General features: G+C 38.4%; 5 protein-coding genes across 5 annotated transcripts; 1 reads left to right on the plus strand and 4 right to left on the minus strand.

Annotated features, from left to right (window-relative positions):
* Positions 1 to 2036: 2036 nt before the first annotated feature.
* On the minus strand, positions 2037 to 19311 carry LOC108698926 (meiosis initiator protein-like). The gene is made up of 13 exons (XM_041572816.1): positions 18881 to 19311; positions 16523 to 16598; positions 13400 to 13493; positions 10956 to 11039; positions 10037 to 10150; positions 9909 to 9951; positions 8726 to 8823; positions 8536 to 8643; positions 4990 to 5039; positions 4723 to 4908; positions 3085 to 3266; positions 2884 to 2973; positions 2037 to 2694 (listed from the first exon to the last, which is right to left on the minus strand). The coding sequence occupies exons 1-13, from the start codon at positions 18910 to 18912 to the stop codon at positions 2550 to 2552; spliced, it is 1302 nt and encodes a 433-aa protein (XP_041428750.1). The 5' UTR covers positions 18913 to 19311; the 3' UTR covers positions 2037 to 2549.
* A 6689-nt stretch (positions 19312 to 26000) lies between these two features.
* LOC108698509 (adenosine receptor A1-like) lies at positions 26001 to 27038 on the plus strand. The gene has a single exon (XM_041573914.1). The coding sequence runs from the start codon at positions 26001 to 26003 to the stop codon at positions 27036 to 27038; it is 1038 nt and encodes a 345-aa protein (XP_041429848.1).
* Positions 27039 to 33004: 5966 nt separating this feature from the next.
* Positions 33005 to 36633, minus strand: snrpd2.L (small nuclear ribonucleoprotein D2 polypeptide L homeolog; the record flags this gene model as incomplete). The annotated part of the gene is given in 3 exon segments (NM_001174027.1): positions 33005 to 33414; positions 35102 to 35281; positions 36441 to 36633. Coding segments are annotated over 3 exon segments (357 nt in total). The 3' UTR covers positions 33005 to 33239.
* Positions 36634 to 41855: 5222 nt separating this feature from the next.
* Positions 41856 to 43648, minus strand: pglyrp1.L (peptidoglycan recognition protein 1 L homeolog; the record flags this gene model as incomplete). The annotated part of the gene is made up of 3 exons (XM_018230792.2): positions 41856 to 42111; positions 43039 to 43157; positions 43500 to 43648. Coding segments are annotated over 3 exons (447 nt in total), but the record flags the coding sequence as incomplete, so codon positions are not given.
* Positions 43649 to 52108: 8460 nt separating this feature from the next.
* Positions 52109 to 57317, minus strand: qpctl.L (glutaminyl-peptide cyclotransferase-like L homeolog). The gene is made up of 7 exons (XM_018230047.2): positions 56969 to 57317; positions 55326 to 55466; positions 54778 to 55065; positions 53293 to 53445; positions 53107 to 53206; positions 52899 to 53015; positions 52109 to 52759 (listed from the first exon to the last, which is right to left on the minus strand). Exons 1-7 carry the CDS (start codon positions 57170 to 57172, stop codon positions 52614 to 52616), a joined length of 1149 nt encoding a protein of 382 aa, XP_018085536.1. The 5' UTR covers positions 57173 to 57317; the 3' UTR covers positions 52109 to 52613.
* Positions 57318 to 67077: the final 9760 nt, after the last annotated feature.

Genomic DNA, 67077 nt, shown 5'->3' on the forward strand with positions numbered 1-67077 from the left:
AAGCATAGTGGATTTTACAAATCGTCCCTTTGTTCAAAAACACCCCTAATCACATCTGTTATATGTCACAACACTTTGCTCAATGTAAAACTACACCCAAGTACTCTTGTCACCTATTAACTGAGCTGCAAGCACAGGACATCTAATATGTCTCTCAAGCACTTTACATGGGCATAAGAAGCAGAGTAGAACCACTTGCTGCTGCAAGAAATCTCCTATCTAGAGTGTTGCTGTTTTGGGGTCAGAGGCTTAAAAAAAATGGTGTTAAAAATGTACCCCTTGCAGCTATAACGCAGAGATTGTGTCCTGGATTTAGATGAGGGTTGAACCAAGTGGAATGCAGAAATAAGTGGTATTTGCCAAGAGACCCTCCTACCATGAAGCGTAAGCAATGAAAATGGTTTCTAATAAGGGGAATTAATGTATGGTATGGGATGAATGAATTGGTAAATTCATGAAATATATGTTCCTATATGAGCTGGGTGTGGACAGCAGGTGATTGGCCGAGGTGGCAATTAATATTAATTGTGAGTACAAATGAAGAGTGCTAGCTAAGAGGCACTGTATTTTTTATACTATACCAATAGCCTCAGCAACCCTCTAATAGGAGGTTGCATATATACAAGTTAAAATGTATATCTGCAGCAGTCTTACAAATGTGTATTACAATGCTTTCTATACTTCATGCAAGGAAGCACAGTATATTCTTTATTATGTTTAATTCCTTGTTAATACATTTTAGAATAGGTTCAATGATTCTTGGTGTCATTCACAAGCATTAGTGCAGTGAGCAAAGTGCAATATCAAGCATTATTGCCATGTTTTATTCGCAATGCAGCATTTTTTCCCACTATTCCAATGAGGGGACTCACGCAAGACACATATGGGGGCAGTGTATCATAATGACCACAATTTTAGTCCCCCTTTAAAGAGAAACTTTGTTTACTTAGTTTACTAAGTCTGTCTGGCTTCATTTCCTCCATTTGGCATGACAGTAGCATCTGTGTCCGATTCTTTTAGGGCAGTTTTGCTGTGCCTATTGATGCAGGGCACTGTGTGATCCCCTGACCTACTGCTTGGTTCAGAGGTGGCGGTAGCTTAAAGTGATACTGACACTAAAAAACTGCTTTTTAACTGCTTTATGGCAAAGCTATTAGCTTTAAAGCCAATATTATGATAGATAATAAAAGCCCTTCCATTACTGTGCTGTGCCTCCTACTGTAATTTGCTCATTATGTTACTTTTAGAGTTTAAGTGGTGTAACAACCATGGGGGCAGAGGGTGCAATTGTATTCTGGCCCACCCCTCTATGGGATACTGTGGCACCATCTGTCTAGGTATGCATCTTTATGGTGTACCTATTGAATTGCAGTAGGTCCAAACTGAAAACTGTATCCGTTGCTGTAAATAATTTTACAGCAACAAGAACTGCTTCTAGTCTTTCTACAACTGTTGGGATCTGGACCAGTGCCAGCCTGCATTTTCCAGTATTGACAAGCTTGTGCATGGCCAAATTGCACAATATCTTGTGGCCCAAATAGTTCGGATAACGGGGCAGCATAAAGACTTGTTTTACTTATCTAGGAAGTGATTTGTTAATGTACAAGTCTGTAAGAGTTAATTGCTGTATTGAGCCACGCAGTCTCATATATTTCTGCATGTGGACAGCCAAATATCCTGTGGATGCTCTTTTGTCAAAAAATTCTGTATTTTGGGGGCTACAATAGCCCAAATTATGGACCCAACTTTCTAAGTAGCAATTTAGGCAGTTTATTTGCGTCACACTGCTATAGAGAATAATGTACAGCAAACTGACTATTTTTAACCAAATTGATCTGTATTTTGATGATGCTGTACAATACAAGTACAATGAAAAAAAAGTGCTTTCCTTGGGTGGCACTGCAGTATTATTTAAAATAAAGCCAACAATACTCAGTATACATCAACCGATATATACTTAGGAGACAGTAGCAAATACATAATAATTATGTTACGCGGCATTCCAAATCAATACTTATTTTAATACTTAGACTTAATACTTTAAATATTATTTATTAGCCTTACTTTGAAGGGATTCATCACTCTAAAGCATATGCTGTATTGAGTTTAAATAGATAAACAATTATATTGAACTTTCGCAGTGATATCTACTAAGTGTACTTAACAAAATGTAAACTTTAATATAGTACTAGTTAAAAAGCTACAATGCAACTTTAAAAACACTTTAAAAGGACAACAATGTCCAAAACTTCAAAAAGGGTGCAGAAGTTTGTGATAGTATGTCCTGGTGAAGTATTAAATATAAGATTAGGGTGCACTTGTCTTTCTCTAATCCATCCTTTCACTGCAGCAATCCACTTCTGTAGCTAAGAGAAACAAAGATACACTGTTGCATCGGCTAGTTCATAATGCAAAGGTGAAACCTCTATTATCATTTAATGAACAGATGGTTGAGTAGACATTAGTAATAGTTGCAGGGTTTTTAAATTTGTCAGTTAATGTGTTTTGGGGGAAAAACTAAGATAACTTAATTATTTTATAAATCAGTGTTATTTCTGTGTAAAAGCATGCACATTTCTCTTTGCCAGCAGCACAGAAAGAGGTTTTGGCGGTGAGAGATTATCCTGTGACAGTCCACTTGAGCATTGTTTAACCATTCGGCCATGCAAGATACTGTACTGAATCGCTTTAACACTGTGAAGAGAGAGAGAAAAAAACATATAAAATAATACATAATAATGGTTAATACTAGTGTGAATTTCCACCCCACTATTTATTTCAAGTCCATGTCCTTATATCATCTCCATATATGGCCAGTATACTATACTTGTCCTTTTCCAACTGAGTTGCTCCCATACTCTCATTACTTGCTTTCTCCCTCACCAGTAAGGACGTCTCTCCTGTGCTGACATTTCTCTCCATAGTTCTGCCAGCTCCTTTGTAGCTGTTGTAGATGCGGTGCCAGGGTTAGCACTGAGGAGAGAGAATAAGGTCACACACCCTGGCCAATTTTTCATCTATTCTCTTATCACTCACTCCCATATCACTTTTCTCCTTTGGTCTGTCTCCCCTTCTACTTGTTACCTTAGATAAGGACGTCTGTTTAATCTGCAAAACATGATAAATCCATTCACACATTTCTTTCTAAAATGTTGCGGTTGAGGGGTGCATTTACGTCCCGATTTGTGTCTCCTTCCACTTCCTCTGCGCTTTGCACGTGGAGAAAAAGATGGATTTGAATCTTCACTGGACAAAGAGGTGTATACCTGAGTTGAAGAAAAGAAAAACACTTGCAGGAGTATCCATCAGATATATATTAGTATTATTTACTTTCTAAATGAAGGTACTAAACATAATATTAAATAAAAGCAGATTGTATCCTTTTGCAATCATATTGAAAAATCTGAAACTGGCTGTGAACTGTAACCATGATGATATGTATGATAATCTCATTGTATTGACACTGAACTCTCAAACCCTTTGAGAAAAGAAGTCTTGTGGATATTGAACATTTTATACAGGTACACTTGATTGGTGTAAACTTGCTTAGAACTGTCCTCTGAGCAGTACTGCAATTTACTTTAATTTTCTTTTTTATTGATATATTAGCAATTTAGTATGCTAATGCGTTTAATGGCTTTTTTGAGTGTCAGTGACCCTGTCTATGGATTTTCTAAGCAGTTCCTGTATTCAGTTAACCTTCTAGTTGCTGAATTAAAGGAGAAGAAAAGGTATAAATACACGCACTATAGCTTCATCTTATGAATGCTGACAGAACCACTCGTTTTTTTTTTTTTCAAAAGTGCAATTATTACTTCAAATAGCCATATGGATGGCACAGATTTTAGCTTGGATCAAGAAGTAGATTTTAACAGAGTGTCTGAAAACCTGGAGATTATTATACAGCTGTACAAATTATATTTAATATTTAATAAAAGGTGCAAAGTTTGCTACAGGTTTAGTCACCTATAGCAACACATCAACAGGAAGCACTTGTTTAATCACTATAATTACCAACAATTGAGGTTTTTCCCCAGACACAAAGTAATGATGCACCTGACACAACTGTGGTTGATGAACTAAAGGGAAAACTATGTGGTTTGATGAGATGCAATTGCACTAAATATTTTAAATGCTGGCACTCAGTGTCAAAATGACATCTGAATCTTTAGGCACTTATCTAAAAGGTGGTGCAAGCTCCTGGGTTCCCCTGCATCAAAAGGAATGGACTGATAGGGAAGGAGTGCAAGAAGCTGCTTTAGACATTTGTACCTTTAATCAATGTCATTGGTTCGCACAATGATTGCTGCAAAAGTGGCACAACTGCAGCTGCGCTTGTTCAAAATAAATGAGCCTAAGGGAGGAACTCCACGATGTAACGAAACCTGCGTTTTCATAAAATGGATAAATGTAGTTCTTACATTTGATTCTCCTTCACTTCCTGTTTCTTCAAAACATCCGACACGCCGCATGCGGTCCGTCGTATGGCGACGTGTCAGCACCCATCGCATCGTGGAGTTCCTCCCTTAGGCTCATTTATTTTGAACAAGCCCAGCTGCAGTTGTGCCTCCCATGTGTCTAGGTTTTAAACAATCATTCTCCTCAACTCCAATAAATTATCAAATTTTCAGCTTCCAGCTGGTGGTGAGAAAACCAATGCACCTTTTCCTCCTTAAACTCTAAAGTCTTTTCAACGTTAAAGAAAAATCACCCAATCTTTACCAGCATTCGTCTGGCTCTTCTTCCTCTTCTGCCTCCCTGGTGTCTGTGCTTTCCAGCACTACAAAACTCTGAAATGTTGTCACGCTGAGACTGATAAAGGTGTCTCCAGTCTCTAGTATCTGTGCTAATTTCACTTTGAGATTGGTAGCTGTGATCAATACTAAAGGTTGAAAGATGCATTGACTTCTAAAAAAGAAAAAGTGAACAAGAAGTTTGGGCCAAACTGCTGGATAGCATGAGTCAGAAAATGACACTATTAGCTCTTACCTGAGTATCAGGGGAACAGCTGGAGCCAAGAAGGACATCCTCAAATAACACTAATATGAAAACAAAACAGATAATAATTTCAATAATAATATCACTCTTTATACTCATAAGTCATATACTGTGGCTTGTATTTTGCTGCTGCTGCATCTGCTCTTAGCCTACCACAGATCTCAACTAATATCTGATCCCACACATAACTGTGTCACGTTTCACAACTTTGGGCCTTTTTGCTCTACAGATGAAAGTATGGCATTTCTAGAACATAGAGGAGCAACGGTTAGTAAAATAAGAATTGTGTCTCTCGTCTGGTAAACTGTAACTCAACAGTTGTGGTTATCTGTGCTGAAGGCTGTCTGCAGTGTTGAATGGGATTGTAACCAGAGTCAAAACTTAAAATTAATGGCAGTTTTTTTGTTTCTACAAGTGCAGGATGGTATGTACAATTATATTTTATTTATGTAATTTTACATTTACCATTTTTGTTTATATTTGTTGTTTTTAAGTTTAATGTTAATGTTCTGTTTGTACTAGTTAGGTTTGAGATAGTATTTCTTTTTCCAGGTGCACACAGCTACATGTATTTTAGGATGGGAATCACCTTTCTTCTGTAACATAACATACCCTCTTCTGCATTCCCTGGAACACCATGCTTCATTTTTCTCATGTTCATTCTTTTAACCATTTGGCATGAAAGAAAATGTTCTCAGCAAGTAGTTTAGCATTGACAAATATCTAACATTTTGTTTCCAGGTAATGATGCATTTACTTCTTTTTGGCCTTTTGCCTTTATAAATACTAGCACCAAGTTCCTGGGTGCATAACCCATACCATGACTTGTTCTTGACCAGGGTACCCCAACAATTTTTTTATCAAAGAGTCACATTTGTCACAATTGTAAAAGAGAGAGTCACAATTGTAAAAAGTGTCGGTGAGCAACACAAACATGAAAAAAGTCCCTGGGGGTACCAAATAAGGGCTGTGATTGGCTGTTGGGTAGCCCCTTTTTGGAATGGAAGCCTACAGGAGGCTGTGTCTGGCAGTACACCTTGTTTTTATGCAAAAAAAACTTGCCTCCATGCCTGGAATTCAAAAAGAAGCACCTGCTTTGAAGCCACTGGGAGCAACATCCAAGGGATTGATGAGCAAAATGTTGCTCACAAGCCACTGGTTGGGGATCACTGTTCTAGACAATGCTCCTTTTGTTTTGGCTATTATCTTCTGGTTGGCCCTGCATTTCACAGTGCAATTTTGAGTGCAATTGTTTTTCCCCACAACAAAGGTCTCTATAAAAATATATTGCATAAAACAGCTCATATATAAAACCCTGCTTCATGTAAATAAACCATTTTCATATACTTTTTCAGTAGTATGTGCCATCGGGTAATCATAAATAGAAAATTGCCAGGGCCGCCCTTTGTGATCATATGATTCACGGTGCACACAAACAAACCATACTTGTTAGGTCACAAGAGCCAATTAACAGGCAGAGTTCTGTCTTTTGCTTCCACACTTCTTCCTGTTACAGTAAGAGTTGTAGAATTTCTGGTCAGGTGATCTCTGAGGCAGCACACAGACCATCACAAAATGGTGGTTCAAGGCAAGAGATGTAAAATGGCAAGATTTAATATATATATTCCAGTTTGATAAGATTCTTTAATATGTCACTTAATATGATATAAACTGTCTATTGCTTAAGTATTCGTTTTGGGGATATAGTTTTCCTTTAAGAGCGAATGCAAGTGAAAGTGGTTTTAGGCTCAACTCATTGCAGGAAAAAATGCAAGTTACCAACAGTATATGAGCCCTTAAATGTTCAGCACCTTTCCATTCCTGTTCCTGTTAGACACGCACAGAGTAAGGTTTGACATCATCAGAGTTATGGAGCATCAGATCCATTGCCAAGAGTGAGGGTAGAGGGAGACAAGCATGTTATGCCTGGGTTCCTCATATTTATCCCAGGTTATGGTAGCTTTACAATATATGTGTGTCTGAGTACGGTAATACTAAAATGTCATCTTAAACAAATTGCCTAGAAAGGACCCACATTGTTAGAGGAGGTTTTGCTTCTAAAATTTAAATGTTAGCACGCTTGGGGACACTAAGCACATCTTTGACTGAGTGAATTTGTAGGCAGATTGTAGGCAGCTTGTTTCATCAAACCCTGTTCTGCATATGGATTGCCCTGCACCCAGTGTTCTGAGTATATAAATGATATAACTCAAGTTGTCAAACTTATTCCAGCTAATGGGCAATAATTTGATGTACCAGATGTTCACAGTCCAGGCTTAATTAAAATTAAGACACCACAGAAGAATATTTTCCCCTGGTGGTTATAAAAATTGTTTGGGGGTGGATCTAACAGTACTGCTTGTAAGGTAAAAATGCAATGTCTGTATGATTATAAGACTAATAAAAACATACCTATAAGAAACAAAGAAATTGTGTCACTAGCTTCCATATGGAACTATTAAACCAAACCTTGGGGCAAATTCACTTAAGGGCGCATTTTCACCAACGACCATTTCGCCAGGTGCAAATTCATTAAAATGTAAAGTTGCGGCTCAGCAGCCGAACACTGGCGAATTTTCGCAAATGTGGTATGCCCCTCAAATTAGTTTAAAAAAATTGTTTAAAAAAAATGTTCACACATAAATATTTAAAAGTTTGGACTTTTGAAGGCAATCCCGCTTTAAAAAAAGAAAAGTCGCCAGCGTTTTTTACAATTTTAATACATTTCCAGCACACAGGATATGATGTCACTGACATAAGATTGAGGAAGATGTAGCTTAGTTTTATCACTTCGCCTGGTCTGAGGTGGCGAAGTAAACTCTGGCGAAAGAGGTAATATTCTGTAAAAGCCGAGTAACGACCGCTCGCTACAGTGAAAAGTAGCCTGGCGATAGGGTGCAAACTAATGCTAGCGACGGTTTCGTTCGCTAGCGAATTGTCCTCTACTCCTGTCCCTGCGATAAGATTTCTGGCGAATTTTCACTAGTGTCGGCCACTTCGCCCTTTAGTGACTCTGCCCCCTTGTCTTCTCTTTGGGAAGCCTAACTAAAATATTATATATACACTCAGGACCGCCATCAGAAATCACAGGGCCGCATACGACAAAATGTCCTGGGCTGTGCCCACCGCAAGCCCCACCTGCAGGTCCGCCCTCCCCACCCCACAGGTCCGCCCCCACCATACAGTAAAAATACAAAAAAAATATTGGTGGCTAGGATTTCCACATGTTAATAAAAAATAAAAAGATATTGGTGGTCAGGGCCCCCCTTAAAAAAACATTTGTGGCCAGGCCCCCCCCCCATTAAAAAATATTGGTGGCTAGGACCCCATATGAGAAAAAAAAATTGGTGGCCAGGGCCCCCACCCCCACATTATAAGAAAATTGGGGCCAGGGCCCCTTAAACGTCCATACCTTCCTGAAGTCAGCAGCTCTCAGAAAGATGGGGGGCCCGGCTTATCAAGTAAGTGTGGCGTGGCAGGGCCCCCTTACCCTCTGGGCCCCCTGCCCCCCCTGATGGCTGCCCTGTATACACTAACCTGGAGAAGAAATGTTGTGCTGAAAATGTTCGGTGGGTGGTGAAAGTAGAGATGGACTAAGACCAAGTTGGACAACAGTAGTTGTTGGTGTTTGCTGAAGGTTGATAGCTGTAAAAAGAAGATATTGTCCAACAAGCAGTGGTAAGGATACTATTACTATCAAAACACTTCACTGATTCAAAAAACTCACTTTGTGGGCAACCTGGTGATAGCGAGATGGACAGAAGCCATGGACCATTATCACCATTATCAGATGATGAGGGTGAATGATATGGGACCAATTTTTGTCTGAAAAGAGACAGATTGCAAACATAGTGTGGAGTACAGCTCTGGGATAACATCAGAAAGCAGGCAGAAGATTCATTAAGAGGGAGATAAACAGAGAAGGCTGGATTGGCAACTAAAGGCAATTTAAAGAAGAGAAAATCAAGATTATGTTTTTAAGGCTAAATTAAGTATATACTTACCGTACTTGCAGTTGATGTTATAAGTAAATAAAAAAAAGAAAAAGGTTATTTTAACATTTAACCTTTTTTTTTTATTTCCCCAGCCTGTCAAGCAATAATGCCTGAATTAGAAAATAAATTACTGACCATGCCTAGCTTTCTGCTATTCAGATAGCAAGAATTCTATGACTGGCAACTTGACATTTTGCTTTCCTAAATATAAATTTATATAGTGAATAAAGTACCCCCTCTTGTAAAATATAAGGATATTATAAGTTACCGAGGAGTTTCATGACCATATAAAAACACGAGGCCGAAGGCCGAGTGTTTTTATACAGGTCATGGAACTCCGAGGTAACTTCTAATATCCTCATATTTTGCAACTGGGGGTACTTTATTTATTATAATACACAAATTTCAATGAGTCATGTGACAGAAATGACATCAGAACTCACCGTTTATAACTGATGACATCAGAACTCACCGTTTATAAGGCTATAATTTACAGGATATTCATGGTTTTTGTGTATTATATAAATATATATAATCAATATATAAGTCAATATTATTGACACTTTTCAATAAATCAATGACATATCCTAAGAGCCAGTTATTTTGGGGTGATGTTTTTTTTTTTAAAATCATCCAATTGTTGACACACCAACTGCCCTTAATTCCTGGTCCAGCCTTCTAAAGTGCACTTTAAAAGGAAGTCAAGTTGCTGAACTCTTGCAGGGGGAAAGTGGGCAGAAACAAAACTTCCAGATTTTCTGAGAGAGACCAGTATAGAAAGCTGAGCGGTTGTACTGCCGACTATCTTGTATTTTTCAATTTTGCTGTTAAGTGCAATATATTATATAAGGTACATACTTAAGTGTACGTGTGGGGTAGGATTATCTAGCACAAATACTCTTGAAAGACCCTTACCTTTGTTTATCCTTTAAGTCCACACCAAACCGTGCATCAAGACCTACAAGAACATTTTCTAACATGAGTCCACACTATTAGGCATCACACAACACTAAACAGATTACACACTCTGTTATATAATTGACCTTCAAAGAATCTTCTTCTGGACTCTCTGTCCCTCTCTGGGCTCCATATTTTTGTGCTTTTGTATGCACTTACAGACAAAGAGTGGTGTGACTTCAGAGCAGGTCTGTAATGCACTGCAATATAGAAAAAACAACTTAAACTCTTACTATGCTATTATTCTACAAAATAGTATAGTGCATATTTATAAGGTTGTGTAAAAGCTTGCAGACCATGCCTGAACTGAGATTAAACTGAAAAAGATTCTCCACCACAGCGGCTTTATTATTGGACATGGCCGCCATATATGCATTGCTGCATGTCACAGAACACTCCCTCCAGAAAAATGTAGACACTAACTGGTTCTAGTTCTTGGGTTTTATATCTGGGACCTGATAGAGTTATTGGTTATAATGAGGCTGTAACTGACATTAATTATCTACTTTTCCTTTAACGCAAAGTGCTTCCCTTGAAAGTCATTAACCAATTTTGTAAATTTCAGTTACAATATCTACAATTATAAATTACGACATTGAATCAAGGAATAAGGTCCAAACAGTATTCTATTTTTGGTTGGACCCTCTCCTTCCCATTGTAGACCAAACTATTGAAACATATCATATAAAAGCCAGACAGGATAGGTTACAATCAATAGTGCTTTACTCAGTTACTTCCATTTCATATATTACTTTCAGGTAATTTCCAACATAGGCCTTTAATGTTGATGGGTTTCTGCCACCAGCCCCAAAGGGGGGTGGTGAATAATTATGCTAGGCACTGTAATTCCCTTTGTATGTTGCACCTATAGATGCTGCTCTTTGTGCCAATGGAATGCTGATTTAAATGTCACTGTGGGTATAAAAGTACAGTTCCAATGTTTTTGCCACTTCAGCAAATGAGCCCTATAGTCATCAATTTCCTGCACTATTACAAGTATCTTACCTGTCAGGAACCCACACTTTCTAGGTTTTTGAGGCTGTCTGTTGGATTTTTGTTGCATGGGTGTGATATTGCAGGAAGAACAGACTGGAAGATATGAAAATAACAGAGAAAAAGACAGAATTTCCAATTCATATTAACACAAAGCACTTTTCTTTAACAGCAGTCTCTTCCTTTCCTTATCCTCTGAATCCATGTTTTTAGATGAAAACCCTCATTGGCAGGTTTATTTTTTAACCTGTCAACTACCATAATGCACTATTTTACAGGGCAACCAAAATATGCAAATACATATTGTAAATTAAAAGAACAGTAAAAAATAAAAGTGTTTTAAAGTAATCAATATATAAGGGTTTTTTTATTAAAATTCAAGTTTATCTCACTTTTTTATTAAAGCCCAGACCCCCAGTGTACCTGTGCAACTCCCGGTACCTGGTGTAGATCGATGCAGTAGAAAATCAATCCAACACGGTTACTGTGCAATCAAACGTAACTAATTTATTTGAAAAGGATCACAGGAATAAATTGTGTTGTAGACTTTCCAGTCTTGATGGACCAGTTTGAGGCAGGTATTATTACATGAGCAATATAGAAGTTAATACACCACTCTCGGAGGATCTTCCTTTGGATCTCACCCTCTCTCACCGGATGGTAAATGCCTCTTAGTGGGCAAATCCTAACAGTCAGGAAGTTCCCTTGGGGTCTTGTATCTTGGCTTCGATCTGGTCCTCACCTCACCCTTTCTGGGGTCTTGGATCTTGGCACTCTATCTAATCCTCAACTCACCCTTGAGACACAGTCCCTATGCTAGTGGCCCAAATACCACGGGGTTCTAACCCCACTATTCCTCCTCGTTGGAGCGATGGCTCCTCACTACTCAACCTAGCTCACCTTTCACTCCTAGAGCGACTATAACAGGTGACTTCTCACACTAAGTATACCTATTCTATCTAGAACCAGGTCCCTGGTCCTATAGTACCTCGCTGGGAGGCGCCCAGCGGAGAAAAGGCCCAGATCCCTTAATGTCTTCCCTATTTATAAACTCCCTCTGCCCTCTAGTGGTGGTTTACTTTACTACCCAACTAAATTCTGGGGTCTCTACATATAGACAAGTTGTTTATTCAGTTCCAGAAGAAGTCACTGTATACCTCAAAAAGATTAATAGGGAACAGGAGAAATATATAGGGGCCCATTCACTTAGTTCGAGAGAAGGAATAAAATAAAAAAAACTTTGAATTTCGAATGTTTTTTTTGGCTACTTTGACCATCGAATTGGCTACTTTGACCATTCGATAGTCGAAGTACTGTCTCTTTAAAAAAAACTTCGGCCCCCTAGTTCGCCACCTAAAACCTACCAAAGTCAATGTTAGCCTATGGGGAAGGTCCCCATAGGCTTTGCAATCTTTTTTTGGTCGAAGAAAAATCGTTCGATCGATGGATTTAATCGTTCGATCGAACGATTTTTCGTTCGATCGAATTGCGGTAAATCCTTCTACTTCGATTGTACTGGCTGATACATTAGATAGCTTTAAGGGGTCGGATGGCTTTTTAGCAAGTGAGGGAATACAGTGTTATGGAAGATAGCTCATAGTACAAGTTGATCCAGGGACTAGTCCAATTGCCATCTTGGAGTCAGGAAGAAATATTTTCCCCCTCTATGGCAAATTGGAGAGGCTTCAAATTGAGTTATTTTGCCTTCCTCTGGATAAACTAGCAGTTAGGCATCTTATATATATATATATATATATATATATATATATATATATATATATATATATATATATAGACTTAAAAGGTTGGACTTGATGGATGTGTGTCTTTTTTCAAACTTACATACTTTGTTACTTGTGGATGATAAATCAAGCAACCAATGCCATTCAGTTCTTACCTACGAGGTATTGTCCTGTATTAAAAAAGCTAAGTTAACTTTACCTCAAGAGGATAAAATGTAATTTTGGTCTGCAGTACAGTTAATAGCCATTGCTAAACTGCAATCAGTCTTGAGAAAAAGAGTTCAAAGCTAAGGAGCAAAAAGGAACAAAAGAGTTCAAAGCTAAGGAGCAAGGAGCAAAAAGGAGCAAGGAGCAAAAAGGAACAAAATCATAAAAATATACTTGTCCAGGAGTCAGTACAAAAATTGCACCCGCAGTGCAGTTTCAGCTACAAAAAAAAAACCTCCTCTTACAGTTTTTACCTGTAAAGTCACTGTTTTAGTCTCATTTTTTTTCGTTATACAATTTCCCCTAGGAGCTCCTTTCCCACATTATGTGTGGAACTATTTAAGTGTGAGTTTGATTTATTTGCAGTATGGCCGTTAGGATAGATATCAAAAAAAACATTTCCTCATTTTTTCACTTCTCAGAGTTTGAATTATTTGCAGAATGGCCCTAAGTATAGATATCAAAAAAATTTTCTTTATTTTTTCACTTCTCAGAGATTACCTTTACCTTGTGGACTAGTTTTAGAAATAAATCTCTTTTGTTCATCCTGAATTCTCCCCCGAAGAAACTCTATGTATGAGAGAACGTGAAGGAGTATGCGCTGTGAGATAAAAACATACGTATACTGTAAAGCAATATTTGTAAAGACACCTTCATATTTTATAATTTGGGCAATACTTAAAATGGGTGTGTTTTGGGCTAATACATTTTGTCAATTGTGGCCTTAGGCAGTCCCCGGGTTACCGTACATACGAGATAGGGTCTGTAGGTTTGTTCTTAAGTTGAAATGTATGTAAGTTGAAACATATACAATTACTTATTAAATGCAACAAGACAGATGTTTGTCTTAAGATAGTATTTATTTTTACCTTTCTGTGCATATGTATCTTTACCTTTCTGTGCATATGTATTTTTACCTTTCTGTGCATATGTATTTTTACAGTGCTCTGCAGTAGACAACACATGCCAGAGGAGATTGGGCAAGTGGTTTATTAAAGCTAAAAGCTAATAAAGGCCAAGCAAACTACAGTACATTACTGTACTCTGTATGTAATGAGTTGTATGTAAGTCAGGTTTATGTAACCCACGGACCCCCTGTATAACTAAAGAAAAGGGAGCACAAGTAATTTCCTGATTTATAGCACTGCAGTAGTGTTCCTGAATAGCATAGGATAGGTTATTTCTAAACTGCAAGGAGCTCATGAGTGTTCACCTGATATTCTATAAGCATGCTGAAAGCTTCCGCTGGACATATAGAAACAAGTTATCAGACAAGTTATCAGGAATTTAAAACACAACAAATCTTTGTACAGGTCTGTTATCCGGAAACCCGTTATCCAGAAAGCTCTGAATTATGGAAAGGCTGTCTCCCATAGACTCCATTTTATCCAAATAATCCACAATTTTAAAAATTATTTCCTTTTTCTTTGTAATAATAAAACAGCACCTTGTACTTGATCCAAATTAAGATATAATGAATCCTTATTGGAAGCAAAATCAGCCTATTGGGTTTATTTCATGTTTTTGCATGATTTTCTAGTAGACAAAGTATGAAGATTATGGAAATATCTGTTATCCAGAAAACCTCAGGTCCCAACCTTTCTGGATAACAGGTCCCATCACTGTATATGTCTACTGTTGATTAGTTCTTCACCACAATTAACACCTTAATGAAACTGGTACTCGCCTATCCATAATACCCACATTTTATAAAATGCCTTGATTCAGCCTCTGTTTAAAAAGTTCAACCTATACAGAGGCACTTACTATTTATTGGCGTTATTAAGTGCGCAACAGTAGGAGGTGAAGTAGATTTCCATTAAATAACAACCAGTTTTTAAATGGTAGAATTAATTATTTGTAATGTACACAGTGTAATTTAGTAATGAAAACGACACCATAAAAATCATGACAGAATCCCTTTAAGAACTTGCTATAATTTTGCCATTGGTACTAATTTGTACCAGCCTCTCCCAAAATCTGTCTACTTGCTCCACCACATGTTGAACCAGGCAACTGACAGTTTGGCAAGTAGCGTCCTTGCAAAGGGATTACACTATCCGCTTTTCTAATAAACTGAATCGCCTATAGCTACAACCTTCTGTTCCTTGCTTCATACATGCCAGTTCGTTGCCTGTCCCCAAATTGCAAATCTCTTGTTGTAGATTATCTGTGGACCAGGCATTGCTCTTCCGTTCCCCTACTTTTAAGGGGTTGTACAACTTTCAAAAACTTTTTTTACGTTTCAGATTGTTCAGCAGAAATAAAGACTTTGTTCATTTGCTTTCCATTTTTCAACATGATTCAAGAATTGAAGTTTAAAGTTTAATGTTCCTTTCACTGGTGTCTCAGTCTGGAAACTACAAAATCCAGGTGCAGATTCTGAACTGTTACAATCAGCTACATAAATTGATAAAATTCTCAGTCACATCTATGGAATTTTAGCAACTATTGTATCATTATAACAGCCGCTCAGGGATTTGAATCAGCAGGGCCAAATATAAGCAATGTATCAACTAATGTATCATTTAGAACAGTTTACAGAGTCAGTGAACTCCTTCCCAGAGCTGCTTTATAAAAAAATCAAAAGGTGAAAAATGAAAGTTCAAACTTCCATATTAGAAAAATGGTCACAAATAAATAATAGGAAGTAACTGATAAAAAAGTATTTATTTCTGATTAACTATCTGAAAGCAAATGAACTAAAAAAAAGTGTTGAAAGGTGATCGACTGCCTTTACTGTGACAAAAAGACTCCATCATTTACCCCAACTCTCACTTCCTTTGCCTACTGTTGCTGCCCCCCTATGATTCACTAGCGTTAATTAGTCAGCCCAACTATTTCATTGCAATCTTTCGCTAGCGTTCCTTTCTGCCTAATCAAACTTCACTAGTACTCTTACGCTTAGGTCAGTTTGGATAAGGTGGGTACATACAGGTCATACAGACGTCTTTATTAGAGATGTTGGTGCAAATGCTTGAAGTTGCAACTTTTTATTACAAATGTCCAAGGAAGCAAAAGAAAGACAAAATAGATCCTCTAATGCCCTAGACATGAGCCTACCCTAAAACAATTGTGGCATGCCCCTCAAATGGTTGGGAAAGAAATGTTAACACAAAAATATTTAATAGTTAGAACTTTTGAAGGCAATCCCTCTTAAAAAAAGATTGAGGAGGATGTAGTTTTATCTTATCATTTCGCCTGGCCTAAGGTGGTGAAGGAAACTCTGGCGAGAGGCATTATTCTGTAAATTTTGCCTGGTGATAGGGCACGAAACTGCGCTAGCGACGTTCTCTTTAATTAGTGAATTGTCGTCTACGCATGTTAGTAAACTGGTGATGACTCTGCAGATGAGATTTTTGCTAGTGATGGCCACTTCACCCTTTAGTAAATCTGCCCCTTAGAATGTGGTCTCTAACTTATTGAGGCATTAAACCAGAGAACAGAAAGCCTGGTGAAAATAATACTAATACACAGCATGAAGTACGCCTCTGTAAACAGAAGTAAACTAATCTACAATTTAAATAATATAAAATGTTATTATAGTATCACTTTTGTAATGAATTTGGTTGTTCTGTTATCACTGATTAAAATGCAAACATACATATATTTACATTAGATTATACATACCTGGCCACCCTTACTTGGCATTTGTCTACCAGGAAGAGCTGTGGCCAACACCTCCAAATCTAGGGGTCCCTTCTCCCTGCAACAATTAACCAAATATATGAATATGATATACATGCTCCAGAATTTCCCAAAGCAAGCCAATATTTGTCTTATAAATAATTATCAATCAGATTAACTCCACATTTCTATTTTAAGGGGCATATTTATTATGCTGTGAAAAAAACAGCAGGATAATACACCACACATCAACACGCTTTGCAGTGTAAAAAACATTGTAAAATTTTTGTGTTTTGTGTTAAAGTAATTTCCGCCAGAAGAAATGTAAAATAATGGCACCAGATATGGCCTTCGGATGGAGTAAAATTTCAAACATCTTGATAAATTCGACCATTTATTTTACACAACTTTTTACAGTTCTTTCTGAGAATTTCAATTTACACAGCATAATAAATATGTCCCTGTAGTGTAGAATTTACAGATTTTTTTGGGTTTATGGTGACTGGTCCTAAGAATTTTCAATAAGATAAACAGGGCCTTTTAGTTACATGTTCATTTTTATAAAATTGTCACCATAACACAGTAAACCAGGGTAAACCCCATATAGTTGTCCTTTTTGTAGTAATGACCAAAACTGGCCCATTTTGCTTTGTTGAAAAATTTACAAAACTCTGAAATTTCACCAAAACTTATTGGAGTCTATAGGAACATGAAATTACATTGCAGTTAAGGTTTTTTTTTTTGGGGTTGGTTTTGCGCAGGTGCCCTGCTTAATTGACAATTGCCAGATAACAGCACAATACCTTTGATACTTGAGTCATGACTCAGGGATTTTAGCTGCATTTATCTTGACACAAGGAAGTTAGATGTGGTGATCATGACGTAGAGATTTCTGATATGTCAATATTGATGCAAGGACATCAGGTGTGGGTCGATCTTGACACAAAAATGACAGGCCGTGGGGGGGGGGGGGTTTGGTGAGATATAAATGCAACAGCAGGAGAGCAATTATAAATAAACATTAACTATAAGTGAATGCAAATGTGATTAGGTTGCTATTCTAAGCACATTTGCAATGTACAGTCATATTTTTTAATTCCATACATGTACTGTTAATATGAATGAATTTTGTTACAACAATGCTACCTGCTGGCCATTCTGACCACCAAGCAAGGAAGTTGTTAGGAGAAAGAAATAGGCTGCTCTGATCTTCTTCTGGTTTGGGAAAATATGAGAAACCTTTCTCAAATCTTTCTTGCTACAAGAGCAGCCCTCATTCTTTTTTTTCTCCTGACAATTTTCATTGACTACTTGGTGGTCAGAATGGTTGGAAAACGACACAATGTAGTCATACTAACAGTACATGTATCGTTTAATATCTTGGAATTAAATTAATGAAAGTACATCGCAAAAGTGCTTAGAATAGCACCCTCATCAATTTTACATTCACTTATTTTAAAGGTTAAGTTATCCTTTAAGGTCATATTTAAAAACTGCCCTTATCATGTAGACCAGTGGTCCCCAACCTTTTTTGGCCTGGGACTGGTGCAGAGCAAAAATTTTTTTGCAAGGACCAGGGGGGTGGGCCGTCAGGGAGGGGTCGGCGTCCAATTCGGTGCGCCAGCATCCAATTCCATGTTCCACGAGTGCCATGTTAATTGGGCACTAGGCTCGGCGGCCAGTTGAAGGCTGTCCGCAGCCGGGTTCTGGGGACCCCTGGTGTAGACAACAATAAATAATGTAGGATGCCTGGCTTTAAACTAAGGGTCGAAAGAATCATTGTTTTTAATAAATGTCACTTTATATGAACACTTTTAACATGCTCTGTGGTCCACCTCTGTTAAATATATGCAGTGATGTGTCCTGACTTTCCTTCCACAAGAATGCAGGAGAATGTCAAAAACTTGACAATATTTCCCCTTTAAACGAGCAATGTTCCTCTTCACTGATCCCCCTTTCTTCTGTAAAATGTAAGCCACTTTCTTGATTACATCTGTGACTCTACAGCTAATTAGCAAGTGATTAAGACCTGTGCTGGCACCATTTCTGTGCAGTCTGTAGGCCAACTTTGTGCTGCAACTTTTACCACAGCTAGAAAAAGACATTGCAATAAAATGACTGTGGTATCATTAGTCCTGATCCATAAAAATCAATATTTACATAAGGTTTTACACTTTAAAAACGCTATACTAGGTATTCAGGCTACCACTTCATCTGTCACGCTATCTGCCCCTCCATTCTGGCCATGGTGTATTCAAGGTTGTCAAACTTCGTCTTCCCACTCTCATTTGTGGTCTGTTGTACTGAATTGATGGTCTATCACACAACAGCGCCTACCAAATGTACATTACAGGCGCCCACCTAGCACGTCGCAGCTTTCCCCTCGGCCTCATGGCTCACAGTGTGAAGAAACGCGCAACTGGTAAGGAGCGGGAAGGTCTGCGCGCCAAAAGTAGAGCAGCGTAATCTCTGCAGTGGGAGACTGAAGCTCCGCCTCCCATAGCATTACTGCAGTGCTTCAGATTCGGCGCTGTTGCTCAGTTATAGTAATTGTTCGGCTGTACAAACATAACGCGTGTAGCATAAAGGCAAAAATTTATGGCTATAGTTACACTTTCCAAAGTTTATAGACATGCTGTAGTATTAAAGGAATTTTGGTGGCGAGGTATAACGTGCAGTCCAACATTTCTTTCCTCAGTATTTATGTATCAAATGCTTTCCACTTTTTTGTATCCTTCCTCCTGGTAGTTGGCTATCAAGAATGGCATGTGAGAGGAATGCCTGCCACCTCCCTCCCCTTCCCAACCTGCCAGAGACACCTCATTTCCCCTTCCCTGCTCCATTCTTTCCTCTTTTCTTTACACCCCATACTTTTTTCCTTCCCATTTTTTTAATGTGCCATTGGGAGTTGCCAGTCCGGGCCTGAACCCTGTGGTAGAGTCCTGCAGCGGGTCAGGTACCCGCGGGTTACCTGCAAAAACCCTCAGGGTTGCTGGTATAGACGCGGGTCGGCGGTTCTGCGGGTCGCAGTTTGGGCCTCTGGTCTTCTCAATAGCGATTTTTACTCATTTTTTCTGATCACGCCTACTTCCAATGATGTCACTTCCGGTTTACAATGACAGCACTTCCGGACGATTGATGGTTAGCGGGTCGCGGGTCCGGATTGTGGATAAGAAAGAATGTTGCAGGTCCGGGTTGCAGATTGCAGGTTGCGGGTACGGGTTCCAAAAAATGGACCCGCGCAGGACTCTACCCTGTGGCAAGTGAGGTGAGATGGCTGCACATCTTAAGATGGTAGTGGGATGGGAAAATTTTTTGCAGAGTTTCGCTGTGGAAATGACGCCCATAGACTCATATAAGAGAAAAAAATGTGCATCAAAAAAATTCACAGCACATCAAAAAAAATTGATGCACATAGACTTTAGAATTAGTCCAAACAGTTGTATTCCTTGGAGTAATAAGTTTGAGCAGCATCAATGCTGGAGCAAAGCAATAATACTTGATGATGGAATTATAGGTCCTTTATCTTTAGATAGCAGGATTCACATAACCCCTTAAATGAGAAAACATATAGGGGGTAATGTAATAAATGGCTACTTATCTAGTAACCTGTAGCATCTGCTGGTCAGCTGTTTGGAAACAAACATTTGGTTACTATGGGTTACTAGACCCCCTGCTCCCCCACTTGCATCTAGAGAGTGCCCGGGGAGGGGGATTTCTTTAAAAAAGTAAACCTTTAATATAAGTGAATGTAAAATGTATGAGGGTGCTATTCTAAGCACTTTTATCATTTACATTAATAATTTATTTTTCTTTAATTTCAAGATATTAAAGGATACATGTACTTTTAATATGAATGAATTTTGTTACAACAGCACCACCTGCTGCTCAGTTTCCCACCAGTCTGACCACCAAGTAGGAAAGGAAGTTGTCAGGAGAAAGAAAGTGACTACTCTGATGTTCTTCTGCTTAGGAAACATTTGAGAAAGGTTTGTAATTGTTATCCCTCATTACAGTTTATAACTGATGACATCCCTTAGCACCATTTATAACGATATATATTATGGAGGTTGTTGATGGATCTTGTGTATTATTTCAGAATATCTTTCAGTGGATATTGAGGTCATTTGTGTATGAGAATAACATTTATGTAAATTGTTTTTATTGCATGGACTATTACATCTATATATGGCTGTTCATCTCAAATCCCTAAACGAGCTAGTATGTAAGAGAAATGTCAGGACAGAATAAATTTCCTATCAACACTTAAGGTGTTATCATCGTTTAATTCTGTTATAAGAAAGCATCTGCATTACTGGAGAAAGAGGGGTGGCTAGAGAAGTGTTCATACATTTCACATACAATCAAACAAATAGCAGGTAGGCTGGAGCAAATATTTTGATAGGAGATGCTGGGAAAGCACCCAGCTGAAATGCATATGTGTTATGATGGCATGGAAACGAGGCAACTGGTTTGGTTTAATCTGCAGATATCCAATTATTCATCTATGTTTACTTGACGTCTACAGATATTGACTGAAAAACCACTCTTTTTTTCTTTTGGAAAACTGTATTCATATTCTGCATATGGCTTAAATCTCATTCGACCACTTACATTGTTCAGAGAAAATAACCCCATTGAACTTTAGCAATATCACTATGTTAGACCGTTTAAGGAAATGCAGCACCATGTATATCATTAGCACGCAACGCTTCAAACTAATCAAATCACTCAAATAAATCTTTTACTTTATTACTGTAGATACCTGCAATTTAACCCGTGAAATATGGTACTTTAACTAGATTACTTTGTTGTCACTTGGACATTTTGCTTTGAACTTTTGCAAACACCTCACAATTTTCGTTGCCGCCATAACACACTCCTCATATTTCTCTCACCTCACGCTTGATCTAGCATTTGTTTCGGTAAACATCCAGAGTTTACGCTTGCCTGCATTAAAACATTATTACCACAAAGAGAATTATTGAGGCGCAAGTGTGATAAGCACTGGAGGACAATGTCAACTGTCACCCTTGGAGATTATTATAGAACATTTTAAAAATAACCTATAAAGTACTGGTGGTGAACCAATAAAAATAACTCCCGTGATCACTCTGTACACATCAGTCTGTTCACTATGTACCATTTTGTGACATCATGATCTAAGTAAATATACAGACACACAAATAAATTAAAGGATATGAATATTTAGTCAAAAAACTAATAAAAACAGCTGATGCTCTGCACTGTAATGAAACATGTGAACATATATATATATATCTATATATATCTAGTGTGCGAATAACATACCTTATGTTTGCTATCTGCATATTTATATGGACATATCCATGCTGATGCCTCAGTGAATAACAACAAGAACCTTAAAAAGTGCATGCAGTTTGCCCATGCTGAAGAGACCTGTGGTTTTACCTGCCCCTCCCTTGCTGTGAGAATTACACCCCTGCACAAAAAAAAATCAGAATACTGATTGAGAAGCTGAGTGTGAATTCTCTATGATAGACTAGAAGAACATTCTCCAGGAAGTTTATATCAACATTGTGTTGTTCAGAAAACAGCTATTTGTGTTTAATGTTATAAAAACCAAAACTCTCCAGGATCCAGAAGTATAGATCAAGCATTCTACAAGACACATTGAGGGTAAGTGACAGACGTGTGATGCTGTGAAAAGCACCAGCTATGCTGTTATGTACATTTTACTTCTCTTGTAAATTATCCTATGCGAAAAGGGGCAGTCGACCTTGACTTCACTTTTAGTACAATGTAGGCAGTTGATCTTAAGACAATTCACAACTGAATTTCTCTTTTTGATTTTTTTTTTCTATTGTCTGGGTTTTTATTTTTGCTTTTGTGTTCAGCTCTCCAGTTTAGGTGTACTTATTTCCCTAGTATCCAATAAGTGTTTTAAATAATAGGCTTTAAAATCAATAGGACATTGTTTAAACAGAAAGCGATGAAACAAATAACAAGTAAAAATAAAAATGTAGGCACACAGAGGATCATATTTATTTTTTACTGGGTTCAGTGACCCCTATCAGATAGCATTACCCATAGCTCGACTTACTAGTATACAATATGACAGACATATTCAATTTCAATTAATATGAGACCCCTGGATTCAATACACCACTCCCACCTGGTGTGGGCCAAGTCTTCTCTCTCCTTAGTTTGTTATAAATACTTCATACTAGGAAAAGTGGCCAGCCATGTTGGGAATGTTGAGATTTCTAGAGTGAATATCTCAGATTTGGAAGTGACTTTATATATACTCTACCTGCATGCAGCTGCTTATGATTTGGACTCTCTTATGATGTTGCCTTAACCAAGGGATATAGGAGACACCATTAGTTTTAAGGTTTTTTTTCTTATATTTTTATGTTTACCAATCTAGTCTAAGACTCCCTAAAATTTCAATATGCAGCATTTTGAGCTTGGGGATCTCAAAAATGCTCAACCCCAGGCTCAGTTATTTAGCCTTTTTCCTTACTCTCTGTTCTAGGACATCCCCACTCACCCACTCTTCTCCTTCGTCCTCCTTACAGTTACAAGGTGAGATTCATCATTGTTTGCTACCAACTGTATCTATACTTATTTCTTTTTGCTTCTTTTCTGACATTATTTTCCCTTGGTAAACTGGAAATTCTCAGTAAAGGCATACTGGACTGTAAAAAAACAGATATCCAGTAGAAATTATAGAACTACCAATACCAAAGGTACCACAAGGTAGGATCGTGTTCATGGTCTTAATGGGCCATATCTATGTTTCATCACAGTCAGGGAAGTAATTTTAACTTATGGCTGCATTTTAAATGCAGAATTTAAGCATTATTGTTCCATAAAATACAATTTAAAATATAATTCATATGTGTTTGAGAGAGATTCGAAGGTAGTTAACCTAACGAAGCACTGGGCTAATATTAATAGGTGTGAATATTTCCCTTTTAAGATACAACAGAGCATGTGCCATTAACCAATGAAATACATGAAAATTTGAAAAGAATAGTTTATTCTGCAACATCAATTCATAGATGGACTTCCCCATTAGTATAGAAACTGCAACTTACATTACTACAGTATGGAAGCCGTTATAAAGAAACACATTATCCAGAATGAATTGTGGGAAGTCCATATCACATAGACTCCATTTTAATCAAATAATTCAACATTTTAACATATACAGTATTCCCTTTTTCTCTGTAATAATAAAACAGTACCTTATACTCTATAATCTGTTTATATAATTAAAATGATGGTCCACATTTGGTGTTTTGACACTGCATTTTCAATGGAATGCAACCACAATTTTCTGATGTTTGTGTGTGTGTATATATATATAACATTAGTAACAAACCGCACTCCAAGGACTTTGTACGTGAAAAAAACAAAACATTTTTATTTCAACGTTTCGGCTACTCTACTTGGGCCGTCTTCAGGAAGTGCCTAAAATGATGGTCCACATTTGGTGTTTTTGACACTTGGACTGTTTGCATTTTCAATGGATACATATATATATATATATATATATGTGTATATATATATATATATATATATATATATATATATATATATATATATATACAGTATATATTTGGCTAGTATATGGAGGGATAATTCTAATGCTCACAATCCAAGGAAAACACATAACATACACAAAAACCACCTCTGCAAAACTAGAAACAAATTAAGGTGACCTTTATGGGTCAGGGCACACAGGCAGATTCATGGAGATTAGTCGCCCAGCAACAAATCTCCTCTTTTTCGGGGCGACTAATCTCCCCGAACCCCAATAAAATGTAAATCGCCGGCTGGATGGCATTTCAGGCGAGGAAACTTCAGGTGAGGAAACTTCAGGTGACTTTGGAAAACAAATCACACCGAGTGGCATCACGCCGGTGGTTTACATTTTAGCCGGCGGGAAGGCAGTTTGGGGAGATTAGTCGCCCTGAAGAAGACGAGATTTGTCGCTAGGCGACTAATGCCTGTGTGTCATGACCCTTAATGTATTTAATTAATCTCCCCTTACTTGTCTGAGGATAGAAAGAGCAGCTGACAAAATTAGCCATCCATGCTCAGTCATAGTCAACAGGGTCAAGTGCAATTATAATGCTTCTTTGTTGGCTCCCTTCTGCAGCAGTTTAAATAGCTGTAAGCCTGGATGCTCTTCATTTTCAGATATGCTATAATCAGGGGCAAGAATTTTGCTGGCAAAGAAGGCACTCCAAGGCTCTGCTATGGTTATGACTGTCCAGTAATGTAAACCTGAGATATTTCTGATCAGCTGGTTACATTAACTTTAGCATCCCTCACAAAGATTTGTTTCCATCAACCAGTCCCTTATATGAATGCCCTACGAGATTAAACACAGAATTTACATTTTGAAAGATTAATTTAAGGAACTAATACAAGATGCCACTAAGCTCCCAGCAGTTTCCCACTGTGGGGAAGATTCACAATAATTGCAGATGTAACTTCTGTGGTTTGGGGACTGTTGTACTCAATTATTGGTCTTAGCTTACTTTGAATGGCAAATGCTGTAGTCTTGACACTTGGTCAGGTTTTGTGCTGAACTCATTGGCCTGGGCAGAGTTTATTCTAGATAGCAGCACAAAGCACTGTGACTACTTGAGCAACTAATAGATTTTCAGCTGTGACCCTGGCTTCTGCTTCCTAGTAGCCACAAGTTTGGACCTTTGGTTCTGAACTGGCTTTCTTGCAACTTACTTTATACATTCTCGTCTTGGTCACACATTCAGGCTCCTTCTCTCTGGAAGTTAGCTTCCATACTTATATAACCCACTGCATTTCACACTTCTTGGCTTTGCCCTAAAGCTTCCTGAGGACTTCCACTTCCAAGTGGTTTGTTTTTGCTAATTACCCCCCATGATTCCATTGAATCCCCTTTGGACTCAAAAATGAATACAGTAAATCTGCCCCTAACAGTTGCCTTAATTGCCTACCTTGAATATAATCACAAAGAATAACCCAGCTAATTAGAGGACAACCCCTTCAGGTAATAGGTAATACAATCCCTTCAGTGCTCATGGTTTTAACAATGAAACTTTTTAGAACAATTTTTACAAATGCAATACTACTAACAGGATGCCGAGCTATTCTCTGTTTTGCAGACAGGAATTATTTCTTATGCTCTTGTTGGGGATTTCTCTGGTAAAAGAGACAGAACAACCATTGAGCCCTGAATTTCTTCCACGGACAAGTAAAAACTAGGGATCATTCCAGAGTTTTGAAACTCTGTGATTGTTAAAATGTAATGTAGTAGAAAACTTCACATCACAATCATTATGTAGGTGAATGAAAAGGATATTATTATTATTAGTAACAGTAGTATTAATATTAGCAAATGATTTGATTAAAATAACCTTTTAACTAACACAGTGTTTTTTTCTCCAGCATTGCCTTTCATTACTACTTCCAGGATGGCAAGATACTCCCTATGTTGGCAGACATGAATTCTACTTCATCTCCTCATGTGGGTGGCATCTCTGGCCCCAGTTTCACCATTACCAACATCCCATATTTTGTCACAGAGGTGCTGACTGCTGTGCTTTCTGTGATAGGAAACATTTTGATTTGCTTGGCTGTGATAAGAGACAGAAGGCTTCGTACTGTCACCAATTACTTTCTTCTTTCTTTGGCCATTGCTGATATCCTAGTTGGAGCTGTGGCTGTCCCCTGTGCCATTCTTCTGGACTTGGGTGTGGCCCGCTGCAGCCTGTACTGCTGCCTTTTCATGCTATGTAACCTCATGACCTTTTCTCTTGCCTCAATCTTTGGACTACTAGCTGTGGCTGTAGAGCGCTACATTTCTATTATGCTCCCCTTCCACTATCGTGCCTTTGTCACTCCTCGGACCTCCTTTCTTGTTATACTTGGTACTTGGTTTCTAGCAGCAATTACAGGGCTCTTGCCACTGATGGGCTGGCGGAAACCATTTCCACTAAACAGCGAATGCCTCTTTAGCAGCCTCATCTCTGAATCATACATGGTCTATCTAATATTTTTTGGTTTTGTCATCCCACCATTAGCAACCATGCTTGTTCTCTATGCTCGTATTTTCCTGGAAATTCGGAAACAGATCCGTCAGATTGCTGAATGGCAGGTAGAAATAAGCAGGAGGAGAAGAAGGCGCCGAATAGTAGTGAAAGAACTACGTATGGCCACATCACTTTTCATTGTAGTCTTCTGTTTTGTCATCTGCTGGCTTCCTATACATCTTTTAAATGTGGTGCACCTATTTTTTCCAAGTTGTGTGGTACCTGAAGACGTAATCCTTTCTGCTGTTATTCTTTCCCATGCCAACTCTGCCCTCAACCCAATCATTTATGTGTTTCGCATGAGTTCATTTCGACGGGCTGTGGAGGCCACCTTGTCCTGCCCTTGTGCCACCAAAGCAGTAGCAAGTAGGACAGGTTCCACCCATGTGAAACCCATAAAAGAGAACACAGAAGGCAATGTTAGGAATGAATCATTACCTGGAAAGTGATATATCTTGTTCATACCCAAATGCACAGCAATGATGCACCACAATGCACATGCTGCATTCGCATGTTTTAAAATTGAACCCCCTGTTTAAAACCACAAATTCACCCCTTCAAGAGTGAACATATCTTTTATGTCAGGTGGCTACTTGTCTACCCTGTGGGACTGCAACCTGAAGCCTTATGTCTAAAGTTACACTGCTACAAAACCCCATATAGTCCATCAAGTTCAACCCCTCCAAATGAAACTCAGCATCCATACATACACATACTGACACTGACTCATCCCTACCATCACATAAATTATATATACCCATATCTATACTAAATATAGATTTTAGTATCACAATAGCTTTGGAAATTATGCTTGTCCAAAAAATCATCCAAGACACTCTTAAAGTGATACTGACACTAAAAAACAACTTTTAAAAATATGAATATACATTAAAAGTTACCTATGGGTCATGTTGATAATTTTTTTGCTGAGAGGTTTGTTTATGTAAGTTATTGTTAGTTGAAGTTCCTATACCTAACTGTTTTGCCAACTTGACTGTCCCATCTCAGTCTGTCAGCTAAAGTTTCCAATGCTAACGGACTCCTGCTGCACAAATATGGCAGCCCCCTCATGCAGGAACATGGGGCATCAGACAGGTAATGTAAAAGCATTGTGCAAATACTTTATGGCAAAGTTATAAGTAGCTTTCAAAGGCAATATTATGGTAGATGTATAAAAGAGTTTACTTTCTGGTGTCGGTATCGCTTTAAAAGCATTAATCGAATCAGCCATCACAACATCACCGGCAGTGCATTCCACAAAAAGCTATTTTCCTCTAGTCTAAAGTGGTGGCCTCTGGTGCGGTGATACTCTTTATGGTTAAAAAGGTCCCTTGCTATTTGTCTATAATGTTCTCTAATGTACTTGTAAAGTGTAATCATGTCCCCTCGCAAGCTTTTTATTCAGAGAAAACAACCCCAACTTGACAGTCTACCCTCATAATTCCATCCCTCTAACCAGTTTGGTTGCATGTCTCCCACTCTCTCCAGCTCATTTATATCCCTCTAAAGGATTGGAACCCAGAACTGCACCGCATACTCCAGATGAGGCTTTACAAAGGACCTATAAAGAGGCAACATTATATTTTCAACTCTTGAGTTTATGCCCTTTTTTATGCAAAACAGATCTTTATTTGCTTTAGTGGCCACAGAATGACACTGCCCAAAAATAAAAGAACTACAAAAACCACTAGATCCTTCTCAGTTTACGAAACCCCCAACACACTGCCATTTAGTGTATAACTTGCATTTATTTTATGTTTGCCAAAATGCATAACCTTGCATTTATCAACATTGAACCTCATTTTCCAGTTTGCTGTCCAATTTTCCAATTTAGTCAAATCACTTTGCAAAGTGGCAACATCCTGCACAGAACCTATAGTTCTGCACAATTTTGTATCATCAGCAAAAATAGAAGCTACTTTCAATGCCCTCCTCCGGGTCATTAATAAACAAGTTGAAAAGCAAAGGACCTAGGGGCAAATTTACTAAAGGGTGAAGTGTAAAATTCGCCAGCGTGACGTCATTTTGGAACTTCGCCAATATCGTAACGGTCGATGACGTAACTTCGCTAACGAAGGAGATAGACTCTAGCAGTACTTCGCTCCCTAATGCCAGGCGAATTTGCGCTCTGGCGAATGGACATCACTACGCAAATTCACTAACTTGCGCATTTTACTGAATGCTACCTTTTGTGCCAGACTTGCCTTCACCATCTCAGACCAGGCGAAGTGCAATAGAGTAGATAGGAGTTCCTCAAAAAATAGTTGAAAAGTTTTCTAAGTCCCAAAAAACGCTGGCGTCTTTTCCTTTTTTTAGGGTGATAGGCTGCAAAAGAGCGTAATTTTATTTTGGGGTAACCAGCTTTCCCCCCTACATTTCCTAACATATGGCACATAAACTATACACTAGGCTCATGTGTAGGGAATAGAACAACTCTATTTTCTTTTATTAATGTTTCCTGGGCTTGTGTAGTGTAATGCATTTGTTGCAATATATATGTCCATTGAACTTTAACTTCCTGCCGCATGCAAATTAGGCAACGCTAGCGCAACTTTGCTTAGCGCAGTAATGATAGCACAACTTCGCCAGCATTTGGCGCCCTGAACGCTACTTTGGATTTTAATGAATTGGCGTTGTCCTGGCGAATCTACACCTGGCGAAGTGTTAAGCTGTGAGCGAAGCCGTCACTGATGAATTTTCGGAGGTTAGTAAATTTGCCCCCTAGTATAGAGCCATGGTACTCCACTAACAACACTGGTTCAATTTACCACCACTCTTTATCTTTTAGCCAGTTCTCTATCCAAGTACAAATACTATGTTCCAGACCAACATTATTAATTTAACCAGTAGCCTTCTGTGTGGCACTGTATCAAATGATTTAGCAAAGTCTAAGCAGATCACATTAACTCTAAGTAGATCACATCTAGAGCAAATGAAAATAACGCACTATAAAAAGTAATTAATCTACAAATGACGGCAGTGGAAGAAAATATGCAACTGGTCTTACTTTTTTTATATTTACTCTGTGTTTTTTTATACATTATTCAGAATTTTTTTCTGCAGTGCTCCAGTATGGAACTTAAGTAGCTGTCTCACTGCTAAGGCTTATGTTCCATGACAAAATGCAATGGTTAGGAAGGTTGTATAGAAGATGAATAAAAGACGATCTTAAGAGAAACATAAGCAAATAATAACAATATACCTTTTAGACTACAAGCTGGAGAAAGAGAGGACAAATAGGAAGGCAACTAAATGAGAAAATATCAAAAGTGAAGACCAGTTAAAAAATTGACAAGGTAGGACAATTGTAGGTACCGGTAACTTAAGAACTAGGCCAAACTACCATTAACCCTAGGGAATGTTTGAATATTACCAAGATATCGTGTCTACCCTAACTTCTCTACTTATTCCATAACACTACTATTTATTATTTATTATTTACACTGGTGTTTCTCTCCTTCATGTGCACTACTTCTCTGCAATAAATACACTATGATGATGATATAAAATATATTGTGCTCTCCAGGTACTAATTTTTGCTTACTTACCTATTGCAATTTTACATGGCGATTGCAGCCTGTTGAGACGCACAAAAATACATGTTTGAACAATAAAGGACAACCCAGCATCCATTTGATTTCTCCCTGAACCCTTATAACCCCAATACTGCCCTACATGCCTCTATACACCACCCCATTAAAGGCCTCAGCAATTACAGCTATATCCATTGCCTCGTACAGGGATACCGTGAAAACCCTGCACAGACCATGTCCATCGATCTGAAAATCCTAGATCATCCCTTTCCACAATTATCTCATTACCTCCCACTGTGGGGCAATTCACTCATTCTCCAGCTAAACTCATATCTAGGACTTATAGAGATATTATAGAAACTGTCAAGCTTAACAACTCTGGTCAGAGGCCATTCTTAACTTTATTCATAAGCAATGGGAGGAAGCAACAGAGTCTACCTACAATTTCCTAAGTTTGATAATAGACAGACTTATACACTACTAATTTCTCCATCAAATTTATATAACCCCACTCAAACTACAAAAGGTTTGCTAAAAGACAGGAGGACCTTGGATTGTGGACCCAGTGGTTTACTTTATATGGGTGATAAGACGATATAATTTACAAATGCAGCTCAAATTTGTCTGCCTTACCTCATGTTTAGAAGGTGGTAATCATGCACTGGATGGGGGATATGCCCATGTCCTTGACCTTCTGGAGAGCTGATGACAAGTTCGACAAGCTCTGGGGGGGCTCGGTGTAATCTGGACTCCCTAGAGCTGTAACTATACCTTCTACTTCTCAAGCTAGTGAGACATGCTCCACCGTTGACGCCTTATGTCTCATTGTTACTATGGGGTAAATTTATCAAAGAGTGAAGTTCTGCCACTAGAGTGAAATTCCGCAACTCTCAATTCATTTCTATGGGATTTTGAAAGGTGAATTTATCAATGGGTGAAAGTGAAAGTTCACCCTTTGATGAATACGCCTTTAAAAATCCCATAGAAATGAATGGGGAGTGGCGGCATTTCACTCTAGTGGCGGAACTGCACTATTAACTTCACTCTTTGATAAATATACCCCTATATATATTTGCTACTAATTGTAATAATTACCTGCTTCTTTTGCATTTCTGTAATGAAAACCAATGAAATGCTACTGTAATTTATCTTATCTTGTCAGTGGTTTTACAGCAATATGTAAATGTAATTGCTATTGAAAGCATTATTTGTCTGTTCTTTTCTATTCTCTGAATTATAGGAAGGCTGTCTCCTGTAGTCTTTTCCCTGCCATGGGTAGTTTTAAAAGCCATACTGGTATGTTAAAATTTGGAACTTGCGGGGACCGTTTTTTAACCTGCTGAACTTTAATTTCTAAACAATAGAACAGACACACGTCAAGTACTGGTGACTCTTTGTTTTTAGCATATTTAGGATATGGTAATAGTGTGGAAATAATTTTAGAGTAATAGCTAATTAAATGCAATATAATAAATTGAAATCCATTTAGCAGCTGTGTGTTTGTTTCTTTCATGTTTATTACATCAATTGCTGATCAGTAATATATACAATGCCAAGATTGTGATCTGATGCTGGCCTAGGCATGTTCCCCAACTTGCCCCCTCCCTGTGATTGGCACATGCACAGGACAGTCCATTCCCAAATTAAGTAACAGGTATTTTGGAACACCTGGAATGTTTATTAATGAACGTTCTTACATCGACAGCATCTGTGGTTTTTTTACATGGAGTATGAAAGGGCTAATTACCAAGCGGGTAGGTACCACCTTGCTAGGCTTCCCTCAGTAAATATAACCACTTAGCCCAAAAAATAAATAAATAAAAATTAATAAAATGTAGTACTGGCACAAGGTACCATTCTAGTGAGCATTGACACTAAATATATCATCATTCTCCCGTAAACTTTGCGCTCAGAGACCTAAAAAATGGTTTGGAACAATAATTTTTGGGCCCTAGGTTTATATACCTGATCTAACAATTAAGAGGATGCACACCTATACATACATAGCATTGTTTTCTTGTTGTCCAGTTCTCATCCTGAAGTGGTCAGTTACAACAATACAAGATTACATGCAGAGGATGATATAAAAACCACATGTGCCATTAGCAACCAGTCAACACAAAGTTAGAAAATGAGAACAAACCAGACCTATGGGCTAACTGCAATTCTGCAAGTTATCATCTATTTTAGTATAAAGCCTAACAATACAATGCTAATGCATGCACTGGTCCGCCTTGTTTTGGGATTTTTCCCACAACCTCAAATAGGACCCTACCTTTTGACTATTTTGTTCAAATTATAAGATGGAAGCTACACAATAATGGTTTGACAGTAGCCTTAACAGTTTGCCACTAATCTTCCACGTTTACACTCACATAGGACAACTAGTACAAAACTAAACTGTTATCTTATGACCGTAAAATATAATTCTCCTCTCATTTTTAGATGGCTATGTGTAAACATAACTTTTTTCTCATGTTAATTAAACTGTGGGCAAAGAATAGAGGCCAAATTATTAAGAGTATGCAAAAATATGCTGTACATTTGGCAATGCTGGTGCTATCACTTGCATACTTACTCTACTGGCAAGTGTAAACATAGACAAAGTGGCATATCCCCACCTCACAGTAATGGGATGCCCTTAAACTTCATTACCTTTGCAGTTAGGCCCTTTTCTTTAAAATATTTAGGCAGAAACCTTTCTGACTGGTTCCATTTTCTGTGAATATATAGAACATGGTCAGCAATTCCATTTACATTTTAATTTTCTTTAACATTTAGAAAACCCCTACCCCAGCTATATATCAAATACAAATATATATTACTGCTAATATATTTATTTGTAGGACACTTGTGACTAAACAAAAATTGCCAAAAGATAGTTTTAACAAATTTTCTTTATTAGAAAAAAATCATGGTGGGACAGAGAGATCTTGTTATAAAAGGTTTTAAAGAAACACTGTAGAATGTAGGCTGAACTTCACAATCCTTTTGACAATCTAAAGGGTTCTTTCGGGGGGGGCAGAAAAAAAAAAGACATTTGGTGATCCTTGGTAACGCAACTATTTGACACCATGGTTAGTATTTGTAAGGAAGTTATAAAGAGATTAGACAGTATCACTTTCCAGCAAGTAGTGGATTCCGAAGAACAACAATGACACTGTCTCCACGGAGGAACATCTTGGAGATATATCGGTCTTTGTTCACTGGTTTGGACTTCTTTTTACCCTTTCCACTCTTAGGGACTTCAGTCCACATTTCTTTGACATTTTCCAGTACCATGTTACAGTGTCTAGAGTAAGAGTGACAAAAGATACCAATATGGTTATAATAAAAGAATTAAAGCAGAATTAGAGTAAAACAGTGATTGTAGAATCAATTAACCAGATTTCCAGACAATGGCCATTGCTTATGGAGAACCAAATTCAGCTCAACTACTAAAAACCAAAAAAACCAAGAAATCGGTTTTCTTTCAACATTTTTTGCCTGCTTTGTGTGTGCAAAAATGATCTTTTGTCTGGTATTATAATATTATTGTGTGTACAGAGTGGGTCAGAATAAGTACTACATTATGTGTTTTCACACTTACAATTCTATGTTTACGCTGGACTCAATATTTATGAGCTTGAGCACACGGCTCAGAGAATAAAAAATAGAATTATTTTGCCATTAAAGGGGTGGTTACTTTTTAGTATGTCATAGAATGGGCAATTCTAAACTTTTCTAATAGGCTTCATTTTGTTTCTTTTTTATAGTTTTTGAATTATTTGCCTTCTTCTGAAATCTTTTCAGCTTTCAAACAGGGATTACTGTCCCCATCGAAATAACATGCTCTGTAAGGCTACACATTTATTGTTATTACTACTTTTTAATTACACAACTTTCTAGTCAGGCCCTCTACCATTAATATTCCTGTCATTTATTCAAATCAATGCATGGTTGCAAGGGTAATTTGGACTCTAGCAACCATATTGCTGAACTTGAAAATGGAGATTTGGTGCTAAATAACTCTAAAACCACAAATAAATTGCTATGAGCCTAAGACCCATGAACAAAAAAAAAAAAAAAAATTGGGTAGCAACACAATCATGAGAAAAGTTCTTGGGATGTCAAATAAGGGCTGTAATTGGTTATTTAATAGTCCTTATGAGGACTGGAAGCCTACAGGGGGCTCTGTTTGGCAGTACATCTGGTTTTCATAAAATCAAAACTTGCCTCCAAGCGAGAAATTCAAAAATAAGCACCTGCTTTGAGGCCACTGTGAGCAAAATCCAATGGGTTGGTGAGTAACATATTGCCCGTGAGCCACTGGTTGGGGTCACTGTTCTAAATCATACTAAAAGTTAATTCAAAGGTGAACAACTCCTTTAACCTGGATTTTTGCCAGCATAATTCAGGGGCACTTTACACTTATACACTATAGACCATTCTGAAATAATATATCAATAATAAACTACAACTACTTTCTATTGTCTATATAGTTTTTGGTTTTAAAATTAATTTCATTTCTTAACTCTCACATAATTATATTAGCTAGATTGCTGACTTTGTTTCAGATTGATACACTGTTAATACATTTCTCAGCAGTATCCGACAAATGGCATCAACTAATGCACAAATTGTAACAGACATAAGATAAAATTCCCAGACTATTCCATCTAAATTGAGCAGTGAAGATAGGGGGGGGGGTCTTTCTTTCACAATCTCTGCAGGCACAGAACATAAACTGTGATGTCCTATTGCCAGTGGTATGGTGCCTATGGTGGCACTGGACAGAAATACAGCCCTGCATAGGATGCTTTGTCACACAAAGCACAGGTGCCAAAATACCATTGTACTGAAGCGAATCTGAACCACAGACAGTAAAACATGTTACATGGCCTGCCAGCTTCGGTGACAAAGCAGGAATGATGCAATTACACCGTTAATCCACTTTATTGGCAGCAATTCTATCGCCTTAGTTTTTATCAACTTAGTACCTGTCAAAGGCTTTCACTCTGCCCAGCAACTTTTTGTTATTCCTACAGTTGATCAGGACTTGTGTGTTGTTCTTCACAGACTGTGTAAGCACAGACAGTGGCCCTGTGTTAAACTCCTCCTCTTCTCGCTTTTGGAGCTCTTCGGGCGTCATCTCAGTTTTGGGCTTATTAAGGAGACTCCTGAGGAGGGAGGGGGAACAGGGTTTCAGAGGGAAAAAAAAACTTGTTAGTCGAGATATTTTTCCCAGAGAAGGCTTTCTTAAATAAGAAAATGTTTTGTGCCTAACGTCAATCATAAATCTGACCCTTACATACAATAATTCCCTGAACTTTTGCACCGAACTAAGAATATAACAGCACAAATTAAAATGTTTTACTAAACTCAAATGAGTTAATGCAAACATTTAATATGTACAGTTAAACTCAAACATATAGATTATTATACTTTATATAGTGCTGAGATATTCTGCAGCTCTTCACAGAGATTATACACCATTCACACTATTAATTAATAATTACATTTCAAGAACACATGTTTCTAATACAATCAAACACATAAAATGTGGTAGCATGTCACAATATACAACTGACACACTGATTTTATTTTAAATGAGGTTAGGTATGAGTATGCTTTAAAAAAAATACTAAAAAGAGTTGGGTTCTTTTTTCTACTTGAAAGCTATGTGCCATCTTTTTTGGAAGTTATATTGTATATAAAGTCAGTCTAAGAGACGATTTCTAGTTCTTTATAAATAATTTACAAACGCTTTATTGGGGTCTCTGATTAAAAAACAGAAAATGGACTGTAGAGCTTCATTTTTATTATTCTTATTGATCTTCCCTTGCGACTTCCAAACTGTTGCCTTATTGCTAAATTAAGCCTTAGCAACAGAATATAAATTGCAAGTCATGTTCAAGTTTACCAAGCAAATCTCTATTGTAATATATTTCTTATGCGTGTCAAGCAAATAAAATCGTAGCATTTTTCTTTTGTAGAAACTCAGTGATGTTGGCCCATCCAGGCAGAATATACAATCGATTATCTTTGCTGCCCTCAAAAGTTTTAATAGACCTGGAAGAGAACCGAGTTCAGCTACATTGTTTCAAGATTAAGAAAACAAATACTGCATTCAATTGTAACTATATTTACAAATTACAGGACACCGCGTTTTCTATTAGCGGATTCAGATTCTGTTCGCGCACAATTCCCTACTACAAAGGTACATTCACCCTGAGCGCGCCAGGACTGTGCATCTATTAGCTACAGTTAAGCATGTCCAAACGCCCATTTATATGTTTACTTATTTAATGCGCTGCAAATATTCCACCCGTTACTCACATCTTTCTTTTTTGCCTTGTCTTTCCCTTCTCACGTTTTCCCGGCGTGTACAACGCTTCCTTTGAAAGGTCAGTTCCGCTTCCGGTTCACGATAGAAGCTACTTCCTGCTTGGCTTTGACTACGCCAGTAGAAGCGTGACCACGTGATCGACACGAAGCAAGAGGAGGGGTCTGCTCTGCGGCGGGATAGCTTTGATTCTTAGAAACGTGAGAAGGCATTGTGTACTTAACTAAGCGGATGCATTTACTAGGTCCTACAGTGGTTAAAGCACAAGACAAACCTCATTGCAATATTTTTACAGTATGTCAGACAATCCCTTATGGATTTAATCGCATCAAAGCAGTTTCTTTCTGCCCATTTTTCCCCAGACTGTACATTCGGAGGAACTAATCAGCAGGTGGCGCTATTGTTACAAAATGAATTAGAATGGCACTATATAAACAGTTAAGTAGCTTTGAAACGAAAAAAAGTCATGTAAATTGCAAAAGTGCTTAGAACACCCTGACCAATGTCATTTTTAAAAAAATATTATTAAAATATTATTTTAATATTATTAAAATATTAAAAAAATATATTAAAAATGAAATTGGTTCATTTCTGGCAAAAATCAACTATTCATCCCTCTCTACACCAGAGGTCCCCAACTTTATTTTGCAGGGACCAGTGTAAAGCCCTATTTTTTTTAAAGGACCGGGGTGCGGTCAACAGCATGCCCCGCATCAAATTCAAGAGCGACAGCATCAAATTTTGTGCACCCACAACAAATTTGGGCACGCTTTGTACCCCAGACTCGGCGGCCCAGTACAAGTATGTCTGCTGTCCGGTAGTGGGCCGCAACCTGGCAGTTGGGGACCCCTGCTCTACACGACTACATACTAAACCTTCCTCATATGACATAGGGCATTTGTGGCCAAGAAAGACTGTCATTGTAGGTTCTTGATGAACAAATGTAAATAAATATTGTTATTTTTTGTGTTACTAAATGTATTTCACTTATTAGAAATTACACTGGACTTTATTTTACACTGGGACATAATTTTGGCATCTTTTCAATAGAGATGGACGGTCATAAATAATTGCCTGTATATTTTATTATATTAGGCTTGATAAAGGTCCCTTAAATGGGCAAAATGTGTCATGTAACACAATACATTCTAAATGTATGGTTATCAGTGGGAGAGGTTGTGGTATATTGAATGAGAAATATTGTATAACTTTAAGCAAAAAGGTATACATGCTTGTATTTGAGCTAATAAGAAAACCTACTGTGTAACATGGCAGTTCTGCTGCCTGACAGAACTGGGAGTTAAGCTGTGAACCTGTTGCGAGTTTACAGGTGTTTGCTGGTAGTTTATTGGCTTCTGGTTATACTGTACTCTTCTAACAATAAAACAAATCAAACCTTTACTGGGTTCCAAATGCAAACTTTAATTCTACTGGTTTCTGAACATACATCAAGAGCTAGAAAATGCAGCATGAAACACGAATGGAGTAAAATGTAACTCTCATTTCTCAGCCAGGCTGAATGTAATGGAATCCGTTAGTGTAGTGTTTCTGACTGTTTCTAACACAGGAGACATTCATGCTAAGGATCTGTAATAGTGATGTGTGGGCTGGGCCGATACCTGCGGGACCCGCTGAGGTGGCTTCCCCATTTGACCACATCTTGTAGTTTTGGTGTTGCTGTTCTGTGGTGCTGCAACTGCACAAGCATTTGTCCACTCAGTGTCTGTTGAAGGAACTTGAGAATCAGTTTGTAGTTCAGGTTGGTGTGCTTTCACTTACTTATAAATCATCATCTAAACTGATTGTATACAGTGGTGTGCATTTTTTTTTTCAAATGTCTACTGTTCCTTTGGTATGTGCCACATCATTAGTTTGTACTAGGTATGATCTTGGAGCTTGTAACATAGAAGTCACACGGCCTGGTTGCCATTTTGTTCCAGGCTTTTGCATCATGACCTGGTCTACCTTTTGCAGGTTAGATAATGGCCTGGCACCTCTGTTGTAGTATCTGGATCGTCGTCAGGCCCGGATTTGTGGTAAGTCCTAGGGCGGAAAAATTATTGGCCATCCATTCAATATGACTTTCCTCAATGCTGCTACTTGAGGGTCCTCAGCAGTTGCACTTTTGAGCTGTTTAATTTTTTGGTCAGAAATGGGGAGGCTTGACATAATAAATGTAGCTGTGTTTCAAATGCCTCTTCTGTAGAACTTTTTGCTTGAAGGGGCAATCTACTTAGGGTATCTGCAACAGGAATCATGTTTCCAGGTTTGTATATCAACTGAATATTATATTTTTGCAGATGCAACATCATCCTTTGTAGCTGGGGCAGAAGCACTTTTCGACCATAAATAAAAATACACCGATGCCACCATGGAAAATTACCTGTTTCATTTTTGTTAAATTGTGCTGAGATCCCCATTGAAAATCATAGTGTTCCTTTAAAAGTTCTCTTAGGAGTGTCAGAATGTCAGCAAGATGTGAAATGAATTTTGCCAGGTAATTAGCCAGTCCCAAAACTGTTGCTAGCTCTGACCGATGGTCAGTCGGTCTCATATTAGCTATTGCTGCAATTTTGGTTGGATCAGGTTATTGGCCTTCCTCTGACAGGATATCACCAAGGTATTTGACTTCCCCTTCTCTCAGATTACATTTGTCCACATTGAATTTGACTCCCCCTTTCCCTGGACCTCTGAAGCATCTTCCAGTGTTTTTACCATAAACAAGGTCCTCCACACAAGCAGCAACACCCTAAAGACCTGCATATGTTTCATCAACTTTTCTTTTGAATAATTCCTGAGCAGAGTGAATGCCAAAAGGTAGACGGGTAAATTGGTACCTTCCTTGTGGTGTGTTAAATGTTGTTAACATAGAACTATCCTGGTCTACTTTTGTTTGCCAATACCCTGACCTGGCATCTAAATACTGAAATACTTTGCTTCTGCTAGTAATGTCTTCTAGGGTAGGCATTTGATAGTGCTCCCATTTTACTGCTGTGTTTAGGAGAATTTGTGCCAAATACATTCCTGTCACAAATCATTTCATCAGCATCAGTGAATGCACAATGGCTAGCAATTTCAGATCTGTGACAATTGTCCCGCAGGTTCATTTGCATCTGGTACCCTTGTATAGAATTTATATCTTGCAAAGATTGGGTTTGCATTTGGAGTTATATAATCACTATATCTTTTATAATAAGCACTGGGCTGTTTTCTCTACTCTACAGACATGGCTCCCCATGAGTTGTATATGTCCCTTTCTTTCTCTCCCACCCATAACAACAAATAACAGCATTTGTCTTTTCTTCTTTTGCCTTAAAGCAGAAGGAAAGGCTGTTTGCACTTGGGGGTGCCAAATGTTAGGCACCCCAAGTGATTGTATTGACTTACCTAAAACCCCAGGCCGGTGCTCCTGACAGCAGAAAACTGCACCGGCCCTTGGTTATAACAGTGAGCACCACAGAGAGATCTTCTTCCTGCTTCCTTTTTATTCGCGCGGTTGCGCATGCGCAGTAGAATGAAAAGCCGAACTTTAACTAAAAAGTCGTCTATTTTGTTCTACTGCGCATGCGTTTAACCAGGAAATTTGATGAAAGAAGAAAACGGAAGAAGATATCTCCGTGGTGCTCGCTAGAAAAACCCCGGGCTGGGGTTTCAGGTAAGTCAATACAATACAATCACTTGGGGGTGCCAAGTGCAAACAGCCTTTCTTTGGAAAAGTCCAAAATAGTTGGATTTTTGGACTAATTCCAGCACAGACCACAGAAACTTCCAAATAGTATAGGAACCTCTTCCATTATTTTATATACAACCTCGGTAAGTCTTAGATGCTTGATTTTTGGATCTGGACTTTTTCCATGCTCGGGGTATATATTTTTTCCACACATTGTTATTGTTAAAAAAAAGCTTGAATTTTTTGAGTTTTTTTGGATTCAGACTTTGATAAATAACCCTTCTAGTGTGCACCACATTATATTACGGTGAGCAAATTTGTTTAGGTGCCCTCAAACTGGTGTCATAAATGCATAAAAAATGCCAATGTGTATGAGCCCTTAAGGTGGCCATAGATGCAAAGATCCGCTTGTTTGGCCACATCGCCAAACAGTTGATCTTTCCCCGATATGCCATTAACAAACATGGCTATATCGGGGGTAATCTGATTGTTCGGCCGTATGGCCAAACGATCCGATTACAATGTGCCGTGGGCTCCGGCGGGATCGGTCGGGTCAAAATCAAACCTGACCGATCGACCAAACGACCGATCTCCGCCGGATGAAAGATGTCGGCACACGCCACACACGATCTGAATTTCGTACGAATCCTCGATTCGATAGGATCTGTGTGTCAATGGCCGCCTTTAGACAGTTCTAAGCTCCCTTTATTGTTTGGTTAATAGAGGGTTTCTTTGTTTAAACAAGGTCATTTTCCTGCTCAAAGAATTGTGACCATCGTAGACTTGTTTTTTTAAACATCTGAGGGCAAGATATCATATAGGGAGGGTTAAACAACAGTACAGGATTTTAGGTAGAAGGGTAGTTTTGACTGTATATGTCCTATCTATGATATATGGTGGATGACCCACCCCTACAGAATAGAGGCAACGGCATTGAGAAGAACTGCATTTATATACGGATCTAATGGAGCTAGTCAGTGTAAAAGTTGTGTGGCATTCCTTTCTGTTGAAAAAGATCACATACTATTCCTGCTGTCTTATGTTTCACATTGGTATGGCAGCTATCCATGTGCATCTGTGGCAATTACACAATGTTTTTGTATAACCGGATTTGATCTTTGCACTTTCTTTTTGTTTAGTCTATTCATATTAACAGCTTATTAAATTCCATTTAGTTTATATAAAGTGGTTTAGGAATTCTTCACAGTTTACATTTTACAGAGAACTATTAATCTATTTGTACTTTTACTGTGAGGCATAACAGCAGTTATTGGCTTATGAGTAGTGACAAAATTTGACTATGATTTTATTTGTTATCTTTCTATTCAGAATTTCTCCTATTCATATTCCATTTTGACTTCCTTACATTTGCCTGGTTGCTAGACGAATTAAGCCCAAGCATCCAGATAGCACTTACAATTCCAATCCTAAGAGCTGAAGAACAAGAAATATCAAATAGTTAAAGAACCACAAGTAGTTAAAAATAAAGGGTAACTGGAAATGGTCTAAGAATATTGCTGTATTTATACATTTGTACATTATGCTAAAAGAAAAATCTGAGCATCTTTATTACCTTGATTCAGTTAGCAGGCCAAAACTGAGAGAACCAAGACAGGCTAGAAATGTTAAGTTTGATATTATATACTTTATTTCATTCATTTAATGTGCATTTTCTGCATGGCAAAGTCAGATACTGAAAATATATTCTGGAGTATTGCGTGATTTATGGTGTTTCCTTTCATGGCCACATTCTTGTTCAACAGCTCATGAAAAATTAGATTTCAGACATTAGTTGCCGAAACAAGAAGATGTATCTCAAGCTTGGAAGCGGGGCCAAGTTTTTATGGTGTTGTAAAATGTGTTCCCAGGGCATTCAGTTGCTGACACATTACGATGTCCTTTCAAAATGTAAGCTGACTTAATGTAACCTTTTGTCACTCCACAACTGATGAGGTTTTTAACTGCATTCTGAGCAGCAGTATTGGGATTAATGTCTGGTGAAAGAAATTATAAAAAAGAGATTAAGAGGATGTTACTGGTGCATTTGATACATGTGTCTTCATAGTGAATATACAAGTCTAAACAGAATGGGGAAAAGATATAGCCACACAGATATGCACAGTAGGAACAATACATTTAGATAATTCTAATGACTGTCCAATTAATTTTATATGTAATAGTTACAGTTTAGTATTGCTTGTAAAGATCGATTACTAAACTATTAGTACAAGGTTCCTTCATTTTTTAGTCTGGAAAGTCATATTTGGTATTGAATTACCTCTATAGTATATTTTAATAATAGCTGTTAGATAAGAAGTAGGTGCAATGACCGGGATCACAGAAACCCACCCACCTCATCCTCAAGAACATGGAGACCCATGTTAGGGTCTTGACCTATAAGTTAAGACCTTACTGTGATTGCTTATTCAGAAGATGCTGAAGTGTAACTAAAACTGTGTACAATAATTCTGTTTGCTTGATTGTTGTACTGTTCTATTTTGAATCATTTTTTACTGTCCACAGCTGCAAATATAAGGCTAAAATTGCTCCCTTTAGTGCTCATTCAATGTGCACTGGTATCTGGGACTTGGATTAAAAGTCCATAGCAAGGTGCAGACTCCAGTGCTGGTGGGCACAAGGCAGCCCTGTCATATATCAGGGCAGACAGTAGATGTATCGCTCCTTTTCATACTGGACCTCTATGTCTACCCTCCCTTCATGAATATAGGGCTGCTGAACACAGGCAACACCGTATTCTTGTGGGAAATGCAGGTCCTTGTGCTTCATTAGTGTAAAGTGTGTAGCAGGGCGCAAAATACATGATGGTTTGTGCCCAATTTTTGCACTTGGAACCCAATCCTGCACTTGTGAAGTCAGGCCATGATCTACCCAAGCTTAATCTTTATTTTAGTTCAACTTACTAGTGAATGTTCCCATGACACTGATTCCAATGGAGTCTGAGTTGTAATTAGGTGCATGAGCACCAACGGAAGTCCAGCCACGTCCCTCATATACATTTCCATCCTCACCAACTAGGAAGCTGTAATAAAAGAAGGTGTGAGTAACCATTAATAGTGCACAAATAATATCCCAAGTATGTCTATCACTTTATTCAGAGCCAGGCCAAGTAATAATAGCACTTGGTCTAGCACCCTCGCTGCCGCCCCCCAGCTGCTCGCTCACCCACCAACCCACACATGCTGCCACCACCATACTGGTGCTCTTTGTTGTGCACAACCTCCCACCCACACACACTGCTCTTATCCACATGTACCTGTCCCATTGTATGGTCTCCTTCCACTTGCACCCCAAGCAACTGTGCCCAAGACATGTGTCTCGCCTCACCTACAATAAGTCCCAGCCTTGACACCAAGCCTCATACCTGTATCCAACGTCACACCAGGTATTTGAATTCATGTGATAGTTCTGAATGTTCTTGACCTGAGTTATACATGAAGACTGGCTTGAGCAAGCTGCCCCAGCAGTGTGATGGATGATCACATAAGTGACAGGCGTGGTCATTGCAGTCCTGCAGGCAGGGCCGCCATTAGAAATCACGGGGCCCCGTACAACAAAATTTTTGGGGCCCCCTGGGCCCCGCCCACACTGACGACCAAGCTCCGCCCCATATCCCGCCCACATCGCAGTTAAAAGACCACACAGACATCAGCGCTAAAAAAGTAACCCCCCCCCCACACAAGTTGTAAAAAGCTATTGATGGTCAGGGCCCCCCAACAAAAAAAATGTAAAAAAAACTAAAAAATAAACAAACATTGGTGGCAGGGGCCCCCTTCTAAGTTAAAAACAAATTGGGGCCCCAAAAAAAAATTTGAAAAAAAATTAATTTTTTTTTGAAAAAAAAAAAAAACATTGGCGGCAGGGGCCCCCTTATAAGTTAAAAACAAATTGGGGCCCCAAAAAAAAAATTTGGAGAAAAAAAAATTTTTTTGAAAAAAAAAAAATGGTGGCAGGGGCCCCCTTACAAGTTAAAAACAAATTGGGGCCCCAAAAAAAATGTAAAAAAAAAATAATTTTTTTTTGAAAAAAAAAAAAAACTGGTGGCAGGGGCCCCCTTACAAGTTAAAAAAATTTGGGGCCACCAAAAAGAAAATTAATTTTTTTTTAAAAAAAAAAACCCAAAAAAAAACAATGGTGGCAAGGGGCCCCTTACGAGTTAAAAAAAAAATTGGGGCCCCAAAATCAAAAGTTTTAAAAAAAAGATTGGTGGCAGGGGCCTATAGAATATTAAAATAATACATTGGTGGCCAGGGGATTAAAAAAAAAAAAAAACACAAACTGGTGTTCAGTAGAATTGAACTCATGGCTTCAGTACTTCAACTTCGCCTCCTTTCGTGACTTCGGGTCTTTTCACCGCTTCAGGACTTCGGCTTCGGCTGTTTTCGTGACTTCGGGTCTTTGCGCTGCTTCAGGACTTCGGCTTCGGCTGTTTTCGTGACTTCGGGTCTTTTCGGCGCTTCGTGACTTCGGGACTTCGGCTTTTTCCGTGACTTCGGGTCTTTTCGTCGCATCGGCTTCGGCTTTTCGGCACTTCCGCATTCGGCACTGAAGAGGCAAGACGTACGGCTCGGGCGCTCGTAAGGGGGGCCCGGATCTTCAAAAAAATGCAGCGCTGCCGGGCCCCCCTTCATGCCCGGGCCCGGTACGCTTGTCCCCCCTGTCCCCCCCTGATGGCGGCCCTGCCTGCAGGTGGGAGAACGGCCTCCCATTGAACCTTTGTTAGGATCGTAGGGCAGCCTGATTGAACATAAATTGTTACCACTGTAATTTTTTTTGTTTGTTTTCAAGGTTAGTAGTTTATATAATATACACTGGTAAAAGCAAAAGGAAAAAATAACTGTTTTTGGTTGGAGGACCCCTATAGGGGGTTCTTAGGTCATTTTCATGATGGTTGTCATTTTAATGGAGTTCTACACCCACAAACTGTTTTTGTTTTGCATGAGGAAAACAATGTAATTTTATGCACTTATAATTTTTATCCTGGTTTTTGCTTAATTCTGTTTATCACAAGAAACCTGTCCTTGGCCAACTAAATGGATTAAAGGGGTCCCACCCACAAACCAGTTTGTGTATAGTGAAATAAAATGTAATTCTAAGTAACTTTCCAATTTACATTCATTACAAATGTTCAATGTTTTTAAAAATATATATATTTGCCCCCTTCCTGATTTCTTATTCTTTTGCATGTTTGTCACACTTAAATGTTTCTGCTCATCAAAAACCGTTAACTATTAGTCAAAGATAACATAATTGAACACAAAATGCAGTTTTTAAATGAAGGTTTACGTTATTAAGGGAGAAAAAAAACTCCAAATCTACATGGGCCTGTGTGAAAAAGTGATTGCCCCCCTTGTTAAAAAATAACTTAACTGTGGTTTATCACACCTGAGTTCAATTTCAAAGGTTATAAAGCCATTTCTAAAGCTTTGGGACTCCAGCAAACCACAGTGAGAGCCATTATCCACAAATGGCAAAAACATGGAACAGTGGTGAACCTTCCCAGGAGTGGCCGGCCGACCAAAATTACCCCAAGAGCGCAGAGACAACTCATCCGAGAGGCCACAAAAGACCCCAGGACAACATCTAAAGAACTGCAGGCCTCACTTGCCTCAATTAAGGTCAGTGCTCACGACTCCACCATAAGAAAGAGACTGGGCAAAAACGGCCTGCATGGCAGATTTCCAAGGCGCAAACCACTTTTAAGCAAAAAGAACATTAAGGCTCGTCTCAATTTTGCTAAACATCTCAATGATTGCCAAGACTTTTGGGAAAATACCTTGTGGACCGACGAGACAAAAGTTGAACTTTTTGGAAGGTGCGCATCCCGTTACATGTGGCGTAAAAGTAACACAGCATTTCAGAAAAAGAACATCATACCAACAGTAAAATATGGTGGTGGTGGTCTGGGGTTGTTTTGCTGCTTCAGGACCTGGAAGACTTGCTGTGATAGATGGAACAATGAATTCTACTGTCTACCAAAAAATCTTGAAGGAGAATGTCCGGCCATCTGTTCGTCAACTCAAGCTGAAGCGATCTTGGGTGCTGCAGCAGGACAATGACCCAAAACACACCAGCAAATCCACCTCTGAATGGCTGAAGAAAAACAAAATGAAGACTTTGGAGTGGCCTAGTCAAAGTCCTGACCTGAATCCTATTGAGATGTTGTGGCATGACCTTAAAAAGGCGGTTCATGCTAGAAAACCCTCAAATAAAGCTGAATTACAACAATTCTGCAAAGATGAGTGGGCCAAAATTCCTCCAGAGCGCTGTAAAAGACTCGTTGCAAGTTATCGCAAACGCTTGATTGCAGTTATTGCTGCTAAGGGTGGCCCAACCAGTTATTAGGTTCAGGGGGCAATTACTTTTTCACACAGGTTTGGATTTCTTTTCTCCCTAAATAATAAAAACCCTCATTTAAAAACTGCATTTTGTGTTTACTTGTGTTATCTTTGACTAATAGTTAAATGTGTTTGATGATCAGAAACATTTTGTGTGACAAACATGCAAAAGAATAAGAAATCAGGAAGGGGGCAAATAGTTTTTCACACCACTGTATATAACATTTTGTATTAAACTGTTATTAAATTTACTGTAAAGCTCATTCTCTTCGGAGAGTTTTCAAGTCAGTAGGTTGTTAGTGCCCAGTGTTGTTACTGAACTCTAACATCTGTAAGAGTTAATTGAATTTGAGTGTTCAAAACAGTAGATTTATATCTAATGAACTGGCACATTTAAAAAAGTCCAAAGTCTTTGATAAATATATGAATATTTTAAAACTTCTAGTAGTCATGAATATTTTTATTAATGTGAAAACATTTAAATGTCTAGGAATTTTTTTAGTATTCTCAAAATTAGCTCTGTATCACTGTGTGTATATAGGATCCTGGCATAATAGTCTGTAGAACTCAGTCTGCGTATAGGCTAACAGAATACAGAAAATATTTGGACTCACCTTTTTTCTTCCAGAGTGATTTTGCTTGTTCTCAACCCTATTTATTAACCACACTTGAGTGACACAATTACAGAGGAAGGCGTTTCCTGGTGACATTGGTAGAATAGCTGACACTGGGTGGAATTTGGTATCAATATTTTTGTGTATTTTTTAAAGGAAAAGTAAAAACACTGAAATGTTCTTTATGAATTTACACCTAATTCTGAATCATGGTGAAAAAGAAAATTAATTCTAAATAAGAAACTTTCCAAATCTAATTAATGAAAAATTCTGTACTATTTCTGTAATAAGTTTGTCTTCACTTTTAAATTTAAAATTACATTTTTCATGATAGTTCCCCTTTAAAGACACATTACCTAAAGTTCTATTTAATACATTAAAATGTTTGGATTACTGCAGCACCAACATATTAGGGCTTAATTACTATGCAGAAAATCAGACATCTGACTCTGTGACCCTGAGTCTTTGATAAGCAGAAACATAAATAAGAGTTTCTGTTTATTTATTATCTTATTTAAGTTTAGAATAGTACATCCAACCTTGTAAGGCCTAGATAAGGATTAACTTTGGTTTATGATGATAAGAAGTATATTAAACTATACTCTGTCCTAATAGAATAAAGGATTAAGAATAGAACTACACAAGCATTTTTCGTCAGATCGGCGGCTGGCGACAAAACGAACGCGACAAGTCGATGGAGACGCAGGCGTCAAGATTCTAATTGGACTGAATGAAAAGTCGCAGGTAAAAACTACATTTCATCCGCCGCGACATGACTGTCAGATGTGGACGCAGAAAGCAGTGTCTTCATCTGACAGTCTGACCGTGTAGTTGTTACCTCTAACTTTTCATTCAGTCCAATAATATCTTGACGTGTGTGACTCCATCCGACTGGTCGGTACATTTTGCCGTCAGGCGTTGATCCAACGGAAAACACTTGTGGAGTTCTACCCATAAACACGGAAACAAACATTAAATACTTTCAGTCTTGTCAACAGCAGATCAAAACTAATTACTGGCTGCAATGGATAACAGATGCAAGTCAGCATTTGTTTGTAAATCATCCCTAAGGCTAAAGTCACATGTAGTGGATCTCGGCCTGTGGACAAATGCAGACTGAGAAATCACTCCTTTCACTTTTTGGTGCCGCAATCCACCACACGTGCCTGGACCACACCCGACACAATGTATATGGGCAGGGGCAGATTTACATAGCGGGCACCCCTAGGCCTGCTGTCATTCGTCGCCCCAGTCCCCTCCCCTTTATTCACACACATTTTTGGAGAAATGGGGATTAGTGCACAGAAAGTTTAAAAAACTATTGTATCTCCTGCACATCCCCAGTGTTTCTGAACCAATATGGGTGAGGTTGGGCAGCATGCCTCCCCTAAAATCCTGCCGCCCTAGGCCGAGATCAACTACATTTGACTTTAGCCTTAGGGATGATTTACAAACATAAATGCTGACTTGCATCTGTTATAACAACCTTACACTTAGCTGTAAGTCAGTTGCATGTGTAGGTGCAACATGTTAAGACAGCCTGAGAAGTAATCGCTCCTCAAGGCAATTGTTCATTGCATGGTTCCCTTGCGTCTGTGCCCCATGCACTGTGAACATTGCATGTGAACATTTTGAACTTTACATTTGCATTCATAAATTAGCCTTTAAATGTTATAACAGAAGAACTGAGGAGATGTGGCAAAGGAAAATAGTTATATTAAGTGGCTTATAGAGATGCAAAGGTGGTTCATAAATCGAAGTCTGCATTATAATGATTTGGGGAAAGAGAATTTTATTCTCAGACAGAAACCTTATATAATCCAAATCACTAGTCACCCAGCATTGCTTATATGGTGCATGGACTATAGCAAAAAATGGAAAGTTGTGCTCACCACTACATTTTAAACCATTAGGCAGAAGTACACTGAGGCTGTGCCCACACAATTCTTACAGGTAAATACAAGAGTTCCTCTGCACTCAACCCATTATTAATATATTAAAGACATTGACATGTTGTGCATTAAAAGCTACTACCCTGATGTAAAAGTCTAGGATGTATGTAAATTTTTTTTTTTTTTTTTTTGGAGGGGGCAGATAGGAAAATATTTTGGGCAGAATAAGAAAACTAATAGGGCAGAGTAGCCCAAGTAAAATATGCAATTGCTATATGTAAGAAATATTAAACTTTATAAAATTCACTATTGGGGCAGGACATTTCTGAATGGAGGTTACATCAACTTTGCTGTCTCAGCTTGGGCACCCCAACAGAAACACTTCTATTTTTACTGGTGTACATTATTCTAATCTTAAAAAGTTTCTACTCTCATATCACATCCATTAGGAGATTAAATCTAATTAACATTCTTGGGGGCCAATTTGTTTTCCTTTATATAACCTGCCACATGCAGACCAAGAAACAATCTCATATTTTCTCATTTCAGAAGAAAAGGCTTAGAGGCAAATTCACTAAGTGCCAAAAATGCGCTAGCAACGTTTTCGCCGCACCTCGCCAGGCATAGTTTCGCCAGGGCTGCGCAAATTCACGAAGATCTGAAGTTGCGCACAGGTTACCGAACAGTTGCAAAGTTATGCTAGCGATAATACGATAAGCAGTCCGAAGTTACGCTAGCGATGCCTAATTAGCATACAGCGTGCAGTTAAAGTACAACGGACATGTATGCTGCAGCAACTACATTACACTACACAAGGCCAGGGAAACTTAATACAATTAAATAGAGGTCTTATTTTGCCCTACACATGTGCCCACTGTATAGTTTAGGTGCCAAATGTAAGGGGGAAGGAGTGTACCCCAAAAAAAAATTTGATCTTTTTCAGCCTATCACCCAGTAAAAGACGCCAGCGTTTTTTGGGACTTTCAAAAATGTTCAACTTTTTTTTTTTACAAACTGTTATCTACTCTATTGCTCTTCGCCTGGTCTGAGCTGGCGAAGTAAAGTCTGGCGCAAGAGGTAATGTTCAGTAAAATCCACAACTTAGTGAATTAGCGTTGTTACGTCCCTTCGCCAGAGCGCAACTTCGCCTGGCGTAAGGGTGCGAAGTACCGCTAGAGTCGGTCTACTTCGCTAGCGAATTTACGCCAGGGACTGTAAGTAAATCAGTGAAGTGCCAAAATAAAGTCACGCTGTCGAATTTTCGCTAGCATTAGCCACTTCGCCCTTTAGTAAATTTGCCCCTTAGTAGTGTTATTGAAAAACTGGGCCATGTGCTTGCATTCCTGCATATTTTCTTTCATTTTTACAATTAACAATCTGAATAAAGGGGGGGGGAGAAAGCTGAGAGAAAGAGTCAAAGAGTGTGACGAGATCAGGAGTGTACATTCATGAGTTTAATAGCAATTAAGATGTGTTTCTCTTTAGCTTTACTTTGTACAAGCTTAGAAAAATGTATGTAATTATGTAGTTTTCATAGAAGTCCCATAGGCGCCAAAGATTTTCCTTCACATTGCATTATCAGAGACGTCCAGTTATATCAGGTTTAATTATGTGTCAGCTTTATTGCTTCCAATGTCTTGCTAATAAATATCTGCTTTCATTTCTTTGAGTCATGTTGAAGTTTACAGGTTGTAGGCCCTGTAACTCTATTGCAGGCTTCATAGGTAGGGTCAAGTTAGTCACGTGGTTCATCAAGTTAAATACTTTGGCCCAGTAGTTTTTTTGCTTCCTGGCATTGCAACTGGTTTATAGAATATTGAACCAGTTTTGTCTAACTAATTATTAAATGGTCTGCAGGAGTTTCTGGCAGACTGCTAGGACCAAGTCTTGGGACTGCTGAATTCCCTTAAAGGAAAACTAAAAGGAATACTTAAAGGAGAATTCAACCCTTTACCAAAAAAAACCCTACCCCCCACGTAGACCCCTCCCTCCTTGTCTAGATGCCCCCCTGGGGAAATGACCCTAACCTATTACTTCTCTGTGCAGATTTAGGGTTCGGATTTCATGGCAGCCATATTCCTTGTCTTCATGTCTTCTTCCGGTGCTTTGGCAATTTCTATCCAATTTGGGGCATGCGCAGTTTTGCCAAGCGGTAAATTTAAACCTAAATATCTTTTCTAGGACCAAACAAAAAAAATCGATTGCTGCCCCGTTGCTATATCTGTTGAAAATTATATTATTTTATAACTACATTTTAACTGTATTCACTTCCAAATTAAGCATCTTCAAGAAATATCAGCCCCCTTATTTTAAGTGGCTGGAAGAGTTCAAATAACATTGCCACCAATCTTCTTTTTTTTTTTTTTTGGAGAAAAAAATGCCCACTGTCGTCTTATTTTTATGTTGTTGTTGTAGTGACACAGCCCATTTAATTATCAGAAATAAGTTGTTATGACTCTTATCTCATTTAGATTATTAAATTATTCTAAGGATTATTGTTTAGATGTAAATATTCTCATGTCCAATTAGCCATTAAAATCATTAAGAGTAAATTTCTTATGGCTTTTATTGTAGAGTATAACACAAGTTCTCAATTTGTATTCTATGAAACTGGCCACTATTCTTTTGGTGATATTTTTTATTGTCCTGACAAGGGAAAATGTGGTAGCCCTCACAAACATGGAGACAACCATGTGTCTATGTAGCTTTCTGAAAAGTTATTAAAAAATAAATTGAATCAAATTTAATTTTACAAATTTCAGATGAATTATTAAACAGATGAACTCATTACAGGTGTTATTACACAATAATAACATAAAAAAAGATTTTAAAAACATTGACTCTAAGATGTAATTTTGCCTTCAAATGACAATGTTCTCATTAGATAAAAAAGGAACTAAAAAAGAAGTTATCCACAGTATCTACCTTTAATGGTCTTGAGTAGTCAGAATAACAAACAATGGGCTACCGGACTGGTAAACAGATTTACAAAGTACTCGTAAGGCCTCTAAATGCCAAAATGATCTCTCCCAGCTAGAATGAGATTGACAGTTCAGTGACCTTGACAAAGATTTGTTTTTTTTTTTCTCATTAGCAGAATTATATCTTAGTCACGAGTACACACAAACATAATTCTAAACATAAAATCTTTATTTTTCTTTTGAGGTGATTATTTGTCTGTCATACACCTACAATCTTCTGTAGATATCAAATACTGATCTTTTGTATACATTAAACAGGCTAATACTATATATTACCATAACCAAACCCCAATTGCAAGTTTGTATTTTATTTATCTCTTATGGCATAACTTGGGTATTGAGCTGGCTTTACAAACAGTCACACACTATAGGACCCTTGTGGGTCTCTTTAAGACTGCTTAAGATATGCTTTATTGGGAAACACAATTTTTGGCTGAGCATGACATCTTAAGTGGTGCCTTGAAGGTTGATACTCATTACTATATTTTAGACCTCAGATCTCTTTATGTCTGGTAGTATTGCAAAACTTACATGGACTAGGGCTCATTTATAAAGAGTGAACAGTAACCCATAGTAATCAATGACCCCCCTTGTCCATATGAGGCCAGTTTACTCTTTCTCAAGGAAGACAATTTTTTTGTTTGGCATCCATATTAAAGATCAAATGTTTCACTCAGGAAAGTGACAAGAATGTGACAGAGATTGATGACAGTTGGACGGTGAAGATTCTCTTCTGTGTCGTCATGGGTATGCCAGACTGCTGGGAATGGGGTAGAAATCACATGGAGAACAGGAACACCTGAGAGAAATATTAACAAGAAAAAGGTAAAAAGATAAATATAAATCTGAGCATACAGGTATCAACAGTTAGTGAATAAAATAAAGTTAGCAACAGACAACAAAACAAAAAAAAACAACAACAATGAAAGCAATCTAACCTTTCCTTAAAAAAGGAATGTGATCATCTTCAACAGGACCATAATAAAAATCAGGTCTGAAGTAAGTGTGCTCAGATGGATGTGATTGCAGGAGGCCAAGATTATGCAACCGTTTCTCTAGAATGTGCAAAAAAAAAAACAAAAAAGAAAATTAAGAAACACGCTAAATGATATATTAATAAGGGTTGAAACATGCAATCTGTCTCACCAAGCGTGCATAATCGCAGAAAGTGGCTGCGAGTCTCACTAAAATGATTTAGAATGAGAAGGTCCGGGGCTCCTAGCAGGTCAAGAAGAACAAACAGAGCCTGTAGACATAAATGAGACATAAATGTGATAACTATTTGTAATTTCACAGGCCCATTTCTCTACTGAAAAAATACCCCTTTCTCACTATTGCACTGAGATGGTCTCCACCTCCTGGTAGTTCAGACTTCTCCAGGCGCTGGGCCAAATGTCGTGCCCCATACAATGAATCAGTCGCTGTCCATTCAGCTAGAGCCTCCTCGCCATCCAAGAAAAACAACTGTAAGGTGAGCATGGAACCCTACTGGACAGATGTTACAGAAAAGTCCATCAAATATTTAATGTATGTGATAAATATGCAAAACTAATGATAAACTAATTAGAGCATTAAATGGGAAAAACACCAAAGTTTAGAATAAGTTACCAGTATGTACTTCAGAATACAATAAAATGAGAAGTTTTTTTTTGGGGGGGGGGGGACAAGTATTTCATGCCAGTGAACACACTGCTATACTGCTACATCTGAACAAATAGGGTCAATATTGTTAAAGGTGTGGTTCACCTTTGCGTTAACTTTAAACACTTTATAGAATGGCTAATTCTAAGCAACTACTCAATTGGCCTTCATTTATTCCTTTTTTTTTTATAGTATTCAAATTATTTGAATCCTTCTTTTGAGTTTTTCCAGCTTTCAAATGGGGGTCACTGACCCCATCTGAAAAACAAACAATCTATAAGGCTACTTTTATTGCTACTTTTAATTATTAAGCATTCTATTCAGGCATTTTCTATTCATATTCCAGTCTCTTATTCAAATCATGCATGGTTGCAAACTGGAGAGCTGCTGAATAAAAAGCTAAAATAACTCAAAAACCACAAATAATAAAAGATTAAAACCAATTGCAAATTGTCTCAGAATATCACTCTCTACAAACTGAAAGTTAATTTAAAGGTTAACAACCCCTTTAATCAACTGGGCGATCTATTTTGGCAGTATGCTCTTAAGACTGCTGTCCACCTCAACCTTTATGAACATGGTTGGGGATAAATGCATGGAGTTGAGGTATTATAAGTTAATAGACCGCTTTCTATTTTATGACTGGCCATTTACATCAAAGGGGGTATTTATTAAAACTCGACCTAACTCGCAACCACGATTTGGCTCAATTTACTAAAAAATCAGAACGAAAATTGGAAAAATTGGAAAAGTCTTGACAGAATTGTCCAACACAAACCAAAAATTTTTCGGCTTTTGAAAACCAGCATCAATATGTCCGAAACAAATGAAGGTCATGAAGGCAAGAAACATCTTCCAATTGTAAAAGGGACATCTGCCATTGACTTCGGAGTAGCTTTGGAGAATAATAAATCTTGATAAATTCAAGTTTTTTTCCCTCTAAAATTCTGATTTTTCCCCTTAAAAACTTGTGATGCTTAATAAATAGGCCCCCAAGTGTGTACATTTATTTTCATTTTCTTGTTGTTAAATGGAAACTGGTGTATTCTTTGCAGTACTATATTTCAATCAAGAAGTCATGAGAAAAATAGCTAGCTTTGGCTGATATATAAACAACATTTTTTTTTCAGAAGACAAGACAAAAAAAACTGCGATAAACCCAAATGTCTTGTTCACCCTGTCCTTGAGTTTCCGGAGCTCGTTGTCTAGTGCTGTAACAGCTTCAAGGATCAAAGAGCATGGTACAGCTGAGTCAGTAGCCCCAATGAATGGACGGCCTTTCTTATCTGGAAGAAACCACTTTGAGTCTAGATGACAAGCAAGGACAAGCCGCTGAGGGGCATAGGGATCCAGAGTTGCCACCACACTTCCAAAAGATAATGATCCACGAGGGGTAACTGCATCAAACAAATCCAGGTCAACTGTCCAACCAGAAGACAAAGACTGCAAATGATTTGTTATGAGCTGAAAAGCAAAGAAAAAAACATCATTAATTAATTTTACTCTGTCCTATACAGTTAAGCTGGTACAAACAGGATAATATCAGTTAGTCTGTCAGCTTCTGTTAAAAATGACTAACTGTTGCTCATATGTACATGTCCAAACGGACAACTGATCTGCCTGTTCAGCAGGTATGCACATAAATGTATGGCGGAGAGCAAATTAAAAGACTGGTTGCTATGGGTTTTTGTCCTTGTGCGGTTGTACAACTGTTAGTATCTCACCTCTCTGACCATAAGATTCCCTTCACTCCCAGGTGGCCTTTCAATCAGCATTGGCCTCAAGAAAGATGACCACAGACGATCTGCATTCACCTTGGAGACAATACGTCTGATATGACTAGTGGACAGTGCCTTGGGAACAATCTGCAACAACAAAAAAAGGTGATACAGACATTACTATAAGCTTTACTATAAGAATAAAAGACATTAATTGCAACCTGAAATGACTTCATGTGACCCTCAAGCTAACTAAAATAGCACAGACAAGCTCAAGGCCTTTTAAAATAAAAATACTGAATACAAGTTCAATATTTGCACCAAGTCCCTTTGCAAAAACTCTCACTAATGCACTTGTAGTGATACCTACCTCAAATGTTACCATCTCAACAGAGTGCTGATCACTGGGCAACCTGCACCTTTGCTAGTGACTGGGCCACCCCTAGGTTTGCAGTTTCTTACTACCTGTACCTAGACAGTCTCTTCAAGTTGGCTACTGCTGAGGGTATCCCTCCTTTTGGGTGCTAATCCATGGGCCCTTTTATCTTCCCTCAGTCCCTGAGCATCCTACAGGCTGCCCATTCAGTTTACTGAAAGGATTACTGACCAGGAAGACGGGGCTGTACAAGAAGGGAGTACCTATGTTCCCTACACAAGCATAAAAGCTTTACTCCTTGCTGATTTATTTTAAATGTTGCTGATGGCACCAGAGAATGTTTTAGCCAATTTCACAAGTGGAACAAAACTTATGGAAATGCTGCCAAGCAAATAAACACGGTACAACATTCTGTGGCCTAAATAACACCTGGTAAAGTGGTGCATTTCGACACAGGAGTAAAACATCTACCTCCCTGCCACCTTGTGCTGGACATGTCTTACCTACTTGCCAAAACTATTCAAAAAGTGACCTGCAAAGGGTGTGTTTTTCTTGCAGTGTGACATCAGGTGAAAATGTGCATCAGGACTCATTTCATATGTGCATAAATAAATATATTTATATAGCACTACTGTATAAACTACCGTATAAACAGTGCAGCGTGTTTTTATAAATTAGAACACACACTGCAATAAATAGGCACAAATCAGTTGACAGTGTTAATATATATACACACACACATACATAAACACACTCTGTGCCAAATTGCCAATATCCATTTCCATGTACTGTTTACTAAATACTAATGTTTACTAATGCTGAAGGCACGGTTGCCTGGCTGGTGGGGTTTGTAGCCAAATTGGGCTAGTTTTAAAAATTAGTGGCGGGTTTTAAAAGTCCAAAATGGTCCCAAATAAGGCTACAAAAATAGCAGACAAAAAGTGCGTGCTGATGTATCCAGCTGTGATTATCATAGAACTCGGCCATAGCTAAAAGGAGATGGGCAGCATTTAGCCAATCAGCACTGGGACCCGAAACTTCCAGACGCGCCGCCACTGCCCCCTGCCGATGTACAATATATTTAGCGCTCCAGTCTGTCACATATTCTACCACGTATTTTGGAACAATTTGCACACTGTAGTCACCTGTCGCCGCATTCACCATTTTGTTACTAACCCGCCATTCAGACTGTCATCCATCTCCTGGAACAACACAAACATAAGGCAAAAACAACTGCAAATGTACATTGGCGCATGTGCCTTTGTGTCCTCACCTCCCCACTGCTTCTTGTTCCTTTTCCTCCATTCTCTCTCACTGTACCGCTCACTTCCCAATTTTCCCACAGCAGTATCCCGGCACCAAGCAGGACCCCGGCCCCTAGCACGAAAAGAGACCGGTACTTCCGGGGCCACCTCCCTGATACCGGCTGCTGCCCCGCAGATCCACGAAAATTACTGCCAGTCCGGCGGGGAGCCATCGGGCCGAAAACCGACCAATCAGCAGAAAGGGGTCTTGGCAATACGAACGCTTAGCCAATCAGAAGAAAGAGGTGGTATCGTCATATTGAACCAACGCAAACATAGTACAGTGCTACCGACTGTAATGTAGGGATTGGGTATAAGCCATATCAATCACAACAGTCAGGGAGAGGTCATGTCAGCGTGCCATCCAATGAAACAGCGCGCACAGCAGCTACTGACACGTCATCTGTCTAGGCGCCAGTTTTGATCAAATGTGTAACTATTGGTGAGGGGAATTTGTGAGTTGCTGTGAGTACATAAACTGGCCTACTACAGTGAAAACTTCATTTTACATAACCTGATTGTAACTTTTCCTTTATGTTATACTGTTTTTTTGTAGTCCCACCAGTATATAATGTATTTCCCTGATTTTACATTTTCCTGTATTTTTACACTTTTTTCTGATCCCCTGAAATCTAAAATGAGGCTTGGACCGTATTAAACTGTAAATGATGAGGTGCGCCAAACAACAACTAAACTGTTCATCCAACTTGATGGTTTTTGTCAGCATTCCAGGTAGGGTTGCCACCTTTTCTAGAAAAAAATACCGGCGTTCCTATATATTTATCTTTTTTCCCTATTAATAACATTGAGATCAGCCATCATTTTTACTGGCCAGGCCAGTAAAATACCGACCAGGTGGCAACCCTAATTCCAGGTAGGGATGCACCGAATCCAGGATTCAGTTCGGGATTCAGCCAGGGTTCGTCCGAATCCTTCTGCTTGGCTGAACCCAAATCCTAATTTGTATAAACAAATTAGGCGCGGGGAGGGAAATCCCAGGAAGTAAAAAATGTTTTCCCCTTCCCATCTATAATTTGCATATGCAAATTAGAATTCGGTTTGGTATTCGGCCGAATCTTTTGCGACGGATTCAGGGGATTGGCCGAATCCAAAATAGTGGATTTGCTGCATCCCTAATTCCAGGCAAACTTGTAATGTACTAGGTCCCCATTTTTGAAACATGTTCTATGCATGTTTTATGGACCTCACTGATAAATAATAGTTTCTGATTAGTACAGGTTATTATTGTGTAGAAACCACAGCTTTTTGTTTAGAACCTTCAGTTCTGCAGATTTTGTAAATGTTTTCAGCCAGGCCTGGATAAGGATCTTAGCAAAAGAGAGTTCACATTTTGCCCCTTTCTGCAGATTTACACAAAAGCTTTGCAAAGGCAACATTTTCAAAGCTGTATCCTGAATAAATGGTATTGATCCAATTAGGCCATATATACCACTCTGCAATTTACCTTTAGTGTGGAGTTCTCCTCTATCAATCTGTTGTAATGAATGGACAGTGTTGCCTATACAACTTGTTCTAACCTCAAATTCAGGCTTAAGCTGCTGAGCCACCATATACACTTTTTCATGCTGCTAGTATCAAAACCAACCAAAGACTTCCTCCTGAAAATAGTAGATATTTCACATGAACCAATAAACCCATAATCTTGCCAGGACATAGCAAGAAGAACACTACTGTAAGATAATAGATTTAAGTGTATATTGAGAGAATGGCCTCCTCCAGGAAAAAAAAGAACAATAAGATGACGTGGCATCTAATGCAACCCTGTATACTACAATCACCACACACACATGAACAGAAATCGTAATGCAGTTGACCCAACTATCAGCAATAGCAGTGCATCAGATCATATTAGAAACCTCGCCTCTACAAATACGTCAGTTTCTCTCTATAATGATGCTCATTCATCAGCTCTTAACACCCTTCCTCCTCCCACCACCTGTCACACTCGTTTCCAATTTTATCTGTCTATTAGTGATGTGCTGGTCAGGGTTTCCCTGACTCGCACCCGACCCTAACCCGCCCTGCTACAACCCACGCCCGCCCGCACCCGCTTCCAGGGTCCTTTTATAAACCCGTGCCGCCCGCCGATGACGTCACAAAAGGGTGGGGCAAGCAGACGCGAGACTGTAAAACCAGAACCCGGAAGACGGATGCCGGCATTTGAAGGTGACCGCCACCCGCGAGGAGTACTGCGAGGTCGACCCGAACCTGCGTGTCCCACGGGTATCGGGTCAGCCCGCACATCACTACTGTCTATATATGTCTAGAAGTCAATAGTATCTATTTTATAAGTAATCTATACATACCTTTTGCTTCAGCCCATTTCACTTTGGATGGCCACACTATTAGTTTTGTTGCCCTTCTTTTTTATAAGTTCTTATTTGTTAATAATTATAGTTACACTTTATTCTTATGGGTTATAGTTAATGGTGTTGCAATGTAAAAGCATTTATATGCCTCAACACAAGTCTTGATGGGGTTGTTTCACTTTTTTTCAGTCCAGTTTTTCAGTTACTTTCTATTTGTGACCATTTTTCTAATATTGAATTGTAAAGTTTAATTTTTTATCTTCTAATGACTTTCTAAAGCAGCTCTGAGGGTGTGGGGGTGACTGCAAACTGATCTAAATAGATACATTAGTGGATACATTTCTTATCTTTGGCCCTGCTGAGCAGAATCCCTGAGTTTCATTAAAGAGGTGGTTCACTTTCAAGTTCAATTTTAGTATTTTACAGAATGGCCAATGCTAAGAAACTTTTCAGTTGGTCTTCATTATTTATTTTTTTATAGTTTATGAATTGATTGTTTTCATCTTCTGACACTCTCTAGCTTTCAAATAAGGGTCACTGACAACCTTTTAAACAACAAATGTTCTGAAAGGCTACAAATGTACTATTACTGCTTTTTATTACTCATCTTTCTATTCTGACCCTCTCCTATTCATATTCCAGTCTCTCATTTAAATCAATGCAAGGTTGCTAGGATTATTCAGACCCTAGCAATCAGACTGCTGAATTTGCAAACTGAAGAGCTACTGAATAAAAAGCTAAATAACTCAAAAGCCAAAAATAATAAAAAATGAAAGCCAATTGCAAATTGTCTCAGACTATCACTCTCTACATCATACTAAAAGGCAGCTGTTAGAATTGATACAATAGCTGCTAATACTCCAGCTGAGAAATGTATCAGCTAAATGTTGCAAAATTGTAACAGTTCTGAATCTGCATCTGGGTTACTGAGCTGTCAGACTGAAACACCAGACACAGGAACATTAAACTTTAAATTTCAATTTTGGAGAAACAGTCAAAATTAAAATGGAAAGCAATTTTTATTTGATATAAATAAAAAAACAGAACCAAATGACTGTATGCATAAAATGATTCTTCCTCTTCCAGCCTGTTATTGTGCCAAGAGCTTGATGCAGAAAGAGAAAAGAAGAGTACACGTATTGTAACACTGCACTTCTACCAAGGTTAGTGGCACTACATCACAACATTTATTACTCCTTTCTCTCTAATTCTGTGTTATGGCAGATATTATACTCCTCTTTCACTCAATATGACTCTTGCCTAATCTCTTCCTTTAATCTCTCTCTATCTCTGTCTGTTGTGGATTGAAGTGGGAATTAATGTAAGACAGATCAGGAGTGATTAATGTCACTTTATTTTATTTCCCTATAGCTGGGTACTTCCCAGATATGGGAATTGTCTTCTAAAACGGCCTGTAAACACTGCCATTTTTTTAATGACCATTTATGAGCAGTATGCTGGCACAGTGATTAGCATTTCCATGTCTGCGTGAGTTTCCTCTCATACTCCTAAAGAGTTACAGAAAGGATTCTGATAAAAGTGACCATAATTTATAGGGAACATTAATAATGTAAGCGCCAGTGGAATAAGGTTTTATTTAATTGTGTATGATCTCTGTAAAATACTGTGGAATGTATCGACACTATAGTATAATAATTCCAGCAATGTTTCTTGAGAGATATTAGGGATCGTTTATCAAGGAGGCAATCATGAGACAGCAAATGTGCTGGCAGGCATAGCCTGAGGCATAGTCTGTTAAGAAATACATAAGATCCATGCATATCCTGTGAATTATATCCTTATAAATGGCTGTAATATCAGTAGTGATGTCATTGGTTATAATGGAAGCTTGGTGATGTCATTTCTGTCACATGACTTACTGAAACCTGTGTATTATAATAAAGTACCCCCTGTTGCAAAAGATGAGGATATTAGAAGTGACCTCAGAAGAAGTGACCTATTTTAAATAATGCAGATTCATAGAAACATACATTGAAGCCATGGATTAAATTGCATGAAGCGGTTTCTCCACCGGTGCTGAAAACACAGATTTGGCCCATTCCCATCCCAGTGAACCTGTGGCAGATTTCCATACAAATACAAATATGCTTGTGCGGATATTCGGGGTGAAATTTGTCTGTGTGCACAGCAACACGTGGATTCTATTACTTTCTGTCAATTCTCGGGGCAATAAAAAGCCGAATCAAGTGTTTTTACGCCAGTAAAAATGCCACTGTCAAATTAGCTTTCCCCATTCTGTGTTGGTTTGTAGAAGCTCTGGAAATATTCTCAGATATTTTTAGCATGCACTTGAAGTTGTTTTTGTGACTTTACAGCCATTAAAGGAAGACACTTATCGAAGTAAAATTTTCCAAAATGTTTAATGTTTTATCTATCTTTTCTTTGCCTTATAAAGGTATGTGATTCTACTTCAATATTTAAACAACTATGCTGATGAAAGATTATAGATATGGCCTCTACAGCTAAAGTACAACTCCCAGCACCATCAACTATGAGTTAAGTTATACAGCAGCCATAAGGCTCCAGATTGCTTTAATGTCACCCCAATGCATGACTGATAGCAATCTAGCACCTTGTACTATTCACTTACTGCAGATATTAACACTTAGGTGTTGTTTATGAGCAGTTATATTTGATATAAGCAGGCAATCTTGCAAGCAAGGCTATGCTACAGGCTTTATTATAAAACTAAAATTCAGGTCAATATGGCATGTGCATAGATGATCCCCATTCTAATTTATGAATATATGCATTTTCATGTGAGATTTTCAGCCAACCATCCACTTTTTGCATCCTGCAGATGTATAGGTTTCTGTATATATACTGTATATATATATATATATATATATATATATATATATACTGTATATATATTTAAACTACTACATACCTATAATATACTTCATGACCTGCTCCATTAACAGCACCACATTAAAGTTTATCTGTAATAGTTTATAGTCCAGGAAATCTACCTCTTCCGTAAAAAAAGAACTGGTCCAGGCTGGGGATTGTACTACCACAATTATTCTTCCGCTTCCAGTTACTCTTTGTGTGGGCTTGGGTTGGGCACATGCACAGTTAAGCAATTCTTGAAAATCACACACTGTGAATGTGTCACACACAAGCCTGCTGAAGAACAGCTTATTCTTTTATAACTGGTTGGTCCTTGTATTCTGTCTTCAGCTGTTAACAATGAAAGATCAAGTCAAGTGCACAGCTCCAAAAATCAATAGCCCTTTTACAGCTTAGAGAGGTACAGCTACCCAAAATTGCAACAGTTAATCATAGCCAAAAATACTAACAAGCTATGCACATTTGAATGCATGCTCTGGTGACTGGCACAGCATGCTGTTCTGTACAAAGAGTTGTTTATACTCCGCTCAGTTGCAGAATGCAACATTATGTATATAAATAAATGTACAATATCATTTCCCACCTCCCCCCCCAAAAAAAAGAATAGAATAGTTAAAAAAAGAGCATGATCTAATGCTGAGAGAAGAAGGCTGAGATATAATATGTTCTACATTTCTGAACAAAATAATCTCTCATCAGATGAGATCAGGACATGTACTGATATATGGGAAAAGTATTGCCAAATACAAGCAGACAGACTTTTATAGGTTACTGAGACCCTCTCTAACCATATTAAAGGACATGTAAAGCCTGCATTTGCCTACCATGTATATAAGTTGGGCATATCTTTCCCAGCCAAGCCACATTATTTTACTGCATATACCCACTCCATTTGCCAGGGCCATCACATTTTCCTAAAACAAATAGCTTTCACCCGGCGGCCATTTTCCCTCTGACACATCATCAGTAACATTGACATGTGCAAACAGGACATTTATGCTATAAAGTTCATGCAATGCAAAATGCAGGGTTACATAAGAACAACATACTTTGATAGAAAGTTCTGCTGGGGTTGAGCACTGTAATGGTTAAGCTGAGCTCAGGAGAGGTTGTTAGGAGAAAAAAATAGGATCAGACAGCTATGGGAATCGGCAATGATATTTCTTCATTGGCTGTTAGACTGGAGGGTTTGTTTAGTAATCTGAGTTTCGAAGAACTGAGGATGCTCATGAGCCAACAGCCAAAGTTTATTCCTGAGGGAGGGGGCAGAGTGGGTTAGAGGAGGAGAAGGAATTCTATTTAATTAAGGGGATGCTACAGTCTTACTGTTAACCTTTTAACAACCAGAGTGGCAGGTATCTAAAGATTTCAAAGAGGCTGTTCACTGATTACATTTTTGTGTGTGTGTGTGTGGGGGGGGGGGGTTACATGTCCTTTAAGGCAGGTTGCCTTAAGCCAATTTAGGCATTTAAAAACTACAAGTCTGTTGGGACAGAAGCTGCATTTAATGAATATAAATACTATAATAAATGTTGTAAAACAGCAATGCAGAAGGCAAACAAAGGAAATGAAGACTGAATTTTGGCTGAGGCTAAGACTAACCCCAAGATGCCAACAATCTGAGGCATCTACAATGCCCTCCAATATAGAGGTTTTGGCAAAGGGTAATGAGATACTTGGCAGACAATTAGTCACTCCCACAGATATGCTCCGCTGAGGTTTGTTTACTCGGATTAGTCGAAGAATTACCGCCTCTAAACCAGGCCAAATCGCTCATGAGAATAACTTTGTGCTATGCCAAGAAACTGGTAATTATGGGTTGGATGGGCAATAATACCCCCACAGTAGCCCAATGGGTCAACTTAATTAATAAAGCCCTCTTATCCATTAAGCTTACCTACTTAATCAGAGGCTGCCCTGGAAAATTCTAAAAGATATGGGACCCACGGCTAGACACTAATCTACTTGAGCTTCCAAAATTCTAAAGGTTTATGCCAGCCAACCAGACAAACCAAACATTAAAGCACAGTGTATTGAGGTGTTCTGTAGGATTTGTAATTTGTTAATCAATTATTGATGATTATGTCATCTTTATTTTTAACGTATAATATAGACACCAGTTGTTAACTGTTATAACTATTTGTGACCCAAGTTGATGTACACCCCTACCCCTTCCCTTGAAAATCAAAAAATAAAAACTTTACAAAAAAAGAAAACTGAATTACAGGAAGGCCATCTCTCAGACTGATTTTCTTTTTTCTCTGTAATAAAAAAACAGTACTCTGTACTTGATCCAATCTAGGGTATAATTAATCTTTATTAGAGGCAAAACAAGCCTATTGGGTTTATTTAATATTTAAATGATTTTCTTATGGAAGCCTTTAAGTATGAAGAGCATTCTGGAAAACAGGTCCCATACCTGAACAGAGTTATATAATATATTAGTGATGCTACAGTTGTGATTGTGGCTGTCAAAGAATGGCACGTGCTGCAGTTTAGCAACACCTGACAGATTGAATGTTTTCACATCAATATACAATGCAGCTAGAAACCGAGTGATATTGCAACTGCAAGGTCACTGGCATCTGAAACCCATCATTAGAGGACAGCAGTTTGAGTATATATGCTTAGAACATTTAGTCAGGGAGATAATATTTATCATACTACAACTTTAATATGTTATTATATAATGGACATCAGTCAAGAGACTGTAATAAAAAAATAGGTCAGTAGAACTGTTGAAATCAGTACACCTAAATCACATATTTTTCATATTTCTGTTATCCTGTATGCCACAACATGCCTGAATATCCCTTCATCTGAAAGTGCAGTGATTTGGGGACACAAATGCACTCTACAGCAGGAGCCAAACAAACCAGTGTCAGCTGAAGCATAAATCATACATCATGTGTTTTCTCCAGCAACAGCAGTTTGTCCTTGCAGAGATGGTGAACATCCAGACTGCAGCTGGCCAGAGACCAATGCAGCATATTGGCAAGGCAAACTATGGATTGCACTTTAAATATTTTTTGTGCAACGCCTTCCAACTAAGATTTCCAGAGACATTGTAATAAAGGGTTCTTTTACATGAAATAGATGCTTATTTTGTCCCTTTTACCAGAGCAAAATCAGGCCACCAGAGACCGATGTTTTATTCTGATGTGGAGGTAGAGACCTTATGAGAGTTATTTTAATTAAAATTTAATTATAAAAATATAATGCTGCAATTATATGTTCTTGGGATTGTAAGCAATCTATTATGCTCAAGTACCACTTAGAATGTAAGAGACACGACTGGGGATGCATTTTAAAAGAACATGAGGTGGATTTAAAAATTAGAGCTCATCACAGAAAAACTCACCCACTTTCTATTCATTCCTGTGGGATTTTTAGAAGCGTATTTATCAATGGGTGAAAGTTAAAATTTTACCACTTGATAAATATGCTTCTGAAAACCCCATAGGAATGAATAGAAAGTGGAAGAGGGGGGATACATCTGCCCCTTGGAGAACTGAAGGAATGCACCTGGTTATTGAGTTCTAACAACTAAAGGCATATTTATAAAGTCGCATAAAACTATTTTTACCGGACAAAAAGTGTGTTAAAAAAAAGGATTTACAGTATAAAGCTGTATTGTTTATTTATAATTGATTTGAAGCACCTTGCATCAGAGTCACAGAAATAATCCATTAGAAAGAACTCATTGCACTATGTATAAGGTGGGCTATGCACAAGGCTAACATCTTTTGATGCCTTAAATCAGTGCTGTCCAATTGGTGGCCTGCTGCCCCCCTTAGGGTAGGACTACACGGATGTTTTCGACGCGCTGAGACAAAACGCATGCGACGGAAATAAGGTAAGAGATAGAAATGTCGGATGAAGTCGCAGCGTTGATGTAGACGCAGGACATCAGTATAATCCTACCCTTAAAGTCTGGCTGCTGTGACTGCTTTGCTTTGAGTAAGCTTTAAAAGGTATCAGAACTGAAATAACTGGCCACTGCTTTCTTTACACCTCATATTCAGGCTGTCAGGCCCTGCATTGTTGACACCTGAAATACCCTGCATTGCTCACACCTGTAGAACCTATACCTGTAAGGGTAGAACTCCACGGGCGATTTCATTGCGATCCGACGCACTGCACAAAAACGCAGGCGTCAAGTGGGATGCGACGGAAACAAGGTAAGAGATGGAAACGTCGGAAGAAGTCGCATCGTTCATCCATTGCGACATGACTGTCTGATGCAGACGCATCGTGCAGCGTCTGCATCCGACAGTCGTATCACGTCGGACGAACGCTGCGACACCATCCGACGTTCCTGTTGCTTACCTTATTTCCATCGCATCCGACGAAATCGCCCGTGGAGTTCCTCCCCAAGACCTTGCATTCTTCACACCTCTTGTTCAGTCTAAGCACCCACATCAGACAGACTGTAGGAGCAGTATTGGCATTTGAGCGATATCCCTGCAGTGAACCCCACCCTTTGTTTTTTTGTGTGCTACCTCCATTAATGTGGACATGGTCTTAAAGGAACATTTCAGTGTAAAAATAAAAGAGCTGCAAAGCAGGAAGTTCCGGTACATCTATGTTGTGTGTAGCACTATGGTCCTAGAGGAACGTTGTTTCGTTTCACTGTGTACTGTACAAACGTATATGGATGAAATGACAATAAACTCACTCGTCTCTCTTGAGTTGGTCAGCACTGCCTTACATGAATACACGACATTATCCTTCTCTGTATGGTTTGCGTGGTCAAAGCAACTGTGAGACAGCGTTGTTTTAGTCAAGTCTGTTTTTCCATTTATTTATTTTTTCTCCACAATTTCACAAACTTTTTTTCTACCTTATAGAAAGTTAGGCTGCTCCCATTAATA

Source organism: Xenopus laevis, chromosome 8L (genome assembly GCF_017654675.1).
Source record: "Xenopus laevis strain J_2021 chromosome 8L, Xenopus_laevis_v10.1, whole genome shotgun sequence".
Lineage (NCBI taxonomy): Eukaryota > Metazoa > Chordata > Amphibia > Anura > Pipidae > Xenopus > Xenopus laevis.

Coding starts and splice junctions, on each gene's coding strand:
- LOC108698509 (XM_041573914.1), top strand. CDS start 26,001: ATGAATTCTACTTCATCTCCTCATGTGGGTGGCATCTCTGGCCCCAGT.
- qpctl.L (XM_018230047.2), bottom strand. CDS start 57,172: ATGGCTCCCCGCCGGACTGGCAGTAATTTTCGTGGATCTGCGGGGCAG. Junction 55,066..55,325: donor GGAATCTTATGGTCAGAGAG/GTGAGATACTAA, acceptor TTTGCTTTTCAG/CTCATAACAAATCATTTGCA. Junction 53,016..53,106: donor TCTGCGATTATGCACGCTTG/GTGAGACAGATT, acceptor TGCACATTCTAG/AGAAACGGTTGCATAATCTT.
- LOC108698926 (XM_041572816.1), bottom strand. CDS start 18,912: ATGAGGCCGAGGGGAAAGCTGCGACGTGCTAG. Junction 9,952..10,036: donor CAGAAGAAGATTCTTTGAAG/GTCAATTATATA, acceptor ATGTTCTTGTAG/GTCTTGATGCACGGTTTGGT. Junction 3,267..4,722: donor GAAGAGCCAGACGAATGCTG/GTAAAGATTGGG, acceptor TCTTCAACTCAG/GTATACACCTCTTTGTCCAG.